General features: G+C 43.8%; 1 pseudogene; it reads left to right on the top strand.

The window, feature by feature from the left end:
* Nucleotides 1–26,215: 26,215 nt before the first annotated feature.
* LOC122555517 (NXPE family member 3-like) lies at nucleotides 26,216–61,461 on the top strand (annotated as a pseudogene).
* Nucleotides 61,462–72,089: the final 10,628 nt, after the last annotated feature.

The raw sequence follows: 72,089 nt of genomic DNA, 5'->3' as shown, positions 1-72,089 counted from the left end.
CAGATGGAGTTAATTCAGATAAATGTGAGTTGCTGCATTTTGGGAAAGCAAATCTTAGCAGGACTTATACACTTAATGGTAAGGTCCTAGGGAGTGTTGCTGAACAAAGAGACCTTGGAGTGCAGATTCATAGCTCCTTGAAAGTGGAGTCGCAGATAGATAGGATAGTGAAGGCATTTGGTATGTTTTCCATTATTGGTCAGAGTATTGAGTACAGGAGATGGGATGTCATGTTACGGCTATACAGGACATTGGTGAGGCCACTGTTGAAATATTGCATGCAATTCTGGTCTCCTTCCTATCAGAAAGGTGTTGTGAAACTTGAAAGGGTTAAAAAAAGATCTACAAGGATGTTGCCAGGCTTGGAGGATTTGAGCTATAGAGAGATGCTGAACAGGCTGGGGCTGTTTTCCCTGGAGCGTCGGAGGCTGAGGGGTGACCTTATAGAGGTTTACAAAATTATGAGGGGTATGGATAGGATAAATAGGCAAAATCTTTTCCCTGGGGTGGGGGAGTCCAGAACTAGAGAGCATAGGTTTAGGGTGAGAGGGGAAAGATATAAAAGAGACCTAAGGGGCAACTTTTTCACACAGAGGGTGGTACGGGTGTAGAATGAGCTGCCAGAGGAAGTGGTGGAGGCTGGTGCAATTGCAAGATTTAAGAGGCATTTGGATGGGTATGTGAATAGGAAGGGTTTGGAGGGATATGGGCTGTGTGCTGGCAGGTGGGACTAGATTGAGTTGGGATATCTGGTCGGCATGGACGTGTTGAACCGAAGGGTCTGTTTCCATGCTGTACATCTCTATGACTCTATGACTCATTGCATCACATGAAAGAAGGGCGTGAGAGAGGTGCAACCTGTTTGTGCGAAGTGGAGATGGGTTTGAATAACCAGCAATCTATGCAGGCTGTGTGGGTATGTCTTCAGAAAATGCACAATGTTTTAAGCAAATTAAATGGATGAATCTCACAGATTCCAGTTGAGTTTAGAGTAGAACCAGATTTGCAACCTCTAACATGTCAGTGATATCCAGAGGTTACTGAAGAGCATGTGAGTTATTAATGTGGGGATGAGAAAATGAACACAGGAATGCATTCATCAAGGTCCGATAAAAACAGAAAATGCTGGAAAGCTTACTTGGCAAACTGCAATAAAAGTGTCCCCCGATTCTAGATCTGTGTGCCCAACTTACATTATGATCCTGAATGCAATGAGAAAAGTATGCTATGATTTGGTTAAGAACCAGAAAGCTTTCCTTTTAAAGTAGAAAGACTGAAGTTTGGATCCAAAGGGAATAAGGCACAAGATTGCATGATTTGAACGAACAATACATTGCTAGAAAACTTGGAATTGGTCTTCAATCTGCAATCCATGTACAAATTAATTGTCAGATGTAAAGGTGACATCTGGTAAACATTGTGACTAATGACCACACAGTCCACATCAAACAGCAACTGTGACCAAGACAGACTCCATTGATTACTCAGTAAGGCAGAGGATGAGACATTCTTCCTTCAGGCATTGGGTGGTTAGGGTTTGGTGATGGAAGTGGCCCAGGACCTGCAGGTCGTTGGTGGAGTGGAAGCGGGTGTTAAAGTATTCAGCCACGGGGTGGTGGGGTTGGTGTGGGTGTCCCAGAGATGTTCCCTGAAATCATCTGTAAATTGGCATCCTGTCTCCCTGATGTACAGAAAACTACATCGGGTGAAATGGATACTGTAGATGTAATTTGTGGAAATACAGGCAAATTTCTGTCAGATGTGGAAGGATTCTTTCGGGCCTTGGATGGAGGTGAGGGGGGATGTGTGGCCACAGGTGTTACACTTCTTGCAGTGGCAGGGGAAGGTGCAGGAGTGGGTTGTGGGCAGGTGGGGGATGTGGTTCTAATAAGGGAGTTGCAGAGAGAATGATCTCTCTGATCATAGAGCATCCCAGATGGCCTCCTTCGTCAAAGACGGCAATTTTCTCTCCCACGTGGTCAATGATGCCCTCCAGCACATCTCCTCCATTTCCTGCGCCTCCGCCCTTGAACCCCACCCCTTCCAACACGTCCTCTCATGCCGTCCCAACCAGTACCCTTTCACTGACACCGTCATCCGCCTGGCTGCACTGGTCCTCACCCTCAACACCTTTTCCTTCTAATCCTCCCACTTCCTCCGAACCAAAGAGGTAGCCATGAGCATCTGCATGGGCCCCAGCTATGCCTGCCTCTTCGTCAGGTACGTGGAACAGTCCATTTTCCACAGCTATACCGACACCATCCCCCACCTTTTCCCCTGTTACATCAATGACTTTATCAGTGCTACCTCATGCTCCCACAAGGAAGTTAAACAGTTCATCTACTTCACTAATGTCTTTCACCCCAATCTCAAATTCATCTGGACCATCTCAGACATTTCCCTCCCCTTCCTGGACCTCCCCATCTCCATCTCTGGTGACCGATTAACCACGACCATCTTCTACAAACCTACCCACTCCCACAGCTACCTGAATTACACTGTAGACAAAGCGGTGAGTAGTTATGCAGTTCTTGAATTTCCAGAAGGTATTTGATACAGTACCACATGAAAAGGTATTCTACAAAATAGAAGTTCTGCGTACATAGCATGGAAAGAAGACTGGCTGGCTGGCAGAAAACAGAGAGAATGCATAAATGAATCATTGTCCAATGAGCAGGATGTGATGAGTGATGCCCTGCATTTGTCGATAGTAGAGCTCAACTTTTTATAATTTACATCGATGACTCAGAGGAGAGGAGCAAAATCATGGCACCTAAATTCTCAGACAACACCATGATAGGTAGGAAGGTATGTTGTGAAGAAGGCATAGGGAAGTTACAAATGGAAGTGAGTTGAATGAACAGGCTAACATCTGGCAGGTAAAATATTACTTGGGAAAATGGGAAGTTGTTTTCCTTTATGGTAAGAATTAAAAAAAGAGTATTTTACTAAATGGAGAACTGGAGATTTTCGAGTTGCAGAATAATTTACGTATTCTGGTACATGAGTCAGGAGGGAGAAAGTGACGATTGAGGAGATGCTGGAGATCAGAGTCGAGAGTGTGGTGCTGGAAAAGCACAGCAGGTCAGGCAGCATTCAAGAAGCAGGAGAATCGATGTTTTGGGCATAAGCCCTTCATCAGAAATGAGTCACTAAAGTTTATGATGGAGGTACAGCACAAAATCACTAAATGCTATCCTTTATTACAAGAGGAATTGAACATTTTGATTTGATGTGATTTATTGCTGCCACGTGTATGCAAGTACAGTGAAAAGTTTTGTTTTGCTAGCTGTGCAGCCAGATCATAGCATTTGGGTCTGTTCTGGAGATCTTAGTCTAACTTCTCCTGAGTCCTGCAGTCTTACCTCCTCCTTTAATTCGGGTTTTCTATTTTTTCCCTATAACTGAGTCAAGTCTGCACTCCAACATCATTTAATTTAAAGCCCTGTCTACAGCCCTAGTTACACAATTCGTTAGGACTCTGGTCCCAGCACAGTTCAGATGAACACCTTCCAATCAGAACAGATGCCTTCTGCCCCAGTGTCCCATGAATCCAAACTCATTCCTCCCACACCAATCTTTGAGCCATGCACTTACCTGCTTACTCTTATTGATCCTGTGCATTGGAAGTGGTTCAAAGGAGGTTGTTACCTGGATTGTTTTATGAGAATAGCTTTAAATAGTTTCTATTTGAGTTCAGAGGAGTGAGGGTTGACTTAGTTGAAGCATACAAGATCCTGAATTTAATATAAGATTTGACAGGGTGAGCATGGATATTTCTTTCCCCTCAGGGTGAATCCAGATCTCATGGTCTGTTATAGCCAATTATATGCTTTCTCTACATTAGGCTTAAAATAAAAAGATCCATCAATCAGGTTTCTTTTAACACATAGAAGATTATTGATTTATTATATGGTGAAACAGGTACAATGAAAATGTCTAACTGTTCATTCTAAATATTTACCTCTGTAAAGTGCCCAAACCAGACATCAAGCTGTTGTCGCCCCAACAACTTATCCATTAAACAAAGGAGGGCCCAGACAGAAAGGCACTATGTCCTGCTCACACCAAGAAACTAACAGTAGCCAACCATCCAAACCATCAAATTATCAGGTGAGTCTCCCTCATTGGCCAAAACTAAAGTACCAGAAAACCATCTGTAAAAGTATAAAAACAGGGTTCACCTTCAGACTGAACTCGTACACCTTCTGGAGACCTTCCAAGGCATGGCAAAGGGCAGAGACCAACTAATGGTCCCGAGAGAGACACTTCAATAGCAGAGCTGAAAACTTGGTGGAATGGACAAGGAAATGCGAAATGTGAGAAGGCAGTTGTAATTCTGACAGCTCTCATTAGAAATATGGCCAATGAGAGCCAGGAACCTTGAGGGTGCAGCTCTCAGGTGTGAGAGTTTAAAGTTGAAAGGCTGGAAGGCAGTCATAGTCAGGGAGGCACTCAATATTCTGTTTTACTTAGAGGGCAGTGAGAGCAATGACATTGACTGGACTGGATTAAAGGACAAGGTGTATATGTGTCAACAAAGGGACTGGAATGGGTGGAGTGACCTACCACCCTATGTACCAGAAAGACCCGCAACTATAGCTCCTGTTTGGGTTCTAATTAAAACAATTGAAGTGATAGACAGGGAATTCATAGGATAGGAAGCATGTTATCCTTGAACTTTTTACCTGAGCAGAGAGGCAAGTGTTATTGAATGAATTGACCAAATGGTTAAAGCTAATTGGCACCCCACAAAGCCATTTGGGCTGCAATGACAGTGGTAAAAAGAAGGTAAGGCCTGAAAATGAAATTAAATCAGCACTTTGAGCTCATGTGAAATTAGAAGAGAAATTCATTGATCAGTGGATATTTATCACAGTTGAGATTTATGGAGGTAAACTATTGGGACTGTGTGTTAAATAATTGTTTCACTTTCTAGAACCAGCAATGTTTTATTCTCTTCACAAGCAAAGAATAAACAAAATGTTAAAAACTGAGTGGAAGAAAGTAAGGAAGTGTTCATAAGTGAGTGTGTGAGAAAGACTGTTTTTTGTGGAGTGGTTTCTGAACCAAGTATTAACTCTTTTTGTGGTCTGGTTTGTGTGTACCTTTGTTTGTTAAATGTTGTCTTGTATATCTGGTTTTTGTTCCCTGGAACTCAAGATCTGGGAAAACATTGAGTTTAGCTTGCATTTTGGAAATGTATGGTGATTTGAACGTGTGCCTTTATCAGTGTGGAACATGAATGGTTAATGTCATGTACCACTGAGGAATGAGCAGTGCTCATGTCAAAGACAAACCTGCAATGAAATGTTGATTTATATTTTGTTTCTTAAAGCATGGTAAAAATTTCTCTTGAAATTGGTTACAGTTGATAGATTAATTGAAGAAGAAAATAATTAAGTGAAAAGACATAACTTATCCCCTCCTACTTAAAAATAATATACTATCTGTAAAACTTATAAAATGCTGAGAGGACTAGACAGAGTAGATGCAGAGAGGTTGTTCCTGATGGTGGGTATGTCCAGAACCATTGGTCACATTCTGAGGGATCAGGGTGGACCATTTAGTTCAGAGATGAGAAGACATTTCTTCATCCAAAGAGTAGTGAGCCTATGGAATTCATTGTCACAGGAAGTAGTTGATGCCAAAACATTGAATGTATTGAAGAGGTAGCACTTCAGGTGAATGGCATCAATGGTTAAGGGGAGAAAGCAGGATTAGGCTATTGAGTTGGATGATCAGTCATTATTCTGATGAAAGGTGGAGCAGGCTCAAAGGGCTGAATGGCCTCTTCCTGATCTGATCTTCGTTGTTTCTATGTGTTGTGTTTAGGTTGAGGAAAGTCCTGGATAAATGTTTAATCTCAGAACCTCTATGTTTAAGTTATCACATTATGAATTTCATTTTCTGCACAGAATAAACTTTGAAATATTACTTTAACACATGGGTGAATCTTTAATTCCTTTCAAGCCAGTCGGAGATGTCCCGCACCCTGGCACCGGGCAGGCAACACCATGCAAGACTCCCGATCCGGCTTGCAAAGGATACTATCTGTCCCCGTAATTATAGAATCCCCTTTAACAAATACTTGTCTTTTTGCTTACCTTAACAAACTAGAGTCTCGGGTTTAGCCACCTTCCTGATTTATATACTCACTGCTTGCCTTCCTGGCTTCCCTCTGCTGCTCCTGCTCCTTCTTCTTTGAAAAAGAAAAAAAAAACACCGCTGCCCGCTACCGGTAAGTAATTTTAAAACAAACTGTCTTACCTTAGCTGCAGTCTTCCGGGTTCGTTTAACCTCAGCTGCTGCTCTCACTCAAGATGCTGCTATGCTTTTCCAGGTCCGCACTCTCAACTCTGATCTGACAACATCTATAGTCCTCATTTTCTCCTTGTTCATGTGAAATGATCTCCTTCACCTAGTCAAGGAGGAACAATCAATCTGTTCTTTATTGTCTCCTCTCAAGCCTTTCTTAGAATGTTTTCATCAATGTTGTCCCTTGTTTACATAGGTGCCTACAAGGATCCTCCTGATACTAGTCTGTAAGCTGCTTGAACATGAATCTATACAAAGTTGAAACTTCCTTCTACTTAGAGTAAGCAAGTATCATTTAACCTTTCGAGCATTAAAATCTAAATTTCCCTAATAGTAACCACTTTTGGCCCCTTGGCCTAAGGTAGCCAATACTGTGGTTTCATCCTTGTCCTTTATGCTCCATAACACACCAATAATTGTCAGGTTTCCAGCTCAGGTTTGTAAAGGTAAAGGGTTAAATCATCTGTACCATTTGGTCCTTCAATCAAGGTCTCTGACCTAATTGTTCCTGGTTTCTGAATCATCATCACTATCTCCCTGTACCAAAAATCAGGAATGTTCGATGTAAAATCTGTAACAATTGGATGCCAACCAAGGCAGGGGAGACCATTGTAATCCTCGGATGAATTTATGCATTTGTTCCACGATTCCATAAAAGGGTAGGTCTGATCTAAAAGTTCTAGAGTAGGGAAGTAACAATGCTTGCCTTCATTGGTCAGAGCAGTGAGTATAGAAGTTGTGAACATCATGCTGCAGTTGTTGAGGACATTGGTGAGACCACTTTTGGAATACTGCAAATAACTTCTGGTCACCCTGATGAAGGAATGATGTTAAACTGTAAAGGGTGCAGAATAAATTATTGGCATGTTACAGTGACTAGAGGGATTGAGTTATAAGAAGAGGTTGGATAGGTTGGGACATTTCTTCCAGAGCCTCCGAGGCTGAGGGGTGACTGTATAAAGGTTGATAAAATCATGAGGGGCATAGATAAGGTGAATATGCAAGGTATTTTGCTCAGGGTTTGGGAATTCAAAACTAGAGGGCGCACATTGAAGGTGAAAGGGGAAAAGTTTTGAAAAGGATCTGAGGGGCAACTTTTTCACAGCGAAGGTGGTGTGGGAATGGAATGAGCTGGCAGAAAAAGTGGAAGAGGTCGGTACAATTACAACATTCAAAAAACATTTGGACAGGTCTGCGAACAGTGTTATGGACAAGACCAGAACCCCTCAAAATATTTTAAGTTTTGGCTCTCGGCTACCTTCTTTTCATATTTTAAAGGCAAATATAAAGTATTGTGTTTTAGAAGCAATGTGCCTGGTCAAACTCTCAAAATTAAGCAAAACACCATTTATTTAAACACTCGAGTTAAAATGCAATCAAAAAAAGAGGAATTTAGAATAACTTAAAAACTCTTAAGTTTTCCCATAGAAACAGTTACAGTACCTATTTCTAATTAACTATTCCAATATACTAATATCCCATAAACACATCCTTTGGCTAAAAGACAAACAGATTGTGTCTCACATGCAATCAAGCAGCCTAGGAAGAGCGCCCTCAGCTTTTGACTGTAATTGAGAGAGGGAAAAACAACCTATCCAACCTCTTCTTCAAGATCCACAACAGTAACTGCTTAAAGCTAAAAAACTAAAACTAATAAATCCTGGTCTGAGAGAGCTGGTCACACCCAGCCAAGCTGCTTTTGTTGTTGCAACATTGAAAAACACCTCAAGGCCTCACAACTGCTTACTCTTGTGGTTATAATAGGCTGCTCGTCTCCTCTGCCTTACAGCCTCTCTTCAAAATAACCAGTACAAAATAACCTCTTAAAGCCACAGCATCATCACACCTTGCCCATTTTTAAAAAATGATCAATATACAAAGATGGAATCATTTTTAAAAACGCTTAATCTTACGCTATTAATACACTATGATATATAGACATTACATTGACTGTAAGCATACAAATATTCACTCCTACTATCTATTTCAGTCTGTTTATTCCTGTCACCAAACACCTCTACCTTTCTTCATCAGAGTCCCTACAATGGATTGGAATTACATTTTTTATCCTGCCACATGTATAATTTCTAAATGGAATTGCTGCAATAAAAAAGCTTCGTTGAAACAGTCTGGAATTTTAAATTTCTCCAAAAACTTTAAAGGGTTTGGATTAGGATATATATTTGTCTCAGACACATTACTGGCAATGTGTCCTCACCCACCACCCCACCAGTCTCCGTATCCAACACATCATCCTCAAACATTTCTGCCAACTTCAAATAGGCCCCACCACCAAGAACGCCTCCCTCCCCCTCTCCCCCCAGCCCTCTCAGCCTTCCGCAAGGATCGTTCCCTACAAAAGTCCTTAGTTCATACCACCCCCACCCCTGAAGCCCCAGTGCCTTTCCCTGCAAGCAGAAAAAGATGCAAGGCCTGCCGGTACGTCATCCCCTCCCCTCCATTCAGGGCACCAAACAGCCCTTCCAAGTCAATAAGAGGTTTATCTGCCTCGCTTCCAATCTAGTTTACTGCACCAGGTGTTCCCGATGTGTATCTGGGAGACCAAATGTAAACTTAGGGAATGGCTCACTGAATATCGCAGTCGCGACCACAGGGGTCAACCAGACCTCCCAGTCACTGCCCATTTCAATTCCCCCAAACACTCCCTTTCCGACATGACCATCCTTGGCCTCCTCCATTGCCAAAACAAACCATAGCACCTATAGGAGGAACAACATGTTATTTTCTGCCTGGCCACTCTACAGCACAGAGGACTCAACATTGAGTTCTCCAGTTTCAAATAATCTCCCTCCCCATCCCCGACTCCCTTCCGAGCCCCTCCCCCTCATTGCCACTGCTCCCTGCCATCAACCAGATTTATTCGTCCCATTGACCAACTGGGTAGTACTCTCTACTTGTCTTCACCTGTCCCCAATTCACCACCCTGCCCCCCGCCACCTCCTGTATCTGCAGCTCACCCACATTTACCCCCAGTCCTGAAGAAGGGTTACACCCAAACTCTTGACTTCCACACCTCCTGATGCTGCCTGGCTTGCTGTGTTCATCCAACCTCCTGCCTGTGTATTCTTCATAGTAATGGTACCATTACTATGGGTGAGCTCCAGTCACTGTAACTCAATTCTATTATGCTGTCCTTGAGCATGTGTTAAATCTCTATTTGAACCTGTGTCAACCTCAGAGGATTAAGTCAGTAAGGATCTTGCTTAATTGGAACAGCATTTCCTATATCTACATCATCCGTAATTGGATAAGAACTTCCCAGCTTATTCCCATAAATCTCCCCACATAACTATAATAACCATATTAGATCATTTTGATTTTCCTCTGAATGGTAACTCAATAATTTATCCTAATTTTGACAACTTCCTCATTGTCTAATTTAATTTGAAGAAAGACTAATTCTGAGTCTTCTGAAGAGTCTTCACTCTGTGTTATAACCAGAAACACATTCACCTTTTTCTTTCCTTCCCTATCAAAGTACCTTTTGAGCATATTCACAAGGCACACTCTGTGAGGTTTAGTTCTATTTGACATTCTTATCAAATAATTCACCTCATTCAATCTCCTTTTGATTTGATAAGACCCACTAAAACTTGTTTTTAAATGTTCACCTACCACTGAAAGTAACACTAACACTTTATATCTGCCAGCAAAATTGCAGATTTTTGATTTCATGAGTGCTTCCTGTTTTATCACATGCTGTGTTATTTTTAAATGCTGTATAGCCAACTCCCCCACTCTATTTAATCCTTTCTTAAAATTTGACACACAGTCCAAATATGTGGTCCCTGACCTCTGTCTCACCAATTTCTCATTAATTAAATTCAGTGGTCCTCTCGCATCATGCCCAAAATCTAATTCAAATTCACTGGATTTGGTACATTTATTGGTACATCTGTAATTGTGAAAAGTACAAATGGAATTCCTTTATCCCAATCCTCTGGAACATCTCAGCTATAAGCCCTCAGCATAGCCTTTTAAAGTTTGATGCCACCATTCTAATGCTCCTTGCAATTCTAGCTGGTACGCAATGGATTTGAATTGTTTTATTTCCACCTATTATCATGGAAATTAAATCGACTCGACTCAAATGCTAGCAAGAGCAAAGAAAAATTTTGTTACAGGCCTTTGCAAAGGGACTCTCTGCACTTGACAAAAAGCTTTATGCAAAGGGCACTTGAGCATAATTCAGGCACTTGTCTCATACTGTTTCTTATCACGCTCTCAAGGGCAAAGATTGGGAAAACTCGAGTTGTTATTCTCTCATCCCCTGGTCTTGGACGTAACAGTTCTTCAGCTTTTGCTGAATTTGACTGTCTCAAGGTCAAGTTGAATGTTTACAAAGTTCAAACAAAGACAAGCTGGCTGCCAACCTCATCAAAGTGTTGCTTCCAAAGCTCAGCACAGCATTGAATTTTAGAAAAGCATTCTCTTTCAAATTTCAAAGTAAATGTAAAATTTGTTAATTTTCCATTACATTTTCCCCTTTTTATCATTTTATGACAATAAGGACAACAACCAAACAAAAGAGCCAGATTTTTAAAGAAATAGAGCCAGATAACTAAAAATCGGCGATCTTAATAGCTGTCTGTGTTGTAAGGAGCACTTGAAATGGCCCCAGCCACCTCTTCGCCTTCCAGCTTTTCCTCTTAAAGTCTTTCACCACTATCCAGTCTCCAGGTTCTAGATCGTGCAGCTTCCCTCCTGCTGGTTGGGGGTAGTGCTGCTTTCACTTGATTCTGTATTTGAGATAAAAGTATAGAGAGTTTTATACAGTAGCACAACATCTCATCCTCACAACGGCCTGTTATCTGTCTTACCTTAGGTCTTGGGCCAATTCCTGTGTTGGGCGGCCTACCAAACAAAATCTAAAATTGGCCTTTCCTCTCCTTCTAGATCTCATATACATCAGCAGAATTGGAAGTGCCTTTGTCCATGCCACCCCCTAGTTCCTCACAACATTTTGTCAATTTAAACTTCTTTTTTTGGGTTGCTTTTTTACCTTTCCACTGCCATACCGCTCGCTGAGTGGGAGGCTCAGTGTTGTCTCATGTTTATCTCCAAATAATCACTGATCTGCTGTAGGGTATTATTGACAAATGGTGTCCCATTGTCGCAACTGAGCCTTTCAGGGATGCTCCATCTCGGGATTATTTCAGTTAGCAGAGCCTTGGCTACTGCACTGGCATCCTGTTTAGATGTGGGGAACACTTCCACCCCTTTGGAAAACATATCAACTATTACCAGACAATACCTTTTCCCATCGCTAGGTGTTAGTTCAATAAAATCCATCTGTAAATGTTCAAAAGGTCTTTGGGGTTGGGGGTGTGCTGCCTGACTCATCTGTATTCCCCTCCCCACATCTCACAATATCTCTGCGAGTAATGAGTAAATCCCTTAGTGTAACAGTGTGCCAAAATACTGTCATACATCCCCCCTTTTGACACATGGTCCTTACCATGTGTCAGTTTGCCGTAGAATGGAAATAATGATGGTGGTAGATAGGGTTTACTATTGGGGCCACACCACACCCCTTCCCTCCCACTGCATCCTGCTTTCATCCACTCACACTTTCCTTCCGGCGTGGCCTGTGACTCTAACTCCCGTATGCCTGCTGTTGGGGTAGAAATTTTTGTCATACACATGTTAAACCGATCACTTGGCAGCTGCTGGGCTGCCGTTCCTGCTGCCAAATCCACCCTCGCATTAGAATCATTATTTTTTGTGTGGGCTTCACATTTACAGACAGCGATTGATTTAGGCAATAGGACAGTTTCCAGGAGATCGAAATCAGGCCACGGTGTGTGATGGGCTTTCCGGTAGAGGTTAAGAAGCCCCTGTGTTTCCGCAGGGTTCCAAAATCACGTACAACCCTGAATGCGTATCTGCTATTGGTGTAAATATTCACTGTCTTTCCCTCAGCCAATTTACAGGCCTCAGTCAAGGCAATCAGTTTCCTGCTTGTGCTGACAGATGACAAGTGGGTGACTCCGCTTTGACTACCTCATGGGTAGTCACGACAGCATATCCAACACAGTTCTGGCCTGTCTCCTTGCTCCTGAATGCTGACACATCCACAAAAAACTCCATATCTGGATTCTGAAGTGGTGAATCCTGCAAATCTGGTCTGGGGCTGCAAATTTCATTAGTTACAGTGACACAATCATGTGGGTCTCCGTCTCCTGTGGGGAGAAGGCTAGCAGGGTTAAGGACGTCACATCGCTTTATTGTAATGTTAAGCATCTCCAATAACACGGTATTGTATCTCAGCCAACGTGCTGCCGACATGTGTGCTGTCTTTTGCTCGGGAAGCAGTAAGGATACTGCAGAAGCGCTGATCCCGGGGTTAAAACAAAAGTCTCCAGACTCCTGCGTAGACCCTCATCTATATATGGTGGGGGACTCACAGTAACTTTGACAAAGTCGCGTGAAGGTATATGATTTCCCTCGGAATGAAAAACCAAACCAGAATTGACAATCTGGGTGCACCGTTACACTAAAGAAGGAATTTGCTCAATCCACAACAGAGAACCATTTACTGTCCGGTGGAGTTTGAGTTAATATAGTATAGGGGTTGGGAACATTTGGGGCGTGCAGAACACAGCATTATTGACTGCGTGCAGGTCTTGAACAAACCACCATTCCTCCGGTTCACCGGGAATGTTTGCTTTTTTGGCCGGAAAAATGGGAGTTCTCACCAGTGAGTTCTCACAGGGGATTATCACTCTAGCCTTTAGGAGGGATTCAAATACTGGAGTAATTTCTTCTATAGCCTCTGATTTTAACAGGTATTGTGCTCTGCAAGGAAGCAGTAAATCTCTCTCATAGCACGACTCCTGATGCACCCATTGAGTTCAGGAACCTTCCACTCATCTTTATTTGTGTCGACTCTCTGAACTGGCTTGAATTAAGGACTGAATATGTTGCCCCTGTATCTACCAAAAAGGTAACTGGCGTACCTTCCATATATAACATAGAGGTAGGCATCGACTTATACGCATCGTTGTTGTATTGGACATATTGTCCACACTTCACAATCTCAGTGCTCAATAAAGAGGTGGGACATGTCTCAGTGCCCGTAAGGTTAGTAGAAGAGATTAGCAGAAGCGAGTCTTCGTTGCTAAGCATAAAGGAAAGAGGCTTACCTGTACCTTGTGGGCTGCCCACTTCCACCTCCGCCTTCCCCTGCCAGTCACCCTGTCGCTCAGCTTCCAGGGTCGATTGAGGCTGTCTGTGTGGGCACTGTCTCGCTCAGTGATCCATTGCTCCACAAACAAAGCACCCGCCAGATCTACCTCTGCCAGTGCCTCTTCCTCTCTCTTTTCCCGCAGCACCTCCCTTCAACGGCTGGGCAACCATCTGCATCAGAGTAAGCTGAGCTTTTTGTGCTTGCTGTTCCATCTTTAGTTTCCGCTTATCCTTCTCTTGGGTAAGCAATTTTTCAGCATGTATCGCATGTTGTTCTATCAAATTCAGCTTTTCCGTGTCCCAGGTAATACATGGGTCCTTTACCTTCTTCACTATTTCGTCTTTCATTCCATTGATGAAGCTGTTCCTCAGCCGTGATCTCTGCCCCCGTTATGTCGTCGGGTGGTGTCAGTCCACTATGGGCGTTATGGACTTCAGTGAGGCACATAAGGTGAGACACTGTCTCACCTTCTTCTTGTTTACACATTGCTATTTTGGTCATGTCCATTCGCACCGGGAATGCCTCCCTACAGGCGGTTGCTAGCTCTGCAACAAAATCATTAAAGTCTCTGTTCTCTTCCGCTTGCGGGTCGGTTGATCTGGTATGGACGTTTGCCGCTGGCCAGTTATACTTGATTTTGGTGACATTGGCGCCCAGTTTTCGTCCCAGGAGAGGTCTCAGCTCATGTGACGTGGGACTGAACTCGGTACAGAACTTTCTCACTTCTTCGGCGAACTTATTACCTTCAACCTCGGGTGGGTCAGGCAACTGACCATAGGCACTTTCCAAATCCTACATGGTCCCATGGCCGGTGGACAAACACCAGGTACCCTTCTGGACCTGCAACTTCAACCATCGGTGCTTGCAGAACTCCCTGGTAAGATGATCATAAGCCAAACCCCTCACCGTCTGACTCAAGATCTGTTGTGGGGAAATCGTGAGCAGGCCCTGAATGCCTCTCCATCTTAGAGTGACCATCTTCCTTTTGGGCTTCTTGCTTCAGTTGGTTGCGGGTATGGTGTGCTATCGGTGATCCAGCAGACCCTGAGGTGGCAGCCGCTGACATGGAACCTTCGCCAGGCAGATCTCGTAGGGGGGCTGTAGGTCTCGGAGGGCAGTCATCAAGGTCAGGATCTGAAACAGACTTGAGACTCTATACAGCTTCATTAGGTTGTTTTCTGTGCATCTGCATGTGCGCTGTATTTGATCTATCCTTTACTTGAGATTTCCTTTCTCTGATATCAGCCTCAGCCTTCCACACGTTACAAGCACTCCAATTCACAGGTTCTACTTTTCCCTTCGTTTCTCCTTTTCTCTCCTCCAACCTCAACCTCAATGCTTCCAACTGCCTTTTACTAAAACTTCCCCCCTCTGGAAAATCACATTGCTTGATCCACAATTCTAACTGCTTTACAGACTCTGGGCCATAATTATTTAACATGTACTGTATTTTTGGTTGGCCTTTCCAATTCCTCTGTGGACCCTCTTTTTGTTTGCTCTTGCCGGAGCCCATTTTCAGTGTTACTGGAAAAGTGTTTCCCTCTCCCTCTCTCTCTCTCTCTCTCTCTCTCTCTCTCTCTCTCTCTCTCTCCCTCATGGCACGGTTATCTTTTTCCCTTTGATTTGCTTTTTACCTCTGGAGGTTCCCTCTCACATTGAGCATGTCCGCCTCAATGCCTCGGTTTTTGTAAACCAAGAAACCACGTACCCGGTACATCTTTGGCGAGTCCAACTCAGCCAGTGGTGGTCAAAAACCACCCTTACACTTACTGTCTCTCAAACACTCTAGAGACAGCAATCCTGTCCCTTGAGGTTTGCTCAAATACTGCGTGAGAGTTTACTGAACCCTTTTCCTGATTCATTTATTCTCTTAGAATGAGTCTCTATATAGGATTACTTAAGCCACAACTCTTACCCCGACCTTATTCGATTTGAACCCCGGCGCTAGGGCGATCCACGGATTCCCAGTCCTCTCACGCAAAGGGGCCAATTCAGCGCTTGAGTTGAAGTGAAAGACCTTCAAGGCGTTGGTACCTGCGCCTCCTGGGAATCTTCAGAATCTCACCCAGTCGCAGGGTGCCAGGTGAGCCCCCAAGTTTACTGTCGTGGAAATTAAACTGACTCGACTCAAATGCTAGCAAGAGCAAAGAAAAATTTTATTACAGGCCTTTGCAAAGGGACCCTCTGCACTTGGCAAAATGCCTTAGACAAGGGGTACTTGAGCATAATTCAGATACTCGTCTTATATTGTTTCTTATCATGCTGCCAAGGGCAAAGATTGGGAAAACTCTCTCATCCCTGGTCTTGGACATTACAGTTCTTCAGCTTTCGCTGAATTCGACTGTCACAAAGTCACGTTGAATGTTTACAAAGTTCAAACAGAGACAAGCTGGCTGCCAACCTCATCAAAGTATTGTTTACAAAGCTCAGTACAGCATTAAATTTTAGAAAAGCATTCACAATAAATGTAAAATTTGTTAATTTTTCCATTACACTATCCATAACTTTCTTGCCTAATTTTGATGTAAAATTTGACTCTTAATCTGATTTATCTCCATAGGTAGTCTGCATCAATTGAGTAACACCTCTACAATCCTTTGAGCTGTAATGCTGCCTAACGGAATGGCTTCTGGAAATCGAGTGGACACATTAATCATTGTCAACAAATACTGATTCCCACTTTTTGTTTTAGGTAGGTATTCTATGCAATCAATTAACATCCTTGTTAAACATTCCACAAATGTGGGGATTGGTACTATCAGTGCATGAGGTTTTCCAGTTACCTAGCATGTATGACATATCCTGCAAAATTCAATCACATCCTTATGCAATCCAGGACAGTAAAAACATTTATTATATTTTGCCTTGAGTTGTCCTTCCTTACAAATGACCTCTTACAGGTAATTAATGTGCTACCCACAACACCTCTTTTCTTTGTAATTACCTCCTGACTTGGTAATGAAGCCTGCCAATAAGGGTGGTGCTGGTATTGTCTGGCAGACCAACCTCTACATTGCAGAGGCTAAGTGCCAGCTCTCTGATACCTCCTCCTATCTCTCCCTGGACCATGACCCTACCATGGAACATCGGACCATTGTGTCAACTTTGGTAACCAAGTTCATTTCATCTGATGATCTCCTCCTCACCTCCTCCAAGCTGATTGGCTCCCAAGTCTGCACAGCTCACTTCTACCTCCTTCCCAAAACACACAAACAGGACCACTCCAGGCAGATCCATTGTTTCAGCCTGTTCCTGCCCCACAGAATACATCTCTTCCTACTTCAACTCAGTCTTTTTCTCCCCGGTCCAGTCCCTGCCCACTTACATCCGCGATTCTTCTGATGCTTTGCACCAGCATCAGAATTTCCAGTTAGCAGGCTCCAGCCATCTCCTCTTTACCATGGTTATGCAATTCCTTTACATGGCCATTCCTTATCAGGACAGTCTTTGGGCATTGTGGGACTGTCTACAACATGTGGACTGGAGCTGTTTGAGAAGGCAGCTCACCACCATTTTCTCAAGGATAACTAGGGATAGTTAATATATACTGGCCAGCCAGTGATGTCCACATCCCATGAATGAATAAAATTTGATACCTGACTGAACCATTTCGGGTCAGCTTCTTGCCTTAACTATGTCTGGTAAATGAAATGTACTCATCCATTTAGTATAGCTGCTTCAGTAGTTTGAGACCCCATATGATTTTTAACGAATCAACTGCTGAAGACTGAGTGGAGGTTTATGCATTTGTTTTATTCTTTGCTGTTTTGGAGAATGCAGAGGATGTATCTGCTCTTTAACTGGGAAGGTGGGCATGGCAATGAAATGGGATCACAGGTGCTTTGAAAAATAGTTACAGAATTCCATCTGAAAATAGAAGTTCATCATTGTTCTTAGGAAAATTGACTTTTGGACTCCATAAGAACCTTTTTACCTTCCCATGTATTTCTCAGATGTTTTCCAAAACAGGGATCCTCATTTTGCAAGTGATTCCAAAATTAACAAGGGCTTAATTCTGCATGAAATTTGTCTGTCCCTTTTTTTCACTCTCTCTCTGAAGTTCCTTTTTCAACCTTAAAATCATCGCTCACCATGGTCTTGGAGCTCTGAATATTCCATGAAAAACAGGGTTTTTGCTCTGTCAATGCTCTTTTTTTATGTCAATCACATGAAATCATACAATGGGATTTTTGGAAATCTTCTGTTATCCTGACCTTTTTTTGGTCTCCAAGGATTAATTGCAGAAGTTTTACTTTTATTTCAGCAGTTTCTTTGAGATAGACTGCTCCAAATCTTGTTTAACTTTAATCTGTTTGTGCTATTATTCTGGTTTAACCTTCAGCTGAACTAAGGCACTCTGTACCTCGAAAAGCTCCACAGTTCAGTCATCTGCTTGTTGCCTGAAAAAGTCCTTGAGTGTTTGCATAGTTTGCTGATGAGATTCCATGGTAGCCTCCAGTCATCATTTATGCAGATTTCAAATTTCTGAAAACTAATATTGGCATGATCCAACTTAGAACATAGAAAATAGAAGAATACAGCGCAGTACAGGCCCTTTGGCCCTCAATGTTGCGCCGATCCAAGCCCACCTAACCTATACTAACCCACTATCCTCCATATACCTATCCAATGCCCGCTTAAATGCCCATAAAGAGGGAGAGTCCACCACTGCTACTGGCAGGGCATTCCATGAACTTATGACTCGCTGAGTGAAGAACCTACCCCTAACTTCAGTCCTATATCTACCCCCCCTTAATTTAAAGCTATGCCCCCTTGTAATACCCGACTCCATACGCGGGAAAAGGTTCACACCGTCTACCCTATCTAACCCCCTAATCATCTTGTACACCTCAATCAAGTCACCCCTAAACCTTCTTTTCTCTAATGAAAACAGCCCCAAGTGTCTCAGTCTTTCCTCATACGATCTTCCTTCCATACCAGGCAACATCCTGGTAAACCTCCTCTGCACCCGTTCCAGTGCCTCCACATCCTTCCTATAGTATGGCGACCAAAACTGCACACAATATTCCAGATGCGGCCGCACCAGAGTCTTATACAACTGCATCATGACCTCAGGCCTCCGGAACTCAATTCCTCTACCAATAAAAGCCAGTACGCCATATGCCTTCCTCACCGCACTATTTACCTGGGTGGCAACTTTCAGAGATCTGTGTACATGGACACCAAGATCCCTCTGCTCATCCGCACTACCAAGTATCCGACCGTTAGCCCAGTACCCCATCTTTTTGTTATTCTTCCCAAAGTGAATCACCTCACACTTAGCTACATTGAATTCCATTTGCCACCTTTCTGCCCAGCTCTGCAGCTTCTCTATATCCTGCTGTAACCTGCCACATCCTTCCTCACTGTCAACAACTCCTCCGACTTTCGTATCATCCGCAAACTTGCTCACCCAACCTTCTAACCCCTCTTCCAGGTCATTTATAAAAATGACAAACAGCAATGGTCCCAAAACAGATCCTTGCGGAACACCGCTAGTGACGGCACTCCATGAAGAAACTTTGCCATCAACTACTACCCTCTGTCTTCTTCCATCCAGCCAATTCCTAATCCAAACCTCCAACTCACCCTCAATGCCATATCTCCGGATTTTCTGCAGTAGCCTACCATGGGGAACCTTATCAAATGCCTTACTAAAATCCATATATACCACATCTACCGCTTTCCCCTCATCAACCTCCTTCGTCACCTTTTCAAAGAATTCAATAAGGTTTGTGAGGCACGACCTGCCCTTCACAAAACCATGCTGACTATCCTTGATCACATTATTCCTATCCAGATGTGCATAAATCCTATCCCTTACAATTCTCTCTAAGACTTTGCCCACAACAGAAGTGAGACTCACCGGCCTATAGTTACTAGGGTTATCCCTACTCCCCTTTTTGAACAAGGGAACCACATTTGCTATCCTCCAGTCTTCTGGCACTACTCCTGTAGACAAAGAGGACATAAAAATCAAGGCCAATGGCTCTGCAATCTCCTCCCTTGCTTCCCAGAGAATCCTAGGATAAATGCCATCAGGCCCAGGGGACTTATCTATTTTCACCTTTTCCAGGATTTCCAACACCTCTTCTCTACATACCTCAAAGCCATCCATTCTACTTATTTGTGACTCAGTATTCACATCGACGACAATGCCCTGTTCTTGAGTAAATACTGAAGAAAAGTATTCATTCAGTGTCTCCCCAATCTCTTCCGCCTCCACACGCAACTTCCCACTACTATCCTTGACTGGACCTATTCCTACCCTAGTCATTCTTTTATTCCTAACATACCTATAGAAAGCCTTAGGGTTTTCCCTAATCCTACCGACTAAGGACCTTTCATGTCCCCTCCTTGCTGCTCTTAGCTCTCTCTTCAGGTCCTTCCTGGCTACCCTATAACTCTCAATCGCCCCAATTGAACCTTCACGTCTCATCTTGAGATAGGCCGCCCTCTTCCATTTAACAAGGGATTCCAATTCCTTATTAAACCACGGCTCCCTCGCACGACCCTTTCCTCCCTGCCTGACAGGTACATAATTATCAAGGACACTCAATAGTTGCTCCTTGAACAAGCTCCACATATCATTTACACTCTTGCCTTGGAGTCTACTTTTCCAAGCCACACATCCTAAGTCATGCCTCACCGCATCATAATTTCCCTGCCCCCAGCTATAACTCTTGCCCTGTAGTACACACTTATCCCTCTCCATCACGAGAGTAAAAATCACCGAATTATGGTCACTATCCCCAAAGTGCTCACCTACCTCTAATTCTAACACCTGGCCTGGTTCGTTACCCAGAACCAAATCCAGTATGGCCTCATCTCTTGTTGGCCTGTCTACATATTGTGTCAGGAAACTCTCCTGCACACATTGAACAAACACTGACCCATCTAACGAACTTGAGCTATAGCTTTCCCAATCAATATCAGGAAAGTTAAAGTCCCCCATAACAACCACCCTATTACTGTCACTCATCTCCTGAATCACCTTCCCAATCCTTTCTTCAATGATTCTAGGACTATTAGGAGGCCTGTAAAAGACTCCTAACAGGGTGACCTCACCTTTCCTATTCCTAACCTCAGCCCAAACTACCTCAGATGGCAAGTCCTCATCCATCGTCCTTTCCACCACTGTAATACTATCTTTGACAAGCAATGCCACACCTCCCCCTCTTTTACCCCCACCTCTGACCCTACTAAAACATTTAAATCCTGGAACCTGCAACAGCCAATCCTGTCCCTGTTCTAGCCATGTCTCCGTAATAGCCACAACATCGAAGTCCCAGGTACCAACCCACGCTGCAAGTTCACCTACCTTATTTCGTATACTTCTTGCATTGAAGTATACACACTTCAAGCCACTTTCCTGTTTACAGGCACCCTCCTTTGAAATTGATGCCATGTTCCTAACCTCCCTACACTCCAGGCCCTGCACCCTGAAGCTACAATCTGGGTTCCCATGCCCCTGCAGAGTTAGTTTAAACCCCCCCCAAGAGCACTAGCAAACCTCCCCCCAAGGATACTGGTGCCCCTCAGGTTCAGGTGCAGACCATCCTGTTTATAGAGGTCCCACCGTCCCCAGAAAGAACCCCAGTTATCCAAAAACCGGAATCCCTCCCTCCTGCACCATCCCTGTAGCCACGCATTTAAGTGTTCTCGTTCCCTATTCCTCGAATCTCTATCACGTGGCACGGGTAACAAACCAGAGACAACAACTCTGTTCGTTCTAACTCTGAGCTTCCAACCTAGCTCCCTGAAAGCCTGTCTAACATCCTCGGCACTCCTCCTACCTATGTCGTTGGTGCCAATATGGACCACGACTTCGGGCTGCTCCCCCTCCCCCTCCAGGACCCGGAAAACACGATCAGAGACATCACGTACCCTTGCACCTGGGAGGCAACATACCAAACGTGAGTCTCTTTCGTTCCCACAAAACCGCCTATCTGTGCCCCGAACTATCGAGTCCCCAATTACTACTGCGCGCTTTTAAAGGGGGAAAAAACCTACCCAGGTAGGTTTACACTAACTGCTTCCGGGTCTCGGCTGCCCCTCTGGTCGTCGTCACTTCCCCCTGGTGCTCCCGCTCTTTCTGTGAAGAGAGAGTGAAAGAGAAAAAAAAACACCGCTGCCCGCTACCGGTAAGTACTTTTAAAACCAAACGGTCTTACCTTCGCTGCTGCTCGCACTGGAAATGACTTGAACTTCAAATTATCCTTTTCCTTGCAAAGTGTTTTTTACTGGCTGCTTGCTGTTATTGAAACAACACTTAATGGGCTATGTTAGGGAAATTTAGATTTTTAAACTCAAAGGGTTAAATAATATTTCCATACCAGAAGTAGAAGACAGGTTTCAACTTTGCTTGGAATGATCCTTATGCAGCATAGAGACTAGTGTCAGTAGGATCCCTGTATGTATCTGTGTAAACAGGCAACAGTGTTAATGGAAACATTCTAAGAAGGCTTGGATTGGAGACAGCATTGGACAGCCACTGATGAAGGAAAAGACAGGAATACCAAGGATGAAATTGATTGTCTACTCTCTGATTTAATGAAAATATATGAAAATGCAAACATACTAAATAGTAGCAGAAGAAGGCCATTTGGCTGCTTGTGCCTGCTTCACCATTCAATAAGATCATGGCTGATCTGTTTGTGTTGTTATAGACCAGAATAAACCCTCGTCAAATATATCCCCAAGAAGATCGTCAGGATCTTAACTTTTATCTTCTCTCAAGGCAAGTGTAATTCAATTGGTTACATACACAGAGAGATTTAAGGAGTACATACCTTATTCTTACTTGATAGTTAAAATACAAACAAAAGAATGAGCTCTATTGGAAAACATCACAGAATAATTTAATTACAAAGCAGCAATGGTTCCCACAAAGTAATTCCCATAATCGCATCATTGACAAAGGCAAAGTCAGTAAATTAGATTGTCTCACATGCGATTCTGGCAGGAGAGAGAGAACCCATCCTTTTTGCTGTAAAAAGAAGAGGGAGAGAGACAGCTTCTATGGCCATCCTCCAATCCCCAACACCTCACTGAAAGCTAAACTAAAACCCTGGTTCTGTGGAAGCTGACTCCACCCATTCTACGTAGCCAACAAAGAGACAGGCATAGCTGGGGCCCATACGTGTGCCCATGGCTACCCCTTTGGTCTGGAGGAAGTGGGAGGATTCAAAGGAGAAATTGTTAAGCATCCCCCTACAACCCACTCTCCCATCCAGGCACTTTCCCCTGCCACTGTAAAACCTGCACCCACACCTCCTCCCTCACCTCTATCCAAGGCTCTAAAGGAGCCTTCCACATCCATCAAAATTTTACTTGAACATCCACTAATATCATTTATTGTACCCGTTGCTCCCGATGCGGTCTCCTCTACATTGGGGAGACTGGGCGCCTCCTAGCAGAGCGCTTTAGGGAACATCTCCGGGACACCCGCACCAATCAACCACACCGCCCCGTGGCCCAACATTTCAACTCCCTCTCCCACTCTGCCGAGGATATGGAGGTCCTGGGCCTCCTTCACCGCCGCTCCCTCACCACCAGAAGCTTGGAGGAAGAATGCCTCATCTTCCGCCTCAGAACACTTTAACCCCAAGGCATCAATGTGGACTTCAACAGTTTCCTCATTTCCCCTTCCCCCACCTCACCCTAGTTCTAAACTTCCAGCTCATCACTGTCCCCATGACTTGTCCGGACTTGTCCTACCTGCCTATCTATTTTTCCACCTATCCACTCCACCCTCTCCTCCCTGACCCATCACCTTCATCCCCTCCCCCACTCACCCATTGTACTCTATGCTACTTTCTCCCCACCCCCACCTTCCTCTAGCTTATCTCTCCACGCTCCAGGCTCACTGCCTTTATTCCTGATGAAGGGCTTTTGCCCGAAACGTCGATTTCGAAGCTCCTTGGATGCTGCCTGAACTGCTGTGCTCTTCCAGCACCACTGATCCAGAATCTGGTTTCCAGCATCTGCAGTCATTGTTTTTACCTCATTGATTTTTTCCACCCATTCATGCTGCTCTTATTGTTCCAACTTTAAATTCCAAAACCCAATACTCTGAGAGAAAAACTTTCTCATCTCTGTCCTAAAAAGGGACGTAATTTTAATACAGTGCTCCCTCGATTGACCCACAAGAAAATATATCCTTTCCCCATTCACCTTTTAAGCTCAGGATGTTATAAAGCTCCATCAAAGCATCCCTCATTCACCCAAACCCCAGAGGAAACAAGACCAGTTTGTAACAAACTAACCAACAAAAAGAGAAATTGCTGGAAAAGCTCAGCAGGTCTGACAATATCTGTGTAGAGAAATCAGAGTTAACATTTTGGATCTAGTGACCCTTCCTCTCAACCACCTCTGAACATCAGAATGCATTTACATCTTTTCTTATATAAGAAACAATAACTGCACAAGAGGCATTGAGATGATCAGGAAACAGAAAGATTCCTAGACAGGAAGTCAATGGTACTGAGAGGAAAAGGAAGGGAAAGGACCTGAAACAGGCAGTCAGACATTGAATGGTGAGTAAATTTACTTCCTTTTCTCTTATCACCAGTTTAAATAGACTAAACATGGGCAGGACAGGCAGGACAGCTCAGGTGTGCAGAGCACACATCCCGTACAATGTGAGCAGTAGTCGACACTTCATGGGGCTTTCATGGTCACATGTGCAGGGCCTAATTGGAGCTGCAAAGACTTGAGGTCCAGATTGTGGAATATTAATGGCTACAGAGAAAAAACTAAAAACTCATAGCTTTAGGGGAGATGAAAGATTGGCTGGTGAGCTAGCAGCTAACAGAGACTGTGCAGAAAGGATCTTTGCCTGATTGGTAGGATATGATGAATAGAGTCCCACAGGGCTCTGTGCTGGAGCTTCAAATTTTTATATATTACATCAAGACTTCAACGAATGGAGCAAAGGCGTGAAAGCTGAATTTTTTAAATGGCACCCAAATTGGCAGGTGGAGAATAATGTGGGAAAATGTGAAATAGTTCAGTTGACAGGAAACTTGAATGGCAGAGTAGTATTGAAATTGAGACTGACTGCAGAATTCTGAGTTGTAGAGGGATAGAGATGCCTTTGGGTCACAATTCATTAGTACACAGCTATAGCACCGAATCAAGAAGGCTAATGGGATCTTCTCCTTTATTGTGAGAGGATTAAACTTAAAAATAAAGGTGTGTTTCGGGTGTACAAGGCATTTGTGAGACAACATTTTGGTTCCTGCATGAAGTTTTGGACTCCAAATTTAAGGAATGATGTGTTTGAAGTCAATTCCCGTCTCAGGCAACTGTCTGTGTGGAGTTTGCACATTCTTCCTGTCTCTGTGTGGGTTTCCTCCAGTGCTCTGGTTTCCTCCCACAGTCCAAAAATATGCAGGTCAGGTGAATTGGCCATGCTGAGTTGCCCGTAGTGTTAGGTGAAGGGGTAAATGTAGGGGAATGGGTCTGGGTGGGTTGCGCTTCGGCGAGTTGGTGTGGACTTGTTGAGCTGAAGGGCCTGTTTCCACACTGTAAGTAATCTAATCTAAAAAAAAGTGGTTCAGAAGGCATTTACTCGTTTGGTACCTGGAAGGAGTGGAGTATCTCATGAGGATATACCTCGTGGACATACCAGGCTAGTTTCTGATGGACCTTAAATAAGTGATGGCTGACTTTAGTAAATAATATCCAGAATGGTCTTGAGAAAGCGATATGGAAAATATATTTGTAGATCACTCCAGAGGTATGGAGTAAAGTTTTACAACGAGGGGTTGCTCTTTTAGGTCAAGGATGAGGAGTGTTTTTTTCTCTCTCTCTGAAGAACAAGAAAGCCCTGAATTGTCTTCAGAAAACAGCAAAAGAGGTAGCACCTGAATAAAAAGGTGACGTAATCTTGACCTTTACCTTGAGAAACTGATTCTGTTCAGCAGAAGTCAATCATCTCAGTCCAAGAACATCATTTCAGACGTAATCAGGGGAGTGGGTTAGGACTGACCGATATCAATGACTTTCTCTCCACCCAAGGTCACAAGTAGGGATGGTAGTCATGATTGCACCATTCAAGAATCCTCAGCCATTGAAGCCGTCCATGTTAACATTCAATGAGAACTGGGCAACGTCCAGGCTTGGACTGAAATTTAGCCAGTAACATTCATGACACACATTTGCCAGGCAATGACCATATCCAATGGAAATTTCTTATGATCTTCAGTTGGTCAGATCCTGAGCTACCCACAAAACCCAATAGTCAGCCAGAATGAGCCCTCCTCACTCTCTCACTGGTAAAACCCACAGTTCTCCAATGTCTCTGTCACCCTCCCCACCTCATTACCTCCGCATTCTTCCTTTTGATCTTTGCATCTGTCACATTGTCTTTTCTCTCCATTTACTTCTTGTAATCAGTGTTTACTGGGAGTTTGTGTTTCTCTGTGATTATGGTTTCATTTTTAGTGAGAGCTGAAATAATAGTGGCTCATCTGTAATTATCTCCCTTGTCCCTGTCTCCATTTTGATGCCTCATTTCACAGTCTCCAGTTCTCCAGCATGGCTTTCCTTTCTGGGGCATATTGTGAAATTAAACTCCCTCAGGATCCTTCAATGAAGAATATCAAATTTCATTATTAATTCATATGAAATTTAATTTTAGTTGCAGACTTACAACAAGCGAATGCATTGTGATCTTTCAATATGGATGAACAAAGTCCAAGAAAATCTCTTCTTCCCTTCTCCATACGTCTCTCCCACTTCACAGTGCTGGTATTGATGGCTCTACTGCTCCTGGTGCTGAATTTGTATGGCGTAATGGTATGTAGATTGGTATCATCAACATATTTAGAGAAAACTAGTCATAAGTTGAAAAGCTCATAAGTTCATTACATGTAGGAGCAGAATTAGACCATCTGGCCCATTGAGTCTGCTCCACTATTCGATCATGGCTGATATGCTCCTCACCCCCATTTCCTTGCCTTCTCTCCATATCCCTTCAACCCATTACCAATTAAAAATCTGTCTAACTCCTCCTTATGTTTATTCACTGTCTCAGTATCCACCACACTTTCGGGTGTTGAATTCCATACTTTGACATCACTTTGGGAGAAGTGCTTTCTCCTCAACTCTGTTTTAAGTTTGCTACCGTTATCCAAGACTATTACCTCTCATTCTCGAACGCCCCACAAAAGGAAGCATCCACTCCACATCTATTTTATCTACACCTTTTATCATCTTGAGTACCTCAATTTGATCTCGCCTTAATCTTCTAAATTCCAGAGAGTATCGGCCTAAACTGTTTAATCTCTTTTCATACGACAAACCCCTCATGTCTGGGATCATCTACTGAACGTCCTCTGAACTGCCTCCAATGTCACAACATGTTCACTAAGGTTCAAGGTAATATTATTTAAAAATGGAATAGTTTGTCTCTCAGGCCCAGGCATTTCAATTGCTAAATACTATCTTAATTATTTCACATGCTGTCTCTTGAATTAAGGACTGAGGTTCTCCCAGCTTGAGTCCTATGGAGATAGAGTAAGAAAGTCATAGAGATGTACAGCATGGAAACAGACCCTTCGGTCCAACCCGTCCATGCCGACCAGATATCCCAACCCAATCTAGTCCCACCTGCCAGCACCTGGCCCATATCCCTCCAAACCCATCTTATTCATATACCCATCCAAATGCCTCTTAAATGTTGCAATTATACCAGCCTCCATCACTTCCTCTGGCAGCTCATTCCATACACATACCACCCTCTGCGTGAAAACATTGCCCTTTACGTCTCCTTTATATCTTTCCCCTCTCATCCTAAACCTATGCCCTCTAGTTCTGGACTCCCCGACCTCAGGGAAAAGTCTTTGTCTATTTGTCCTATCTATGCCCCTCATAATTTTATAAACCTCTATAAGGTCACCCCTCAGCCTTTAACGCTCCAGGGAAAACAGCCCCAGCCTATTCAACCTCTCCCTATAGCTCAAATCCTCCAACCCTGGCAACATCCTTGTGAATCTTTTCTGAACCCTTTCAAGTTTTACAACATCTTTCCGATAGGAAGGATACCAGAATTGCACGCAATATTCCAACAGTGGCCTAACTAATGTCCTGTATAGCCGCAACATGACCTCCCAACTCCTGTACCCAATATGCGGACCAATAAAGGAAAGCATACCAAACGCCTTCTTCACTATCCTATCTACCTGTGACTCCATTTTCAAGGAGCTATGAACCTGCACTCCAAGGTCTCTTTGTTCAGCAACACTCCCGAGGACCTTACCATTAAGTGTATAAGTCCTGCTAAGATTTTCTATATTTTCTCACTGCATAATGAGAATGTTCCAGACCTTTCTCTCATTTACCACCTGTGGGCAGTACCTGACATTGATCTGACGAGGACACTTTATCTTTCACTCTTCACGCCTCCCATTGCTTCCCTAATCCCCATACCTTACTTCAGGTCATTGTCATTGGCTGTTTCGAGACTTAAGGATATCCTGCACTCAGGGTCGCAAGCTTCTGTTTTGGATCCTGATTCTTGACCACAGATCTATGGTCACATGAAGCAGGATATCTAATGAGGTATTGGGATCCGGAGTGCAGGATTTCCAACTCGTCCATCCCAACCAAGTATCTGAAATAAGTCTAGTCCCACTTGCCAGCAATTGGCACATATACCTCTAAACCCTTCCAATTCGTAAACCTATCCAGATGCCTTTTAAATTTTCTTATTGTCCGAGTCTCCACCACTTTGTCTGGCAGCTCATTCTATACACACACCACCCTCTGCATGAAAAAGTCCCTTTTAAATCTTTCCCCTCTCATTTTAAACTTGTGCCATTGAGTTTTGGACCACTCCACCCCAGGGAAAAGACCTTGTGTATTTACCCTATCTATGCCCCTCATGATTTTATAAACCTTTACAAGGTCACCCCTCAGCTTCCGGCACTTCAGGGAAAATAGGCCCAGTCTATTCAGCCTCTCCCTATAACTCAAACTCTCCCACCCTGGCAGCATCCTTGTAAGTATTTTCTGAACCCTTTCAATTTTCACAACATCCTTCCTGTTGCGGGGAGGCCAGAATTGTGTGCAGTATTCCGAAAGTGCCCTAACCAATGTCCTGTACAACCGCAACATGACCTTCCAGCTCTTATTCTCAATGCACTGACCAAAAAAGGCAAGTGTACCAAACCCTTTGTCACTATTCTATCTACCTGCAACTCGACTTTCAAGGAACTGAGAACCAGCACGTCAAGGTCCCTATGTTCAGCAACACTCCCCAGGACCTTACCATTAAGTGTATAAGTCCTGCCTTGATTGAATTTGCCTTCAATATGTAAGGGAAGTGAAACTAACCAGGCATAGGTTGATATGAATTCACTATTCTTAAGGAGAGATAATGTTCGATGCAGAATTGAAAATATCGAGAGCTGCTTGCATATCTGGTGTAAAGTGGATAAGTACAAGACAAGATCAAGTTCCTGAATGAGCCCCATGTTCCAAGTGAAGCATTAACTTTGTTTCTCTCTGCACAGAGTCTCTGAGACCTGCTGTGTATTTCCAGCAGGTTCTGGTTTACACCAAACTTTTGTAGTTTCAGTTTCTCCCCATAATTTGACACCATGGAATTCAGTGTGGTAGTTAGTAAAGCTTTCAAGCTTTCTCTGACCCTCTGACATTCTTTTATCCATTCATATTTCTCGCCTTTCTTTAACAAACTTGCTTCAGTAACTGCTTTTAACAATTTTGCTTAAATTTAATATGAACTTCCAAGAGAATCCATTCATGCTGATACGCAGAAACATTTCATATTTTGTCTTCAACACAATAAACTCTAAAATATCTCTGATTTTTGCTTCGCTGGGTGCTATTTGGCATTTCCATAAGTTGTCTGTGCTTTGGCAACTTCCCTTTTGGACCATTCGGGCCAAATTGGCTCTTTATAACCAATTTGTTCAATTATTGCAAAGATATCTCCTCATTTTGGCCACATTGTTTCTTATTATGATGCCAGCTGATGATAATAATGGACAAATCAGATCCCAGAATGAAACCTGGCATGTGAATTAGTTTTAGTTAATTAGTGTGGTGGTTCATCACTGAAACAATATTTCACAAAGCAGCACATATTCTTTAATAAAAGATCATAAACAGGAAAAGTTAAAACAAGGCAAGCAATATAGAACATAGAACATTACAGTGCAGTACAGGTCCTTTAGCCCTGGAAGTTGCATCGATCAGTGAATAGAGAGAACAATTTAGAAGGATCTTAACACAAACATCAAAACAATGTTTCAACATTTTTCCCAGCAAGATCTGTTTCAGAAACTCAAGTCCATCAAAATTTTATTCTTGTTTTAACTCTTTCAGTTTCGAATTGAACAGCTGTTCTATTTTCTTTTGTGAAATTGTAGCCAAAAATGTACAATTCCTTTCTGAATCTGATTGCATGAAACTTCCACAAGTGTGATAGGCTAAGCCTTTTTGTTTTGAACAACATGAAGATTTTTATTCCAAGTTGAATTTGATTTATTTATTTATTGTCATGTGTACCTAAGTACAGTGAAAATCTTTGTTTACGAGCAGTGCAGGCAGATCGTAGTAAGCAAGGGCAGACAGATCATAGAGTGAAAAAAATCTGGGCAGTTACACCATACAGGGCATGTGCTAGGCTAGATCAACCTTAACACCATCAGCATTATTTGAAGTTAGATAGTCCATTCATAAGTCTAACAATGGCAGGGAATAAGCCGTCAACTCTCCTGACTTAGAGATGACATGGGCTAGAAAATCATTACTGCTGCAGTGACCTATTCCCTGAACTGAACTAAACAAGATTGTGCTGTTGGGAGATAAATTGTTCTCTATTCAACCGAACTCTGGGCTATCAGCTCTGAAGTTAAAACTAAACTAACAGATTAGTGATTTTACACTGCCTGTTATAAACTTCGAAATAAAACCTAAAAGGTGGCACAGTGGTTAGCACTGCTGCCTCCCAGCGCCAGGGACCCCAGTTCGATTCCAGCCTCGGGTGACTGTCTGTATGGAGTTTGCACATCCTCCCCATGTCTGTGTGGGTTTCCCCCGGGTGCTCCGGTTTCCTCCCACAATCCAAAGATGTGCAGGTTAGGTGAATTGGCCATGCTAAATTGCCCATACTGTCCAGGGGTGTGTCTGTTAAGTGCATTAGTTAGGGGTAAATGTAGAGTAATAGGGTAGGGGAATTGGTCTGGGTAAGTTACGCTTTGAAGGGTCGATGTGGACTTGTTGGGCCTAATGGCCTATTTCCATGCTGTAGGAATTCTATGATTCTATATAAACATCTTCTCCATTAACAACACAGGGGCCTGCCAGGCATTTGGCTGCACTCATGTGTCTTCTTGGAATTGTATCACAGGATGGTTACAGCACAGAAGGAGGCCATTTGTCCCATTGTGTCTTCATTGGCTCTTCAAATGAGCATCATTACCTCGTGCCAATCTCCAACATTTCCCCATACACCCAAACACTATTCCTATCCAAATAATCATTCAGTGCCCACTTGATTGCCTTTTATTACCTTTATTCCATTTATACAATGTAAACAATGCAGCAGGTGGGCATTGTATCAAATAAGTAATTTTATACCAACTGGAGTTCAGAAATCAACAGTCTACCTTTCTCTGTCTTTTGTCTAACCAGTCTGTCTTTTGTTTCTGACATGAACAAGCTGGTAGTATTCACTGGTGGAAAAATTCTTGGCGTTTATTGAACATGACAGATAGGAACTCTGACACATTGTTCAGGGTGCTCATCAACTGAGAACTGGATTTATGACATTTCTTGAGATTATGACTGAAGTTATGAGAACAAATCCTACTGAGATACAGTTCAACAGACTGATCTCATACCTTCATTACATATCACCTGATCTGAGGCAGAATCTCAAACTGAAGCCCAGGTCTGTTCCTCATGCTATGCCTCATCTTATGCTCTTCCAGCAGGCATCATTGCACAGTGTGTGAGTTGGGAACACAAACTGAATGTGTACTTTCCCCTCACTATCTCAGCAGTGCTGAAATCAACTCTGCACAGATTGGGAATTAAATTGGGAACTTTCCTGGCCTGGTCACTTTCAGGAGAAGATTACTGTGCTGTCAGGGAATCAAGGGTTAGACTGTCTGATGACCTGCTTCCTCTACTGATCTGAGCTGCAGTACATAACTGAATTGATGCTCACTGTCACATTGAAATATATAATGATTTAATTAAGATGCTGCAATTCTGAAGAATTCCCGATTATTCACGAAAATGATACGCTTTTTTCACAGTATGATAAAACTGCAATAATTGGATCTAAGTCGAAATGGAGGAGATATCCAGTTCCAAAGTTTAATCAGACCATGAGACAAAAAGCGGAGACAAGGAATCTCCATTGGACAGACAAGTTGGTGCAAAATGGCTACCAGAATCACAGCTTCACCCCTGAAGAAAGGTCAGAGGGAATGTTCCTTATGAAAATGATCTATTGGCCTAACTCACCCAACTCTGCTGTGCCCTTTCAGAAAAGCAGTGACCCATTACACAGTCGCTTTGTAATTTTAAATTCTGCAAAGACTTTCTATGTGGGGGATCAGCTACAAGTGATGCTGCAGATGAGTGATTTTGAAGGTTACCCAAAGCGATATGGGGGTGACTATCTCCAAGCTCAGATCCACACCCCAGCTTTAAAAGCTGGCTCAGTGGGAACTGTTTTTGACAACCAAGATGGATTTTAATGTATAAATTTTACTTTATTTTGGCCGGGGAAAGTTGAAGTTTCTGTTTTACTGGCTCATCCCAGTGAAGGGATCCAGACACTTAAAAGACTACTTGAGGAACGACTAACGAGAGCATATTTTCAAAGTAACTTCAAGAATAGGAACATTTTAGACACTACTCAATGTAATCTTTATTTGCCTCAGACTGGGCCACTCTGTAACTTTACTGATCCCAGGACTGGGGAGCCCTGGTTCTGTTACAAACCAAAGAAGCTTCCCTGCTCTGCTCGTATTAGCTCGACTGTAGCAGGATTCTAACAGATCTCTTCATTGGAGAAGAGAAGCTTTATTTCCAAAGGTACGTCGCTTGAAGTATTTTTATTGCTATTTTGTTTTCTCATTCTTCTTTCTGACTCAGATTCTAATAGAGAAGCACAGAACCAGACTTCTCAACATTGGAAAGTCAATTGTAACCTTCGCTTTGGGATACAGTCTTTATATCCTTTTAGGTGCAATGATTTGGAGCTCTTATGAGATTAAGAAATTTCACATGAATGCTCACTGTCAGCAATTGAAAATTGAATGACAAGTTATCAGAGACCATCCTCCATCAACCTAAGATTTTCTAAAGTATAGTGTTGGCAGAGGACATAGGACTGATCCATGTTTCAGTCTAGGCATCTTTTTTAAATATGTTTATGGGTTTTGCTGGCAAGTCTAATATTTATTGACCAACTGTAGGATCACGGTGGGCGGCATGGTGGCAAGTGGGGGGCACGGTGGCACAGTGGTTAGCACTGCTGCCTCACAGCGCCAGAGACCCGGGTTCAATTCCCGCCTCAGGCAACTGACTGTGTGGAGTTTGCACGTTCTCCCCGTGTCTGCGTGGGTTTCCTCCGGGTGCTCCGGTTTCCTCCCACAGTCCAAAGATGTGCAGGTCAGGTGAATTAGCCATGTTAAATTGCCCGTAGGGGGTAAATGTAGGGGTATGGGTGGGTTGCGCTTCGGCGGGTCGGTGTGGACTTGTTGGGCCGAAGGGCCTGTTTCCACACTGTAAGTAATCTAATCTAATCTAATCATTTCCCCTGATAGGGAATGAAAACTCAGGAGGCAGGCAGAACTTAGGCAAGTGAACGTTTATTAATGCAGAAACCTGTTAAAGCAGAGAGAGGGCCAAAGGATATTTCCTGAATCTAGCATCGAAGTGAACTTAGTTATTTGCTTAATCTTTGACTCAGATCAGAAGGTAGATTAATGACACACACTAACTTGTACAGTAAAAAGCAGTATTTTTATAAATTTTTGTATTATAATAATCACTAACAACATGGTTACAGCTCTTCTCTCATAATCCATACACACAATCTGGGAAAACACCTAATTAATGATGGGCATTTTTAAGTCCAGCCTCTGCTTCCTATCATCCCATCTTGTTTAACAAGCACTATTATCTCTCGGCCTGAGGATCTTTCTGTCCATCCTGTTCACTTGCATAGCAAAGATAATTGCTATACTCCTTCAGTCCTCTTTGTCTGGCTATATCTGTAGAGACTGTTTGAATTCTATTATTTATGTATCTCTTGTGCTGTCTTTATCAAATTCAGTTATTCCTCTTATATTTCCCACTGTCCTAATTATGTGTGCAAAAATACAAAAGACAGTTAGTTTTATCTAGTTACTCTAAAGTTTGTAATATTGATTTTTGCTCAGAACTTAGTTATAGAGTGTAATATTAAACACAGCTTTTCTTACTCTTAGTACTTTGTGATTAAGAGGCTGTAAGCAATCTATTTTGTTCAGAGCACATGATGTTATTTCCTGAAGCTAATTAACTTTCACATCTTGGTCTCAATGCTTTTTCTTTAAACTTTCATTAAGCATTGGATTTATATATATTTTATATATATATATATATATATACACTAAAAACTACCTTTATGATTCCCTAGGGAATTTCTAACGAGAACCTATTGAAGAGTAATCATTTCAAAGATACAAAATAACTTTAACTGTTGTTCCAGTAACGACATCAGGATGTGACTACGCATATCTTGTGCTTGGTGTTCATTCATTCACTGGGGCAATTACTTTTATTGATGAGGGCTAAGATTAGTTGCTTCTCTATTTTAGAGACAAGCCCTTATCAGTAACTTCTGGAATGGGGTACTCATGGCCTTGGCGTAATTTTGTTCAGAGATGTTGTCATTTCTTTAATTAAAAGCTTATTTATCTCCTGTCAGCCATCTTGTTTTTAATTCTAAGGCAGGCTGCCTCTTTCTGTTTGTCAGCCATTTTGGGTGAGCAGACATGGGCCATTTTGTTATGAACATGTACAGTCCACCCCTACACCATCCCTGTGTACCATTGTGAGAGTTCGTGGTAATCCTCTTGAACCTGTGCTATTGATATGGTGTTGCTACAACACAGTGATCTGATTTTCTGAGGAATGGCCTTCAGTTTGCCCCTCAGCTCCGAATGTTCTTTTGCATTAAGGAAAAGCTTTGCATTTCTGACAGGATGTTTTGATCAGGGTTCCTTCAGAAAGGTGGAACATACTCTTAAATCTTTCAGGTCCCTCATAATGCAGGAATATCAAGGGAAGGCCCTCAAAACGCTGCCCCCTTTCTCATTCATTCAATTGCCATTTTCTGTCATTTTAAACATCCAGACAGCCTCACTGGCAGCTCCTGTAACTATGTAAGGTATGTGTGAGGGCCAGATGCAAGGAGAACAGGGTGTCAAAGTGACGGGTGAGTAGGATGCCAGATGGATAGGATGCCATGTTAGAAAGTAGGTGGGTGTCAGGTAAGTCATGATGTCTGTAAGGCAGTTTGGCTTACGGTTATTGGGTCCAGAGGGGCGAGACATAAATTATCAGTCTTGTGGGTGCGGGGTATGAATGGTTATTGGGTCCCGGAAAGGAGGGGACTCCATAATAGGAAGACTCTCTAGGGGTGTGTTTGCAGGGTTTTCCCAGGTCCTGGGTGGACAGAGAGCTACTAGATAAACAGACCATGATATCAGGTACTGAATGTTGTGGTAGAGTGTGTCAGATCTCAGGAGGAGAGCTGCCAGTCTGGGGTGGGGGCTTTTGGGGAAAGGCGAGTGTCAGGTCCAACAATATCTGGGGTAGGGAAGTGTTGTCAGTGGCTGTGACTAGAGGGATGTTGGCTACTTCAGGAGAGAGTGGGGGTGTCAGATCTGCTGGTGTGGTTGGATTTCACAATCCAAGGGGAGTGTCAGGTCCCAGATAGAGAGCTAGGAGTTGGAGGACTGTATTGCGCCAGAGGAGAGGAGTGTCGATGTCAGGTCAGGATCTGGGGAGTGTTAGAGACCGGGACAGTATAGTTGGAAGTGTGTGAGATAAATTGGGGGACAATTTAATAATTACTGAGGAGTTAGACTGTGTTTTTAATTGTCTGCCAATTCTTTGGTACCTATTTGCATAACTGTTCTGAACCTTTCCAATTCTCCAAATTAAATGGATCCCCGGGGAACAACCCAGTCGAAGCTTCAATTTCCCGGGGAGTTCCTGTGCAGAGTCTGCAACTGTAACTCCATCTATGCTGGTGAAAGAACTATCTAGCCACTAAAAAAATTCCAGGCCAATTTTGGAAAGAAATTCCAGGTTTTTGAACCAGTGGCAATGAAGGAAACAGTGATATATTTCCAAGTCAGGATGCTTTGTAATTTGGGGAGAATTCTGACTGCTCTAGATGTTAGAGTTCACAGTTATGAAAGGCACTCTCACTTATTTACCTTTTTTTGTATTAAACATAGAATACAAATGGTTAGGCCAGAGCTGGTATTTTGTATAGACCTTTGCTCCCTGTCTTACAGGGAAGGACATATTTGACCTGGAAATGGGACAGAGGAAATTTACAAGAATGCTGCCTGGGTTACAAAATTGTCACCATGAAGATTGGATAGTCTGGGAGTGTTTTCCTCAACAGAGGATGTTAAAGGGTGCCTTAACTGAGTTGAACATTATAATGAAGGGCTTGAAGGGACATGAGGAAATAATGTTTCTCGCCCAGAGGATTGCATGTGTCTGAAATCACAACTGTTAGATGGATGAGGTAGAAACCCCCAACTCATTTAAAGAAACTGAATCTGCACCTGGAGACCTGTAACCAGCAAGTGATAGTCCAGGTGTTGGAAAGTGGGATTAGAATGGGTGTGGTTTTTGAGTGGCACAGATACAATAGTCAGTGTGTTCTCTCTGTCTTTGCTTTAATTCTTCTACAGCTCCATGGTGTCAATCAAGCAGGCAATTTTGTCCTGAAAACACCAAACTTTTTACGTATTATTGGAGCTACACTGATCCCAGCAAGTGGGGTATATCTCAACAAACTGTTAACTTAAACCATGTAAGTGGCTGAAAGTCATTGGGGAGCCTGGAACTAAGTTACTTAATACAGCATGTGAAACCTCTACCTTTTTAAGTACAATAATTTTGAGAGGACAACATAAACACCACTTGCAAATCTTGACCTCAAAGAGGTGTTGATGCTCCTTCATTGATGATTTCCCAGCCAAAAGGAAATTGAATGAGCAGTTAATGGAAAGTTTGGGGGTGGCACGGTGGCTCAGTTCATAGCACTGCTGCCTCACAGTGCCAGGGACCCAAGTTCAATTCCAGCCTTTCGATGGGGAACAGTCTGTATGGAGTTTGCACATTCTCCCTGTCTGTGTGGGTTTCCTCTGGGTGTTCCGGTTTCCTCCTACATTCGAAAGATGTGCAGGTCAGTTGAATTGGCCATTCCAAATTGCCCATGGTGTTAGGTGCATTAGTTAGAGGGGAATGGGTCTGGGTGGATTACTCTTCGGAGGGTCAGTGTGGGCTTGTTGGGCTGAAGACTCTGTTTCCACACTGTAGGGAATCTAGTTTAATCAAAAAATAAATTTGCAGAGTTACAGGAATGGAGTGTTAAATGGAGCTGACTGGATTGCTGCATTGAGAGCTGGCACTGATCTGACAGAAAGAGGCTGAATGGCCTCTTTCTATACCATAATAATTCAATCATTAATTAACAATGTTGCTTGGTATGCAAAAGGAGAGATGGTGGTGACACAAACACATTTGGTCACAGAGAAGGACCTACCCCATGCAGGTCATTCATTTACTAGAGTCTGAGATGTTTGGCCATTCTGATATTTTTGGATTTAGATAGTTAAACAGAAACCAGGTGTCCCATTGAGGAGAATCGGTTCCTTCTTAAAAAAAAAGTGAAGTTGTCCATGTATTTCACAGAACTGACCAAGGAGATGCAGCAACAGTAACTGCAGCGACAGTTAGAAGAACAAATTCTTTCTGGGACAAAGGACCAGCTCATTACTGGGAAAAAAACCCCAAAAGTGTCTGCTTCTTACGTCTCTAATAAAAAGCAAGTCAAGCTTCAAAACCTTCTACAGCCAGTACTGCGATCACAGAATCTCTGACCTCAGGTTTATGGAGTTATGAAGACATCTTTAATGATACAGGGAAGAGGCTGTTAGCTTCCACACACATTCATGACCACTGAGGCTTCAGGCAATGTGGACGCTGCCACATTTCCAGAATACAGTTGTAAGCAATACATCCTTATGATCATTTCCTGGAAAAATCATACTTAAAATTTCAATTGTCAGAAATGGCCCATGAACTGTTAGTACAACAACTGCAAGGAGCCAATTAAAAGCCATCCAGAGAAATAGAGACAGATTGATTTATGTCAATGTCCAATATGGAGAAATAGTCTGCATGAAAGCTGATGGAGATTGCAAGGGAAACTCATCAGCGCATTCTGGAAACACTAATGGACTTTTTTTCAGCCAATATCTACTTCTACAGGATTAAGATAATGAGATTCTGGAGATGCAGAACACAATGTCAAAGCTGAAAGTTGAGCATCAGAATGAACTTGAACACCCCTCAAAAGAATTGGCACATAATCCCCACCTCAGTGAAACAACTGAACTAAAAGACCAGCTGGTAGCAGTGAAAGCAGTAACATCACCACCAAACCTTGCAAGCTGAAAATGAGAATCCGACTGATGTATAAATAAGAGTTTAGATCAGAGCGGTGCTGGAAAAGCACAGCAGATCAGGCAGCATCCGAGGAGCAGGAAAATCAACATTTCGGGCAAAATCGATGTTTTGGGCAAGAGCTCTTCATCAGGAATATAGGCAGGAAGCCTCCAGAGTGGAGAGATTAATTAGGGGGGGGGGGGCTGGGTTGGGGAGAAATTAGCAAAGAGAACAATAGGTGAATGGGGGTGGGGTAAAGATTATAGGCCAGAGAGGAGGGTGGAGCAGTTAGGTGGGAAGGGAGATTGTCAGGTAGGACAGGTCATGAGGACGGTGCTGAGCTGGAAGTTTGGAACTGGGGTAAGGTGGGGGGAGGGGAAATGAGGAAACTGGTGAAATCCACATTGATGCCCTGGGGTTGAAGGGTCCTGCCTCTATTCCTGATGAAGGGCTTTTGCCCAAAACATCAACTTTCCTGCTCCTCAGATGCTGCCTGACCTGCTGTGCTTTTCCAGCACCACTCTAATCTAAACTCTGGTTTCCCGCATCTGCAGTCCTCACTTTTGCCCTGATGTATAAATAACCCCACTCAGACTATTAATGATCCCAGCCACATGACACAACAGAGAGATATATTGCTTGAGGAAAATGTGTCTGAGATACAGAAATATTCAGAATGCTAACAACACAATGAATGATTAGCTGAAGAAATCCGTCAGCTATGTTAATGAATGATGACTTATTTCAAAAGAAAACCTGGAGACAGAACAAAATCCTCATTCTCTAGTAAATGACAGACATCTATGTTTTATAAGGTAATGTTTCTGAAGGAGGTAATAGAGCGGTAAAGTCATACAGCTTAGAAACAGTACTCTTCAGTCCAACTCGTCCACGCCGACCACATTGCCAAACCAAACTAGTCCCATTTGCCCATATTTGGCCCATATCCCTCCAAACATTTCCAATTCATGTACTTAGCCAAATGTCTTTTAAATGTTGTAACTGTACCTGTATCCAACACTTCTTCCAGCAAACCATTCCACACATGAACGACCTCTTTATAAAAATGTTGCCTCTTGTGTCTTTTTAAAATCTTTCTCCTCTCACTTTCAGAATATGCCCCCTAGTCTTGAAATCCTCCACTCTAGGGAAAAGACCCTTGCAATTTGCCTTATCTATGCCCCATGATTATATAAACCTCCATAAGGTCACCCCTCAACCTCCTACACTCCAATTACAAAGTCACAGAGTATTAAGCCTATCTTAATAACTCAAAACCTTCCATTCCTGGCAACATCCTGGTAAATCTTTTCTGAACCATCTCCAATTTCACACTATCCTTTCTATTACAGGATGACCAGAACTGCACACAGTACTCCTGAAGAGGCCTCACCAATGTCCTGTACAACCTCAACATGATGTCCCACCCCTATACTCAAAGCTCTGAGCAATGAAGGCTAAATGCTTACTTAACCACCCTGTTATGAAAATTTCAAGAATTACATACCTGAACCCGTTAGGTCTCTGTTCTACAGCACTACCCAGGGCCCAACCGTTAATTGTATAAGTCCTGCCCTTGTTTGTTTTAACAAAATACCTTGCATTAATTCAAATTAAACTCCATCTGCCACTCCTCAGCCCATTGACCCAATAGATCAAGATTTCTTTGTAGTCTTAGAAAATCCTCTTCACTGTCAACAATACCACCAATTTTGGTGTCATCATCAAACATACTAACCATGTCTTCTAGATTGTCTTCCAAATCATTGATATAAATGGCAAACAAAAGTGGACCCAGTCCTGATCCCCGTGGAACACCATTGGTCACAGACCTCAGGTTCAAATAATGAACTCTCCACCACCACTTCTCTCGATGTTGATTTTGCATTAAGTCCACCCAATCTGATGACATCACACAGTCTTTGGATGGAGGCCACTGAAATCTGCATGAGTTCCCAAGAGAAATAAATGTGTTCTTAACAGTTCCAGGTAATCCTGAGTAATTACTCATAAGAACTTAATGCAAATTATCCTATTGCTATCATGCAATAAAGTATATTGTTATGGAATTCAAACCCCCCTTCTGTTAAGATCCATCAGTGGTCTATCTTCCACCAGTAATATATAGACAGGCCTTAGACACAGCTTTGAGAAAGGAGGATTGGTGGCAGTGAACAACCCAAACCAGAATACAACATGGTGAACAGCTGCTTGGTTTTGAATCGAAGAAGACATTATTTTGAAGAAAAGGGATTTACCAATGTCAGAGCATTACTGGTTTAAGAAAGCACAGGGAGCCAGTGAGGAGACAAAATGCAAAAATTGTTAGTCAGCAACAGTCAGGGGATCAACCACAGTGATAAAATTATTCTAAAGCCTTCATCATGAAGCTGGTAGCAACATTGAAGGAATAGTATTGGTTACAGAAAAAAAAAAGAAATAAAAATTGAGCATGGTTAGATTAGATTACTTAGTGTGGAAACAGGCCCTTCGGCTCAACAAGTCCACACTGACCCTCCGAAGAGCAACCCACCCATATCCATTCCCCTACATTTACCCTTTCACCTAACACTACGGGCAATTTAGCATGGCCAATTCATCCAACCTGCACATTTTTGGATTGGGAGGAAACTGGAGCACCCGGAGGAAACCCACGCAGACATGGGGAGAATGTGCAAACTCCACACAGACAGTTGCCTGAGGTGGGAATTGAACCTGGGTCACTGGCGCTGTGAGGCAGCAGTGCTAACCACTGTGCCACCGTGCTGCCCGTGGTACTGGAGAAAATGTACATTTGTGGATGTAGTACCAATCAAGCAGTTGTTTTGTCTTGGATGGTGTCAAGCTTCTTGAGTGTTGTTGGAGCTGCACTCATGCAGACAAGTGAGAGGTATTCCAGCACACTCCAGATGCATGCCTTGTAGATGGTGGACAGGCTTGAGGGAGTCAGGAGGTAAGTTACTTGCTGCAGGATTCCTAACTTTTGATCTGAGCCAGAGTACTGGTCAGTATAGTTCCTGGTAAATGGTAACCCCAAGATACTGATACTAGACCATTCAGCAATGGCAATACGATTGAATTGTCAGATTCTCTCTGTTAGAGATGATCATTGCCTGGCACTTGAATGGTGTGAATACTACCTGCCACTTGTCAGCCCAGGCCTAGATATTATCCAGATCTTACTGCATATGGATACAGGCAGCTTCTGTATCTGAAGAGTTGTGAATGAACATTGTGAACATCTCCACTTTTGACCTCATGATGGAGGGAGGGACATTGTTGAAAGAGCTGAAAATGGCTGTGCTGAGGAAACTGCCCAGAGGAACTGCTGAAGATTTGTACTGGAGCTGAGATGATTAACTTTTAACATTATCTTTTATTCTCGGTATGACTCCAACCTGCAGAGAGGTTTTTCTCCTGAGTGTCAGTCAGTAGGTTAGAATGAAGCAAGTACTGGTTGAAAGAACTGTTGATAACACCTTCCTTCACATTACTGATGATCAAGGACAGACTGATCCAGCAATAACTTTCCAGCTTGAATTTGTCCTGCTTTGTATGTACAGAAATACCTGGACAATTTTCCACATTATCAGCTCAATGCCAGCATTGTCGCTTCACTGGAACAGCTTTACTAGGCTGTGACACGCACTGGAGCACAAGGCTTTAGTACTATTGCCAGAGTGCTGTACAGTCCCATTGTCTTTGTAGTATCCAGTGCCTTCAGCTGGTTCTTAATATCATAGAGAGTGCATCAAATTGGCTGAAAACTGGTATCTGTGATGCTGGGCACTTCCAGAGGAGGCCAAGGTGGATACACTCAGCATTTTTGGGTTAAGATCTTTGTCAATTTTTCAATTTTATCTGCGACACTGATGGACTGGATTCCTCCATCATTGAGGATGGCGATTATTTTGGAGCTTGTTCATCGAGTGAGTTTATTTGTCCACCACCATTCAGAACAGGCTTTCAGCAGATTGCTGAGTTAAGATCAGATCTGTTGATTGTGGAAACACTGATCTTTGTCTATCACTTTCGGTTTATGCTGGTTGACGTGCAAGTACTCCTGTATTCTTGCTTCATTACACCTCATTTTTTGAGATGCTGTTGCTGCTCCTGGTATGCCCTCTTTAGTCTTCAATGAACTAGGATTGATCCTCCAGCCTGATGGTAATGGTGGAGTGGAGGAATATAACAGACATATGGGTGCAGACTGTGATTGAGTCCAATTCTGCTGCTACCTCGCACTCACAGCTGCTCATGAATAGCCAATCTTGAGTTGCTAGGTCTGATCAACATCTATCCATTTAGCATGTGGTAGTGCCATACAACACCATGGAGAGTATCTTAAATGTGAAGATGGGATTTCATCTCCACAAGGACTGTGTCCTGGTCTCTCCTTCAAATACTCACATGGACAGAGGCATCGGCAGCGGGCAGATGGTGACAGTGAGGTCAAGTATATCCTTCCATGTCCTTTACCATTTGCCCAGAAGCAGCCGAGCAGTTATGCCCTTCAGGACATGACTAGTGAGGTCATCAGTGCTACTGCCAAGTCACTCTTGGTGATGGATATTGAGGTCTCACTATAAACTGAATCATATCACAAGCTTGGGTTGATAGTGGCAAGTAACATTCGTAACAATCATGCGTCAAGCAATGACCATCTCCATAAAGAGACAATTACATTACCTCCCCTTCACATTCAAAGGCACAAATATTGCCTTCACTTTGAACATTTTGGACATTACCATTGACCAGCAATTGTACTGCACTAACCAAATAAATACTGTTCCTACAATGCTTCAGTGAGCAATTCACTTCCTGACTGCCCAAAACCTGTTCACCATCTACAAGGCATGAATCATGAGTCATGAACGCTCCACACTCTCCATCTAACTCCAGAAAAACTCACGAACCTCCACCTATCACAAAGCACCATGCTTGCTTGCCACCTAATGCAGCCCCTTCAACATTCCAACTCTCCACCACTGGCCATGATGCACTAAGTAAATTACTAACACTTTTTGACACCCCTTCCAAACCCACAATGTCTAACCTGTGGTAGAAAAAAGGGAGCAAACACATGGTAAAACCATCAGCTGCACATTCCTCCCCAACATTCACACATATACAATCATGACTTGGAGCGTCCAAAAATCAGGAACGAATAAACAAGATCCTGACCAGAACTGTCTCAATATTCACGCTAACACCCTTGTGTACAAATCCTTCCCTATCTCACCTCTGTAACTTTCTCCAATCCTGTTATCCTCCAAAAGCACACTTTTTAAATCTCCCTCATGTGCCTTGTGCCTGTGTCTTCAGCTGTCAGACCAGAAGCTCTCGAATTCTTTCCAATCTACCTTGCTGTCTTACCCTCCTTGTTTATGATGCTGCCTAATGCCTACCCATTTAACTTAACGTATGTTCACTTCTCCTAAAGTCTTTAGGTGTCTTGGTGCCAAATATCATCTGGTGATAGTTTGATGAAGGATCTTGGGACATTTTGCTATGTAAGGCTTGAAACGAGTTGTTGACTAGTTATTGATTCTGATAAATTGAGAGATGTGGAATAGTATCAGTCAATTATTTATTTATTCATGCTGATTCAGATCGAACTGAGTTTGTTCAGTGTTTACTCTCATCTTACTGGAGAGGTGACACCAGAAACTGAGATTGAAGATATCTCACACCCTCTCTTGGGTAAATCCTCAGTACATTCTCAGATGGCTGATAAGTCTGATGTATGATCTGCAAACTCTATGGTCTGTGGTGTTTGAAGGGTTGAATAGTTGAGTTACTCGGAGGGCGCTATGGACTCCGTTCACTGCCTTGTCTTGGGCATCAACATTCTCCGATCGAAATCTGTTCAATCACTCATTGCTTCCCTGAAAGTCTATTCTCCATTCTGAGTGGTAGTGAGCTAGGATCAGTGAGAATCTCTTCACATCATGCTTCGATAATATCTCTCAAGCATCCCCTCTGCTCTCCTGGGAATTTCTTGCCGTGAGGTTCAGAGAAAAGCAGTTACTCAGGAACTTGGTGTCAGGTTTATGAATGAAATGACACACCCAGTGAAGCTGGTTCTGGGTGATGACTGCTGTTTACACTGGGAATGTTGGTTAGGGACAAAAGGCTGGCAACTCATTTACAGAATTTAGTGGAGTCAGTGGTAACTGTAAAATTCAAACTGTTGTTATTGGTTTGAGAAATAACAGAGCAAAACATATTCTTGGGCTACCTCCTGTCTACGTTCACTTGATACATTAATACAATGACTTCATTTATCATATATTTACATCTACTGTCGCATCAACCTCAAGCAGCCCATATTACCCAGTGGCGCAGGACACATAATGGTTGAGCCTTCACCTCGACCAAGTAAGTTAATTATAAATGTGGAATTGTAGATTTGGTATATCAGAGGAAGTATGAATTGTCATATAAAACAATTGAACTGAAAGAGTTAACTCTGGATCTTTGGGATAGCTCCTCCCATTGATATATAAATGATTGTCTCGGGGAGCAACAAGCCAATTGCAAATCACTAGCTCAACAATCTACAATCATGTCGCATAAACATAGCTGTATCCTTTTGGAAATAACAATATCTTTTACATTGTGCAATAGAGTTTACCAGTTAGCCGAAGTGAAGCTAATATAACCTGTTATTATCTGTTTTCACCATGTCTTGTTACTCAAATTCAGGGTTTTTTGCCGAAAGCTTATTATGGTTAACCCTTCATCACTTAGTACTGGTAAACATCATAGACGAACATTGCGAGAAAGATTGGTACCAGAATTTCTATTCTCACCACTTACAAAGTAGTAGCAAGCTGCACAGAGAGTGCTGTCCCATACAACCTGATGTTTGGGGGTACAGATTCCTATCTTCAAATCTGAATAAACCATTGGGAAAAAGAATCTAAAGCTATCGAAAAAAAGAAGAAAATGGTCTTCAGACAAAAAGTGAGTTGGTGGCAGCAGAGTATAGTTTGTGGCTGGGTCCCAGGCCCAGGGGTCCTCTGCTTCCATCTGCCTTTCTTTTTTCACTCTCTTTCTTTTACTTTTGCTCTGTTCCTTATTTTTCTTTTTCTTGTTTTTCTTTTTCCCCCTTTTTTGGTGCCATCCCGTGGTGTCAGCAATGGCAGGTATGATCCTCTTCCTGGGGCCTTCGCTGCAGCAGGAAGGCTACTTCTTGGCAATGAACATCATTGTAATAAATTGTAGCGTAAAAATTTTTAATTCTTTAAAAACCTGTTAGATTGACAACATAATTTGAGTTTAGAATGTGAACATTAAAGAGAGCAGAAAATTGTATTAAAACTGGTTGTCTTGAAGCTAATTATTTCTTGTGCAGTTAAAAAAGAGTCAATTAGTTGAGGAAAATTTGAAATGCTGCAAAATAGTCATCTTAAATTTTAGTATGATAAAGATTAGGTTTAATTACCAAATATTTTAAAAGATTCACAGGATCTCAAATCTTACCAGGCAGTAACAAATTGATGGTGATTAACATCTGTTCACATCATTGTTGACATCCCAACATTCCTTATTAATGTTCTGGTTGTGATCTGATCAAGCGTCCTCAACAAATTAGCTGTTGGGAAACCCAATATGGAAACCACAGTGGGTTCCTTCTGCGTTCAGCTCACTGCCTCCTCTGAACAGAAGGAATCTTGTGCATGGTCAAACTGCAGTGCAGGGCATGGTTTACGTGCATCAGTCACACGTACCCTTCCATTGGTACCTGACATTCAGGGAGCCATTACCACCATCCTGGCATCTTATTGATGCAGGAGAAAGTGAGGACTGCAGATGCTGGAGAGCAGAGTCGAGGGTGTTTTGCTGGGAAAGCACAGCAGGTCAGGCAGCATCTGAGGAGCAGGAAAATCGATGTTTCGGGCATACGCCCTTCATCAGGAATGAGGCTTGTGGGCCAGGGCTGAGAGACAAATAGGAGGGGGTTGGGTTTGGAGGGAAGGTAGCTGAGAAAGCAATAGGTGGATGAAGTTGAGGGAGTAGGTTACAGGGTCCCAAGGTGGAATATGAGGCGTTCTTCCTCCAGGCATCGGATGGTAACAGTTTGGCAGTGGAGGAGGCCCAGGACCCCAGGACCTGCATGTCCTTGACGGAGTGGGAGGGGGAGTTGAAGTGTTCAGCCACAGGGCGGTGGGGTTGATGGGTGCACTTATTGATGCACCTGTCTAGGTGGGTACTCAAGCAACTAAGAATATACAGCTGCACCCAGATATTGGTCAGGGAGAGGCACCCAGTCCACAACATGGATCAGGCTGCCCATCCCGGCTGCTCTCTTACTCTGTCAGCATGCATTCACCTGCCTATCAGCATGCCCATGGCATGCATGCTTTACCTTGCTCCGCCAATGCCTTGTAGTGGCAATTGGTGCAGACACATCATCAGGCTGGTTGGCCATACTGTGTAACAGTCCTCACTCAGGGGCATGTGCATCTTGTTGTATATTAGTGCCACGTCTTTCTACCACCTACACCACATGGCAACAGTGATCATGCCAAACACACTGCATCTGCAGCAAGCAGGAGGGCATGTCTGAAACTTAGGGCAATCTCAGTCAGGAGGGGGGAGTCCTACCATGGTTTTCAATGGATTCTCATTTTGCATGGTTCTATGAAATGTTTTTCACTGTTCATTTACAGTCAGACACTTCAGTTTGTTTATCTTGAGAACAGTATCAGGCAGTAGGAGTATACTCTCAGGAAATCAGGAGGGCAAAAAGGGGACATGAGGTAGCTTTGACAAGTAAGGTGAAGGAGAAGACAAAGAAATTTGACAAATACTTAAGGATGAAAGAGTAACTAGGGAGAGGATAGGGCTCCTTATAGATCAGCAAAGCCATCTATGCGTGGAACCGCAAGAGATGAGTGAGATACTAAACAACTCTTTCACATCAGTGTTTACAGTGGTGAAGGATATGGAAGCTGGAGAACTTGGGGAAATAAATAGTGATATCTTGAAAAGTGTCTATATTACAGAGGAGGAATTACTGGACATTTTAAAATGCATAAAGGTGGATTAATCCCTGGGACATGATCAGGTGTACCCCTGATTCTTATGGGAAACTGGGGAAGTGATTGCTGGGCATCTTGCTGAGAAATTTGTAACATCAACAGCCACAGGTGAGGTGCCAGAGGACTGGAGGTTGGCTAATGCCATTATTTAAGAAAGGTGGTAAAGAAAAGCTCGGGAACTGTAGACTGGTGAGCCTGATGCCAGTGGTGTGTAAGCTGTTGGAGGGGATTCTGACTGACAGGATTTACATGGATTTAGAAAGGCAAGGACTGATTTGGGATAGTCAATATGGCTTTGTCTGTGGGAAATTGGTCTCACTAACTTGATTCAGTTTTTTTTTGAAGAAGTGACAAAGCAGAATGATGAAGTGGTGGACCTTGTCTGTTTGGACTTCAGTAAGGTATTTGACAAGGTTCTGTACGGTAATCTGGTTAGCAAAGTTAGGTCACGTGGAATACAGGGGGAGCTTTTCGATACAAAATTGGCTCAAAGGTAGAAGTGTTATGGACCAGAGTGGTGCTGGAAAAGCACAGCATGTCAGGCAGCATCCGAGGAGCAGGCAAATCGATGTTTCGGGCAAAACCAGCATCTGCAGTTTCTTGCATTATGGACCAGACCAGGTCTCCCTCAAAACATGTTATGAAGATAGCCTGGGCCATAACTTTTTTCTTATTTTCAAAGGCAAATGTAAAGTGCCTTTCCCAGAAGCAATGAGACTGGTCAAATTACTCAATGTTAAACAAAACATAATTTATTTAAACCCTGCAGTTAAAATACAACCAAAGAAAGAGGAACCTAGTATAACTTAACTCTATTGGAAAACTTAGTAGAATAATAGATGCAGTAACCATTACTAATTAACTTTTACAGAATAGTAACACCCCATAAACACACCCCTTGGCAAACAAAGAAAATTTTGACACAGATTCTCACTTGCAGTTCTCCCATCCAGGAGGAAAAAAACATCAAGAGAAAATTCAGAGAGAGTAGTAGCTAAGAGATATTCACTGAAGCTCCGAACTGTGTTGAGAGCCCAATAGCCTCTGCTTAAACCTAAACATAACAATCCACGGTGGCACAGTGGTTAGCACTGCTGCCTCACAGCGCCAGAGACCTGGGTTCAATTCCCGCCTCAGGCGACTGACTGTGTAGAGTTTGCACGTTCTCCCCGTGTCTGCGTGGGTTTCCTCCAGGTGCTCCGGTTTCCTCCCACAGTCCAAAGATGTGCAGGTCAGGTGAATTGGCCATGCTAAATTGCCCGTAGTGTTAGGTATAGGGGTAAATGTAGGCGTATGGGTGGGTTGCGCTTCGGCGGGGCGGTGTGGACTTGTTGGGCCGAAGGGCCTGTTTCCATACTGTAATGTAATGTAATGTAATGTAATCCAAAAATCCTGATCTGTGTGAGTTGGCCACACCCATTCAGCCTGTTTGAAAAAAGCCCCAAGGCCTCCCATGTTGTTTACTCCAATGGTTCTGGTAAACTGCTAGGTACCTTTGCCTCTGTCTTCCAACTTCTCCACAAAACGAAATAGGATAAAATAACTTCTTAAAGTCAGAACATCATGACAAGGAGACAGAGGGTGATAGTGGAGGGTTTCTTTTTGGACTGTGATCAGTGGTGTGCCACAAGGATTGATATCTGGATCTACTACTTTTTGTACACTTTACATAAATGATTTAGATAAGAATATAGGAGGTATAGTTAGTAAGTTTGCAGATGACACCAAAATTACTGGTGTACTGGACAGCCAGGAAGGTTATCTCAAAGTACAACAGGATCTTGATCAGATGAGTAAATGGGTTGAGGAGTGGCAGATAGAATTTAATCTCGATAAATGTGAGGTGCTGCATTTTGGTAGAGCAAATCAGGGCAGGACTTATACATTTTATAGAATGCCTACACTGTGGAAACAGGCCACTTGGTCCAATAAACTCACACAGACTCTCCAAAGAGGAACCCACCCATTCATTCCCTTACATTTACCCCTGACAAATGCAACAAACCCATACATCCCTGAACACTATGGGCAATTTAGCATGACCAGTTCAATTAACCTGCATATCTTTGGATTGTGGGAGGAAACCAGAGAATGTGGAGGGAACCCACGCAGTCACTGGGAGAACGTGCAAACTCCACACAGGCAGTCGCCTGAGGCTGGAATCGAACTTGGGTCCCTGGCACTGTGAGGCAGCAGTGCTAACTACCGAGCCACCGTGTTGGTCATAATAAACATCTGGAGATAGTTGCTAAAAGAAGAGACCTTTGAGTGTAGATTGATGAACTTGTGTAAGTGGAGTTACAGGTCGACAGGTTAGTGAAGAAGACTGTGGAAACAGGCCACTTGGTCCAATAGATTAACTCAGGGTATGCTTGCCTTTGTTGGCCAGTGCATTGAGTATTGGAGTTCGGAGGTCATGTTGCAGCCATTATTTAAGCCATTTTTGGAATGCTGCATTCAATTCTGATCTCCCTGCTATTGGATGTTGTGAAACATCAAAAGGGTTCAGAAAGAATTACAAGAACGTTATGAGGGTTGGACGGTTTGAGCCAAAGGGAGAGGCTGTATAGGCTGGGGCTATTTTCCCTGGAGTATCAGACACCAAGGGGTAACCTGACAGAGGTTTCTAAAATCATGAGGGGCATTGATTGGGTGAATAGCCAAGGTCTTTTCCCCGGGGTAGGGGAGTCCAAAATCAAAGGTTTTATGATCGGAAGGGAAAAAATTAAAAGGGAGCTAAGGGGCAAGTTTTTCATGCAGAGCGTGGTGCATGAGCTGCCAGAGGAGGTGGTGGAGGCTGGTGCAATTACAACCTTTAAAAAGCATCTGGATGTGGACATGAATAGGAATGGCTTAAAGGGATATGGACTAAATGCTGGCCAGTTGGAATAGATTAACTCAGGGTATCTGGTCAGCATGGATGGGTTGGTCAAAGGTTCTGTTTCCATGCTGTACATCTCTATGACAATATAGCAGTCCCCAAAGCCAAGCAGAAGTCGTCAAAACAGGTCTATGAATTAATACCCATAGCCCTCCCATCTTCCCATCTTGATTCTTTATTTTAAATGTAGTTGATTGATCTCTCTTCTTCCTCCATAGCTCACCTTTTCTCATCAACTGTTTCAGCTTAAGGTAGGTATACAAGAGTAATACACGAATATATTTGCATGGATACAGGATTTGTTAACTAACAGAAAGCAAAAAGTGGGGATAAAAGGGTATTTTTCTGGGTGGAAGTCAGTTGCTAGTGGTGTGCTTCAGGGACCAGTGTTAAAATTGCAGTTGTTTACAATTACATTGATGATATGGAACAGGGGCCAAGTGGACCAAAGTTCACTTAAGGTGAGTGGTAGAGCAAAGTGAACAGAGGACGCTGAAAGTATACAAAAGGATACAGACGGGTTAAGTGAGTGGACAGGGTTGTCAGAATGAAGTACTAGGTTGGTATATGTAAGGTCATCCATTTTGGTTGGAAGAACAACAAAATGGACTGTTATTTAAATGGTGAAAAATTGCAGCAGGCTGCTGTGCAGAGGGACCCAGGTGTCCTTGTGCATGAATCATGAAAAGTAGGTTTGCAGGTGCAGCAGGGAAGAGCCAAATGGAATATTGTCCTTCATTGCTCGAGGGATGGAGTTTAAAAATAAGGAGGTTATGCTGCAGCTGTAAAGGGTGCTGGTGAGACCACACCTGGAGTACTGTGTACAGTTTTGGTCTCCTTACTTGAGAAGGATGCATTGGCACTGGAGAGGGTACACAGGAGGTTCACTGGGTTGATTCTGGAGTTGAGAGAGTTGGCTTATGAGGAGAGATTGAGTCAACTGAGACTATACTCATTGGAATTTAGAATGAGGGGCATCTGAAAGAAACATAAAATTATGAAGAAAATAGATAAGGTGGAAGCAGGAAGGTTGTTTCCACTGTGGGCTAAACAAGAACTAGGGGGCATAGCTTCAAAATAAGGGAGAGCAGATTTGGGACTGAGTTGAGGAGGAACCTCTTCACCCAAAGGGTTGTGAATCCATGGAATTCCCTGCCCAGTAAAGCAGTCGAGGCTACCTCATTGATTGTTTTTCAGGCAAAGACAGATTTTTGATCAGTAAAGGGGTTAGGGGTTACGGTGAGTGGATGGGTAAGTGAAGCTGAGTCCATGGGAAAAAAAATTGACCATGATCTTGTTGAATGGCAGAGCAGGCTCGTTGGGCTAGCTGGCCTCCTCCTATTTCTGATGTGCTTATGTTCTTATGATACCTGTACTTAAGTTATGAGAAAAAGTACAGCAATTAGGCATTTTTGCTCTAGAATTTAGAAGATTAAGTGGTGGTCTGATTGAAGTCTTCACGATATTAAGATAAACAACAGGATAGATCAAGCCAACCTATGTACACTGGCTGGGGATTCTAGAACTAAGGGACATAGTGTGAGAATTAGGGCAGACCATTCAGGAGAGATGTATGGAAGTAGCTGTTTGGAACTCTCTTCCATAAACATCAATCAATGCAGGATCAGAAGTTAATTTTAAATCTGAGATAAAGTTTTGTTATGCAAAAGTATTAAGGGATATGTGCAAATTAGATGTCATATTAGGCTACGGATCAGCCATGATCTCATTGAAGAGTAGAAAGGGCTCAAGGGGTTGAATGGCCTACTTGTGTTCCCATGTTCCTTTGTAACACTGTCATGTTCAGAGGGGCCAGAGCAATTAACACCATCTCTGGCTTGGGAAGGGGTGCTGACCACTGTCTAGTGAGGGAGAGGGTGATAAGCATTGCTGCAGCTGTTGGCATGACACACCAATAGATTTATAAAAGTTATACACTTCAGTAAGTTTTACACCAGCTGTGAAAAGCTTTTAAAATGTCTGTGTAGGGTAAGTATAGGGCAAACTTCCCAGGTCTGTGTCTCTGGCCAATCACGCAGTAATCTCAGCAGAATATAACCTACAATCAGAAGTTTAAACCTGCTGTAAGACTGTAAGGTGTAGGAGCAGAAGTAGGCCATTCTGCCCATTGAGTCTGCTCTTTTATTCAATGAGATCATGACTGATCCGATAATCCTAACCTCCACTTTCCTGCCTTGTCCTAATAACCCTTGATTCCCTGACTGATTAAAATTCTGTTTGTCACAGCCTTTACGATAATTAATGACTCCTTCTGTGGGAAATAATTTGACAGGTTCACTCTGTTATCACGGGGAGAAAGTGAGGACTGCAGATGCTGGAGATCAGAGCTGAAAAATGTGTTGCTGGAAAAGCGCAGCAGGTCAGGCAGATTTCCTGAAGAAGGGCTTATGCCCAAAATGTCAATTCTCCTGCTCCTTGGATGCTGCCTGACCTGCTGCGCTTTTCCAGCAACACATTTTTCAGCTCACTCTGTTATCACCTCTGTCTTCAATGTGCAGCCCCTAACTCTGAGAATATCTCCTCCAATTCTGACTACTTCCACAGGGTAACAACCTCTCTGCGTCTGCTGTGGTGAAACCTCCAAAGAATCTAAATCTCCAAAGTATGTTTCAATAGCGTCATTTCTTACTCTTCTCAACTCCAATGAAAAAAGGCCCAACCATCTCAATTTCTTCCCCAGACCCTGGACTAACCTAATGAGCCTCTTCTAGACTGCCTCCAATGCCACTATACCTTTCCTTAAAAAAGGAAATTAAAACTGTTTACACTATTCCAGGTGTGGTCTAATGAAAGCTTTGAATAGTTGATGCAAGACCTTTTTATACTTTGACTTTTCTATGTCATTGCCCCTTGGTATAATAGCCAACTTTCCATCTGCCTTTTCTATCACCCGCTGAAATTATAAGCTAGCTTTTTAGGGTTGGTGACGATTCGCCACGGCACATTCGCCGTCACCGATTAGCCACTGCCGGTTTGCCACCAGCGTTTCTCCACTGGGGTCGTTTGACCTCTGGAGACTATTCGCCACCGGAAAAATATATATGTACTGATTGTTTTCCCTCCCGCCTGTGCTTTCATACTTCTCAGTCCCCTTTACTTATATAACAACATTGTACATATTGATTAAAAAAAAGTAAAATAAATATGATTTTATTGGTTTATACATAAAAATGAGTGGCGAATCGTCCTCAGCGGCCAATGGGCTGTGGCGAAGCGTCCTCGGCGGTGAAAGGCAGTGGCTAATTGGTGGCGGCGAATGGTCCCATCCCGAGCTTTTATGATTTGTGCACGAAGACCCCCAAATCCCTGCAGTTAAATAATATTCAGCCTCTCTGTTTCCTGCCAAAATGTAAAGCCACATGTTATTTTTCACATTATATTTGTGTCTACTCACTTAACTTATCTATATCTCTCTGCAAACACTTTGGTGTTATTTTCACCAGTTGCCTTCCTATGTTTGTCATTTGCAAAACTAACTGTGTGTTCACTTCCCTTATCAAAATCCTTAAGGTAGACTGGAAATATTTGTGGCCCCAGCACTGATCCCCAGTACTTACAGATTCCCATCCTGAAAAATTCCTTTTTATCCCAAGATCAAGAAAGTTGAGGACAGCATCAAATTGAATGAAAAAAAAAACAAGGTGGAAAAGAGAGGTGATAAACCAGGCAAGCTTAAAAAAAAGAAAGATTTTTTGCAAGACTAACACTTTTTTGGCCACTTAGATTGATGATGCAGTGCTAATGTCTTCCCACCTGGAGAAATGGTGCCTTATTGCCTGAATTCCTTTTCAACCAAGGTTTACCCATGGGCTTGCATGTGATGCAGCAGTTTCACAAATACGATATTGCTCCATGGTAGAGGATGAAGGAACAGAATAGCTGGCTTCATTGTCTGCCAGTTACAGAAGTGAGAAGACAGACACTCAATCGAATGGATTTTCCACTGGACAGAGGGTCAGTATTCCAGTGTAGTAGATTGGAATTGCACATTGTAGTGATTAGCCAGGTGGATCTCATTGACTATGCGATTCTTGATTGGCCCTAGTTAAGAACCCGGTTGAAACTTTATTGCTGGAACAGCACAGCAGGTCAGGCAGCATCCAGGGAACAGGAGATTCGACGTTTCGGGCACAGGCCCTTCTTCAGATTCCTGAAGAAGGGCCTGTGCCCGAAACGTCGAATCTCCTGTTCCCTGGATGCTGCCTGACCTGCTGTGCTGTTCCAGCAATAAAGTTTCAACTTTGATCTCCAGCATCTGCAGACCTCACTTTCTCCTCCTAGTTAAGAACCCCAATTAGGAAGCCCTGGCTGACAGAGATAAACAGAAAGTTCAGGGAGTCTCCTCATTCTAGGGAATGGCTATGAGCTGGCTAGTCACAGCATAGATACCGTGAACATGTAAATAAAGGATGGCTTGATGACATATTCCTGGCCTCCATGCAGGTATTTCAGTGGTGACAAGGGAACACAGTATGTGCCTGAAGGAAATTTGCTCGCAACAGTCGTCATGGTTTGGGGTAATCATTTCTGGCATCATGCCTTTATTTGCGAAGCTTGACTCATTCGATCCCACTGTCGAAGACTAGGCCCAGTATGTGGAAAGAATGCAATATTTTTTCTGGACAAATGATATTGGGGCAGATGAAAAGCAACGAGTAACCCTTCTGACTGCTTGTGGACCCACAGCGATTTTGGTTTATTAGGAGCTTAACTTTCCCTGAGGCACCAGACACTAAAACCTTTCAAGAATTGACCAAGTTACTTAAGGAATATTATGACCCAAACCACCAGTAATTCTGGGATGCTATAGATTTTATTTGGCAGTTTGAGAACTGGGGGAATCCATATTGGGATTTTTGACGAGGTGAATTTGATTAGCAGACGTGTGTGATTTCAGGCTAACACTGAATGAGATGCAAGGTTTGTGAAGGTTTGTAGCTCAGGTTGAGGTTTAGGGTGTAGGTTTGCTCGCTGAGCTGTAGGTTTGATATCCAGATGTTTCATTACCTGGCTAGGTAACATCATCAGTGGCGACCTCCAAGTGAAGCGAAGCTGTTGTCTCCTGCTTTCTATTTATAGGTTTGTCCTGGATGGGGTTCCTGGGTTTGTGGTGCCACAACGCCATAAACAAATACATAGATCTAGATACCATCCATCAACTCCTCAGAAAATGAACAGGAAATGACATCACCACAAACCCCAGGAACCACATCCAAGACAAACATATAAATAGAAAGCAGGAGACAACAGCTTCGCTTCACTTGGAGGTCGCCACTGATGATGTTACCTAGCCAGCTAATGAAGTGTCTGGATATCAAACCTACAGTTCAGCGAGCAAACCTACATCCTACACTGAATGAGATGTTGAGAGACCATTCGGAATGTGGGATTAATGATGTAACCATGCAAGAATGCCAATCAGCTGAAGCCCAACTGGACGTCAAACATGCACTCTAATGGACTTTGTCATTAGAAAATGCAGCAAGAGGATCATGGGAGCTATAGGGCATGTCAATGGTAGTGGGCACCCTCACTTGTCCGACTGAGCTTGGGGAACACCACGTGAGTGTAGGCAATCACAGAGCATCACGCAAGGCATATCCTGAGCAGAGGGGCCGAGAGTCAGCCTACAGCAAAACCCCACAACAACAATGAACTGAGATTGGACATTAACACATGAAACTTTGCTAGGCCTCATGGAGAGTAGCCCTTCATGAGACCTGATGAAATTGACATTTAACTGGAAAAGCTAAGTTTCAGGTCATGAATCATGTGGATGCTTTTAATGTTTTAGTCTAGCCAGAAAGAACTTACAAAAGACTTCACTTGAATGTGGAAAGATTACCATACACCTCAAAATACATTTCTCCTAAGAGGCCAATGATGCCCTACCATCCGTTTCGGTCAGTGCTGATCATGAAAATCCCCTGAAGTAATCTATACTTGGAGAACACGAATATGGGACATCAGCAGGTCACCATCAAAGTTACTGCCAACTATCCATCTGTCGCTCAGGAACAGGCCAAAACTGCAAAATAAATAGCTTGTAATTGCAGTAAAATACTTCACTGAATCTTTGGAATCCACTGGTGTTCTCTTCCTATGAAAATGTTCTTTCATGCATCAAGAACACAGAAAACACTTATGGCTGTAAAGACATTTGGGTTACTCAAAACCGGTGCAGAAGTGTGTGTATTCCAGGGTTATGGACTGAACACACAAACAACACAGATATCCCAGAAAGAGGACATATTTTGTATATTCTATGGCAAGGATAACAGGGACAATGTCCAGGGTGTACTCACTACTGCCAGTGAAAAGAATTTGAACTAGAATCCCTATGGTGTAGAAACAGGCCCTTCGGTCCAACAAGTCCACACCGACCCTCAGAGTATCCCACCCAAACCCCTTCCCCTACTCTATTACTCTACATTTACCCCTGACTAATGCACCTAACCTACACATCCCTGAATGCTATGGACAATTTAGCACGGCCAATTCACTTAATCTGCACATCTTTGGATCGTGGGAAGAAACCCATGCAGACACAGGGAGAACGTGCAAACTCCACGCAGATAGTCACCCAAGGGTGGAATCAAAACTGGGTTCCTGGTGCTGTGGGGCAGCAGTGCAAACCACTGAGCCACCAGGAATGATGTATTACTTTCTCATTTTATTTGCTCTTTTCTTTTATGGAGAACGTTAAACAGTCTAATATAGTACCATACATACATACAGGAGGCTGTATTGAATGGAACAGGATTACATTCTCTAAATGTATCGTGTAGTGGCGCCACCATGACCCAGCTGAGCCAAGTATCTCAGAGAACAAGGATTAACAGTGGAGCATCTTTCTCATAGCAGTTCAGTGACAACAAGTAGTGTATTTACCCACTGACACAGCCTTGTTCAGAATATTACTCAGAGTAGTATTCTCTCTGCTTTTGTACTTCCAGTAGCAACAGCTGATGGTCCTCCTGGGATCACCGTTATCATGGAATCTGTGACTAACTGGATGAAAATATATTGATATTTGAAGGTGTAGTGCATCATGATTTTCTTGTCTTTTTCCCTTCATTTTCAGCTCCGGGTCTTGGAAAACGTGTCCGGGGACAGCCCATTGTTCCACCATCTGGTTTTTATTATAAGGACCAGTGGATGTCATCGACCTGCGATATTTACCACTTTGACACTCCTGCAAAAATGACAGACTGTCTTCGTGGAAAAAAAGTTTATCTGTTTGGAGATTCCACTATGTGTCAGTGGTTTGAATATTTAACTCAATCCATTCCAGGTTAGGTGATTCAATATTATTGCAGCTCTCAATTATACACACACATTGTTTTTTGAACCATGTAAATGTCTGGACTAACAGTAAGCTATTAGATTGCAACTGAGCAGCTTGCTTCAGTAGCCTTCAATGTTTCCAATAACACTTGGGGTCAGATGGGGTATAAAATCTTTATACCTTCAAGTCACTTCTATAATGCACTGATGATATCATTAACCAGTCTTGTAAAGGTGTACTGATATATGCAACATTAAATATAAAATAGACAGGCATGAGGTTGGAAGAACACAGCACACAGGGTGCCTGGCTTGTGTGTTCTTCCAGCTTCCTGCCTGTCTACTTTGGATTCCAGCATCTCCAGTTTTTTTTGTCTCTAAATACAGGTTTTAGTGCCATCTCCAATAACGAGAGGCCAGGGTCTTTGAACCTGAGGTGCAGCTACAGACCTGATGGGTGACTTGAGTAGGGTTCAGATTCATGGTCCATTAAGGATCTCATTAGGACTAAACATGAGCAGACTGCATGATGCTGTCCCGTTCAATCTCACTGTGGGAAATAGGAAGTTGGTTAGCTCAGTCAGGTGGACTAGTGGGTTACAATGCAGAGTGGTGTCAAAGTTTAGGTTTAATCCCTGCAAGAGCTGAGTTTACCATGAAGGACTCTGCCTCAAAGTTTCCCCTTGCCTAAGGCATGGTGACCCTCAGGTGATACCACGACCAGTCATCCCTCTGTAATGAGGGAGTAGCCCTGTGGTGTTGTAAGACTATGGTAACCATAACTTCTCATTGAATATGGGAGGCAGGTTGGAGCTGGAGTGGAAGATGGTGGGAAGGCCACCAACTTAATTTTACAAGCCCCTTTGCTTTTATATCCAGTGGCTGGGTGAGTCCTGACATGAGATCATGGAAAACTTCCAAGTTCAATGCATCAGTACTCCACCAGGTGGTGCTGAATCTCAGGGAAACATCACAGTTGCAAATAATTCTAATGTTTGAGACACAAAAAATAATGAATCCCTGATTGTTGCCAAATTAATTAAAATTCCAATTACCTATTCAGATAAAAGTTATTGTTTGTTTCTTTCTTGATGGTAATGCAGTAAACAGCTTTACAGTTCAGTAACTCTGAGGCAACCTCCTCATGGCTTCTTCTATGACTTTATCCCAAGTTTCCAGCCCCTGATCCAACCTCCCTCCCAGTAACATTCCCCAAGTTATGGCTGTTTTCACTGTGTTTTGTAGCATTTCCCATCTCAGAACAAAGCAGTTCTGATGATTGCTGTGGAGTAATCCTGACAGTAATATAACCTTAACCTTGATTCTTGCTCTTTCTCACTTTGTGAAATGCTTCCCCTCCTCGCTCAAGTTACTAATTTCTATAATTTGCGTGTGTTGCTGTAGCTCTCAGGCCATTATCTCCATTCCTCGTCCATTACTGTCCTCTCACTGACTGGATCATGTGTCAATATCTGAACCAATCTTTGTTAATCATTTTGCTGCAAACACAGACTGTTCGAGAAAGCCAGCAAGTATGTCAGAACCTGTGCAGAGAAATAGAGTTAACATTTTGAGTCTGGTCTGACTCTTAAGAAAAAGATTATGTTGTGATGGAACTGCAGAGTGATACTTGCAGAAATTTTGGGTTTTTTTTGTCCAACATGATAGCCCAGAATAGGCAGAAATTCCTGCTGGGCAATCAGTAATGTATTAATTTACTGAGTTGACTCTGTATAAGTTCTATCGGGTGGCAATCAATCAACAGTGATGTCCTCCAGGATATTCTAAACTCTGTGACCCCACAAAGTTAATTTGAAATTTCTATTCACTCCCTCAGAATTACTTTATAGGGAAGATGAAAAAAAACTGACACTGTGTTAACTTGTTACTGTAAAGTCAGCAGAACACTGGGAACAGGTCAGCAGTCTGTCTCTTCAATGGAGAATGGCTCATGAGTTTAAAGGGGAGAAAATGTAAATTGTCATACAATAGCTGAAAGCAAACTAAGATACATAGAAAATGGAACACATAAAACATTGTAGTGCAGTATAGACCCTTTGACCCTCAGTTGCACCGATCTGTGAAACCAATTTGAAGCCCATCTAACCTGCACTATTCCATTATCATTCATATATTTATCCAATGACCATGTTAAATGCCCTTAAAGTTGGCAAGTTTACTACTGTTGCAGGCAGGGTATTCCACACCCTTACAACTCTGAGTAAAGAACCTACCTCTGACATCTGTCCTATATCTATCACCCCTCAATTTAAATGATGTCTCCTCATGCAAGCATTCACGATCTGAGGAAAAAAGCTTTTCATGTCCATCCTATCTCATGCTCTGATCATCTTATCTGTCTCAATTAAGTCACCTCTCAACCTTCTTCCAACGAAAACAGCCTCAAGTCCCTCAGCCTTTCCTCATAAGACCCTCCCTCCATACCAGCAACATCCTGGTAAATTGCCTCTGCTTCCAATGCTTCCACATCTTTCCTATAATGTGGTGACCAGAACAGTACACATACTCCAAGTGTGGTTTCACCAGAGTTTTGTACAGCTGCAACATGACTTCATGGTCTTGAAACTCAATCTCTCCACCAAGATAAGCTAACGCATCACATGCCTCCTTAACAACCCTATCAACCTGGGTGGCAACTTTCAGGGATTTATGTACATGGACAGTGAGATCTCTTTGCTCATCCACACTACCAAGAATCTTACCATTAACCTAGTACTCTTTATTCCTGTTACTCCTTCCAAAGTTAATCACCTCCCGCTTTTCCACATTAAACTCCACTTGTCACCTCTCAGCTCAGCTCTGCAGCTTATCTATGTCCCAGTGTAACCTCCAACATCCTTCCACACTGTACATAACACCACAGACATTATTTTCATCCACAAATTTACTAACCCATCCTTCTACACCCTCATCCAGGTCACTTATAAAAATGACAAACAGTAGTGGCCCCAAAACAGATCCTTGCAGAACACCACTAGTAACTGAACTCCAGGATGAACATTTCGCAACCACCACCACCCTGTCTTCTTTCAGCTAGCCAGTTTCTGATCCAAACTGCTAAATCACCGTCAATCCCATGCCTTCATTTTCTGCAACAGCTTACTGTGGAGAACCTTATCAAATGCGTTTTTAAATCCATAAACACCACATCAATGGCTTTGGCCTCATCCACCTGTTTGATCCCCTTCTAAAAGAACTACAGGAGGTATAGACTCATTTCTCAGCTCCCCTGTGTTTGCTGCATGATAAGTGCACACTTCATGTCAGCAACTCATTCATTAGAATAGCAGTCTGGAAAATGTGCAGACAAATTTTGAGATCTGCTGTCTGCAACTGACAGTCCTCCACTTCCAAAAACCATGAGCATCAGCAACATTGTGGCTTAGAATATCAAGTAATTCTGCTTTGTGTTTTAGGTCTGAAAACATTGGATCTTGGTAATCCTATCAAGATTGGTCCTCATCTTGCAGTGAACGTGGAGAACAACATTGTGGTAGAATTTCTCCCTCATGGTCTTCCCATCCAATTCCGCACCTTTCCAAGACACCTGCGTTATGTTTCAAATGTACTGGATGAAATTAGAGGAGGAGGAAACACAGTTATAGCCTTTTCCTGTCGAAGTCTCCATTCGGAGAATACAGAATATCAGGAAATCAATTCTACAATTACTTGACAGGAGTCCAGATACACTGGTTGTCATAAAGACAGCCAATGTCCGGGAACAGCCCCCACAGATCATTAGCTCTGCCAGTGACTGGTACGCTTATCAGTTTGATTCAGTGATGAGGAAGATGTTCACAGGCATCAATGTGGTATTTGTTGATGCCTGGGAGATGACAATAGCACATTACCTTCCTCACCATATACATCCCAGGAGAATTATTATAAAGAATGAAGTAGATGTGCTTCTTTCATATGTGTGCCCTTCTGTAAAATAATGAAATTTGTATGGGATCAATTATAACCAGGATTTTTTTTGTCATCCAATTCAAAATCTCAAGTATAGCTTCATATTTTTAGGGGGCTATATCACCATTTCTACAGGATATTACTATCTGACACTTGTCGAACAAACCTAGTCTGAACATGCCCACTGAATATCTCCAACCGCCACCAGGTCAGAACCCCACTGGTCCTCACCTACCACCCCACCAACCTCCATATACAGCGTATCATCCATTGTCATTTCCGCCACCTCCAACGGACCCCACCACCAGGGATATATTTCCCTCCCCTCCCCTATCAGCGTTCTGAAAAGACCACTCCCTCCGTGACTCCCTCGTCAGGTCCACACCCCCCACCAACCGGACCTCCACTCCCAGCACCTTCCCCTGCAACCACAAGAAATGCAAAACTTGCGCCCACACCTCCCCCTTACTTCCCTCCAAGGCCCCAAGGGATACTTCCATATCCACCACAAATTCACCTGCACCTCCAACACATCATTTATTGCATCTGCTGCACCCGATGTGGCCTCCTCTATATTGGGGAAACAGGCTGCCTACTTGTGGAACGTTTCAGAGAACACCTCTGGGACACCTGGACCAACCAACCCAACCACCCCGTGGCTCAACACTTCAACTCCCCCTCCCACTCCACCAAGGACATGCAGGTCCTTGGACTCCATTGCCAGACCATAGCAACACGACGGTTGGCGGAAGAGCACCTCATCTTCCGCCTAGGAACCCTCCAATCACAAGGGATGAACTCAGATTTCTCCAGTTTCCTCATTTCCCCTCCCCCCACCTTGTCTCAGTCAAATCCCTCGAACTCAGCACCGCCTTCCTAACCTGCAATCTTCTTCCTGACCTCTCCGCCCCCACCCCACTCCGGCCTATCACTCTCACCTTGACCTCCTTCCACCTATCGCATTTCCAACGCCCCTCCCCCATGTCCCTCCTCCCTACCTTTTATCTTAGCCTGCTGGACACACTTTCCTCATTCTGAAGAAGGGCTTATGCCTGAAACATCGATTCTCTTGTTCCTTGGATGCTGCCTGACCTGCTGCGCTTTTCCAGCAACACATTTTCGGCACTGAATATCTATGCATGTCATACAAACTGATCAATCATTCAGCACCTCCCCACACTCCTGCTCACACAATCTCTCATCCACATAACATCTCACCTACACAGACTCTATCTCACACATGCACGCACAATTCCTCAAGCAAATACACAGACTTCTTCTTGCATGTTCATACACACACTCTCTCACTCACACATCACCTTCCATGTATGTGCACATACACACACTGTTTCTCTCACGCACATTATTTTCTAAATATACACACACAATTTGATTTGCACACACTCACACCAACTTACATATTTGTCAAGAAACAAACACACATACGCGCTCAATCCCACATGCCCAGACATGTACACTTTGTCTCTTACACACATGTTACTGCACAATTAATGTGCTGTTGGGGTGTGATTATGTACAGTAGGTTGGTGAATGCCCACTGCAGCAGCCATGAGGACTTCATTCTGAGGCAGCCTCACTGCTCCATCCATCTTCCTGCTTCCACAGGGAAACAGAGTGTGGTTCTTCAGCACAATGTTCACCCCTTTCTACAGGTGGGTTAATGTCACCTGAGATGTTGTATTGAGAAGGCTGCGAGGAAACTCTCCAGTACAGCTGGGACCGTGAGTTCTGTCATGGATGCTGCCTGACCTGCTGTGCTTTTCCACCACTACTCCAATCTTGACTCTAATCTCCAGCATCTGCTGTATCCTCTTTCACTCTGTAACATTTGCTGGTCTTACTTGCTGTTAAGCTCCATGTTGTGTGTGTGTGCAGCCAGTCAGACGCTGGGCTGTGTCCAGAAATCATTCGAATGTAGAGGCAGCCCATTGCTTCCCCTGTACTGGAAAAACACACACCTATAAATCTTTGTCCTATTGATTTTTGTAACTATCCAGAATAAATGAATTTAAACGCAGATACCAATTGTCTTTTTAATATCTGCACCGTTCAATTCAGGGAGGTTAATATAGGTAGTTCTTGGAGAACGCATGATTTACTTAAAACTTCGCTGAGGAATTAAGGAATGGGAGTTTTGAGAATATTTACCTCTGTCTGCAATAGTATGATTCCAGTGGTGATCATTTCGCTCGGTCCGTTCTGTACACACACCGGTGTCAGTGCCGACCTTCATGTTTTGCACATGCACTGATGTCAGCTGCGGACACAGCAGCTTTCTGTGAGAGATGCATTGAGCAGCTTCCTGTGAATGGTACATGTTAGAAACGAAAATCGCTTCTCAATAATCGCTCTAGACAAATTCAGGAAAACAAAGTTTTATTAACAAGTCAAGTCTGCAGAGTCGGGCACCCTTAAAGAAAAGGCGCGCTGAGGCTTACAAAGTCTCCATTATATATAACACAAGTCCCTCCTCTCCTTGGCTCCAACAAGCCATGAGGTTCACATTCTTAAAAACATCATTATTTTTATCACAAAGTCTGCAACAAAAGGCTCCGGAGTCTCCAAAGTTTGTTGTTTTTCTCACCCTGCAGTCTTATCAGTCAAAGGCTTTAATTTGAAACAGATGTCTCAAGTCGTTCCCCCTTCCTGGAGTCTTATCAGTCAAGGACTCATCCTTCACAGCTGTGTGAATGGCTTCATTAATCACGAGCCTGCTTGTTTTTACTATCGCTCACAAATTGTCAGTATTCTGCACAATTTAAACTACTCTACTTTTGAGTATATAAAATGGTTGTTAGAAAAGAAACAAAAGTTTTTGTCTTTTATTATAGATCAGTCTGTGGTCCAGGCACATCTTAAAGTTTAAACCGAAATTACCTCTCACAATTCCACCCTTTTCTTCTTTAAGATGTGCCTGACCCTGATAAGCCCCCCCCTTCCCTCAAGGGCCCGGGAAATCCTTGGTCTTTCGCAGCAACATCACTTTAAGTTCCCGTGTCCCATGTTGTGGAACCACCACTGCCTGGAGTCGGGAAATATTTTTCTGAATTAAAAACTGAATACAGGGAGTTAGGCAGGGTGTTACGAGAAGAAGAATCATGCCTCCCCCAACCACCAGCAACTGCTAACATTTAAAACAGTGGCTATTCTAGAGGTGAGATCAATAAACAGGTTTTGTGTAACATCAGGGAGTTCAATCTTTCCTTCTACCTCTGCGTATACAGATGGCACTTTAGGGAGGTACGACCGTTCCCTGACGGTCTTGCTCTTTCCCCAACCCCCGATCAGGGATCTGTATCTTGGTCTCCTTGACTCTGTCAACCTGCTCCCTGAGCAACACGGAGGATAGGTCCCACCTCCCAGTTTTGCTAATACACACCCAGCGGTCATTTATAGGGCATCCATGGATTTTGCCACCGTATCCTTTATTATATACCTGATAATAGGGTCTCCCATCCTCCCAACATTCATGGCGTGCACTCACATCGTAACACCTATCGTCCACATAGGAATGGGACACAAATGATCCCGAATAGATTCGAATCCCAAGTCTTACTGTAGTTCGACATTTGTCACATCTCCCCTCACCCTCCCCCACATACAGGAGTAAACTGATCAATATCCCCACCAATACAGTCCAAGTAGAGTTCATTATTGCTGTCTTTTCAGTTTTACCGACAACGGCTTGTCCCCTTGCTCGCATGTCCAGGTGCTTTCTTCTTCAGGCGGAACAGGCCCCTTTATCCTTGATGCGTGGACCCACCCTTTTTCTTTCGTCCGAACAGCTGCTTCAGTTGTTAACAGAACCAGGAACGGTCCTTCCCACCGCGGCTGGAGCTTTTCGGCCTTCCAGGTCTTAACAAGTATCCAATCTCCAGGCTCCACCTTATGCAGGAGGAAGTCGAGCGGCGGAGTCTGAGCCAGGAGACCTTTCCTCCGGAGTTCTGCAAAAGAACGGGATAAGGCCAGTAAATAGGTTCGGATAAATACATCCCCCCCTTGTAGAGTGGGACATCCATCAACCCTACTCCAATACGGTAATCCGAAGAGCATTTCATAGGGGGAAACCCCAACATCTCGGCGAGGTGCTATACGTATCCTCATTAGGGCAATGGGCAGGCACTTTGGCCAGGGTAACTTAGTTTCTAACATCAGCTTAGTCAATTGGGTCTTGAGCGTGCCATTCATTCTCTCAACTCGACCCGAACTCTGAGGATGCCAGGGCGTGTGGAATTTCCATTGGATACCCAGGGCATTACAGATCAAATGGTGTAGCTTAGAAATAAAATGCGTCCCGCAATCGGAGTCAATAGATTCCATTATGCCATATCTCGGGATTATGTTCTCTAACAACAGTCGGGCCACGGTTGGTGCATCGTCTTTGGCAGTTGGGAAAGCCTCTACCCAGTGAGTGAAATGGTCTACTATTACTAGCAGATATTTCCATCTCTGTACTGGGGGTAATTCTGTAAAGTCGACTTGGATCCTCTGAAATGGCCTAATCGCTAGGGGCTGACCACCAGCTGGCATAGAACGCATGGCTTTCTGATTAATACGCCGGCAAGTGGGGCATCCGACTACCTCTTGTTGGGCTAATGTGTATATCCCCCTGCATACATAGTCTCTCAGGATTGTGTCACACATGGCTTGCACCCCCCAGTGGGTCTGATGGTGTAATCGGTGCAGAATACCCCGGGTGATCTGTTTGTTCAGTACTTGTCTCCCATCAGGAACCGTCCACTTCCCATTAGTATCTAGCCGGGCACCCAATTGATCCATTTTATCAATCTCCCCCTGGGTGAAGACGGGTTGTTTAGCGAGCCCTTCCCTCAACGGTATTAACGTTAACAATTGGACGGATTTTTCGACCGCTGCCCGCTTGGCTTCCTCGTCTGCCAGCCGGTTTCCCACCGCTTCCGGTGTCGACCCCTTCTGGTGACCGGGTACATGGACTACTGCAAGTTCCGTAGGTAACGCCAGGGCTTCCAACGTTAGGCTGATCATTTGTTCGTGAGCTAATTCTTTTCCCCGGGAAGTTATCAATCCTCACTCTTTCCAGATTTTCCCGAAAGTATGAACGATTCCGTATGCATACTTTGAGTCAGTATATATGGTCCCCACTTTCCCTTCCAACAACTTCAGGGCCCTCTGGAGGGCGTACAACTCACAGGATTGGGCTGACCACTTCCCGGGCAGTCGTCCAGACTCAATCGTCCGTTTCGTTGCACCATCTATAACAGCATAGCCACTGTATCGTACTCCACTGATGCACCGGGAGGACCCGTCGATATACAGTTCCTGTCCCTCACCCAGCGGGGCTGCTTGCAGGTCCTCTCGGCTTTTGGTCTGCAAGTCCACAAATTCCACACAATCATGCTCCTGTTCCCCGTCTGCAGGACGTCCGTACAGAAACTGGGCTGGGTTGCAACTGAGATCTTTTGCAAAATTGAGATCGTTCCCGGTCATCAAAATCGTCTCATACTTTAGGATGCGAGAGTCTGTTAACCAGCGGTGAGCCTTTTGAGCCAGTATGGCACTAACCGAATGTGGGGAGTATACTGTGATCCTTCCTCCAAAGGTAAGTTTTCGGGCCTCTTCTACTAACATTGCCGTAGCTGCCACTGCCTGTATACAGGTCGGCCATCCACATGACACAGGGTCTAACATTTTTAACAAAAATGCAACCGGCTGACGTTTCCCTGCCTGCAGCTGAGTAAGCACACCCTGGGCAATTCCGCCGGCGCTATTAACATATAACTGGAACGGTTCCTTCAGGGTGGGTAAAGCCAATACCGGAGCTCGAATCAGTTTATTTTTAATAATATTAAATCGCTGCTCCTCCTCATCTGACCAGTCCACCTTTTGTCCTTCTTGTCCCAGTTTGTCGTACAAAAATTTTACTAAAGTGGTGTAACTTTCAATCCATATCCGGCAATACCCTACTAGTCCCAGGAATTGTCTGACTTCCTTCTTCATCCTGGGTATTGGCATACCCGTAATTCCTGATATTCGTTCTGGCGTGATACGGCGGTGCCCCTTACTGACTTGATGGCCCAGATATCTTACTTCTCGCTCCACAAACTGGAGTTTTGTCCTGGAGACGCGTAGACCCTGTTTCCCCAGGAAGTTCAACAGGGCAACGGTGTCTGCTCGTACCTCCTCTTCTCTTGGTCCTGAGAGTAAGAGATCATCGACATATTGGAGCAATTGATTCTCCGCGTTACACTGAAATCCTCCTAAGATCTGCTCCAGTATTTGTCCAAACAAATTGGGTGACTCCGTGAATCCCTGCGGCAAGACCGTCCATCTTAACTGTCGCTTTCGTCCTGAGAAGGGATTCTCCCATTCAAAGGCAAAAAGGTTCCGACTTTCTTCGTCAAGGGGGCAACTCCAGAAAGCATCCTTCAGATCTATTACGCTGAACCATTCATGTTCGGGGGGAATTTTACTCATTAACGTGTAGGGATTAGGTACCACCGGGTATCTAGCCTGGACTACTTTATTCAACCCCCGCAGGTCTTGCACCAGCCTATATGTCCCGTCCGGCTTCCTCACAGGGAGTATTGGAGTATTGAAAGGGGACATGCATTCCTCCAGTAGTCCATCTGTGATTAATCTTTCTATCACAGGTTGTAACCCCTCCCGTCCTTCCATAGCAATCGGGTATTGTTTCCTTCTTACCGGGCCTCTTCCTGGTAACATGGTGATTTGGAGAGGTTTGATGTTTAGACCCCCTCTGTTCCCCTCTCGGTACCAAACTTCCGGGTCTATTTGTTGATCATCTTCTTCGGTGAGGGCGAACAACCTTACCACCATTTCCCCGTTATTTGGTACCGTTCCGATCCCTAGTTTGACCTGCAAGTCTCTTCCTAACAAATTAAACCCCGCCGATGGCAGTAGAAGGAGGTCTCGTTTAGTAGTTCTGTTTTCATATCCAATTTCCACGTCCTCCACCACTGGGACTTGTAATTTATGTCCTCCAATTCCAGATACCCCCATAACTTTTCCTCCTGCTCGGGTGCCGGGGGGTATTTGGATTATACTTGATCTTTCGGCTCCCGAGTCCACCATAAATGTGATCTCCGATCCTTGGGGCCCTACTTTCAAGTTTACCAGGGGTTCCTGTCGATAGTCCTTTTGCCCCAAGGGTAGGAACCCCCGACCTCCCTAATCTTCCTCCATCAGGGCGTACGACCTCACCTCCCGCTTGTAGCGGGAGCACTCCCGTTTAAAATGTCCCTCTTCATTACAATAGTAACATCTGAGTGTCCTCTTCGTTTCCCTGTCGCGGTCTCGCGTTCCTCCACTCTTCCTTTGTTCCGGCCATGGTTCTCTTTTCCTCTGCTCTTGCCACGACTCTCCCCTTTCCTGTTTCTGCCACGGCTCTCCCTTTTCCTTTCTTCCAGCTGTCATTTGTTGCACCGTTTGCATCATTATCTTTGTCGCCTTCCTTTGCTTCTCATCATCCCTTCTCACAAACACCTTTTGCGCCTCTCGTAGTAATTCACTTAAAGATTTACTATCCCAATCATCCATTTTCTCTAACTTCTTTCGTATGTCCGGCCAGGCTTTTGATACAAACTCTACCCGTATGAGTTGTTGCCCCACGTCCGTCTCAGGGTCCACCCCAGCAAACTGCTGCAAATTCTTCCTAATCCTGTCTAGGAAGTCCGTAGGGGTTTCCTCCGGGTTTTGATGATTACCAAAGGCCTTGGTAAAATTGTGCCCCTTCGGGGCTGCGTGTCTTATTCCTTTTATCCAATATTCCCGCATGTCTCTCATGTTGCGCCGTCCTCCCTCCGTGTTCTTATCCCACTCGGGGTCGGTGAGGGGAAACTTCTGCTCCCCTCCTTCTCCCCCCTCTCTCTCCCAGACCAAGAGCGCAGCTTGTCGTATCATCTGACGCTCCTGGCTAGAGAACAATGTTTTCATGATGGAACACATCTCTTCCCACGTGTAAGTATTCGGACCCAGGAACTGATCCAATTGTTCAGCAAGTCCCATGGGGTCCTCTAGTAGACCCTTCATCTCCCTCCTGAAATTCCGTACTTCAGTACTCGTCAAGGGAACGTTCACATATCCCGTCCTTCCTTCCTCGCCCCCCATGGGCACTTCCCGGAGTGGATTCATTCTTGCAATCGAGACAGGGTTTTGTCTGTGACTCTTTTCAGCTTGAGATCTAGTCTGTACCCCTGAGGTAGTTTGTGATTCCTCCCCATTTTCTTCCCCTTCCCCTGAATCGTCGTCACCCGAAGGAACATTTTGTGGGGCAGACGGGGTCACGTAGGACGGCGGTAAGTGATCTAAAGGGTCCCATTCTTTCTGCCCTTTCGAGTCTTTATTAGTTACCTGCATTTGGCAAGATATCGTAACCGGCAGCCAACAAAGGGCATAATCACTTTCTTCCAGATTAACATCAGGTTTTGAATTGACATATAAAATGAGGGCTTGCCGGACCCAGTCTTCGTCAGTACCGAATCTAGGCCACCACACTGAGTCGCCCTGAATAGGTTTCTGGGACCACTTTTGACAGTATTTTACCATCTTCCTTTTAGATTTTCCCTTTCTTCCACCCTGATCCCAATTATTTAGCATTTTCCCTAACGGACTATCGTCAGGTACCCCGGGGTATGTGTCATTGTCCCTGTTTAAGCCTACCTTTCCCTTAATCACCTTAGATCCCTTATTTCCCATTTCCGAGGACTTCGTATTTTTCCCGTGATAATCTATCACAATGTAGCCAATTCCCGGACCTTCAGTCCCGTGATCGCCCAGGTTCCTTTGCAGGCACCCCCGGTCTTTGGATTCCTGTGTCCTACGTCTCTGTGACACAAATCACAGGCACCCCGTAGGTACACGTTCCTCCTCAAACACGGTCTCTGCAAAATCCCTCACAGGCAAGCCCCGGTCTCTAGATTCCTGAGTCCCACGTCTCTGTAGAAAAAATCCACAGGCACCCCGTAGGTACCCAGTCCTCCGGAAACACGGTCCCCGCAAGTTTTTTCTTACCTGGGTTCGGTGCACCGAAATTACTCGATCGTTAACTGTCCCCACTGCCTCGGGTACACCCCTCCTTTGTTTTCCTGAGCCTCCCGGATATCACTCGCTCAAGCCGTGCGGGGCGACAAGCAAGGAATCAGGGACTGCTGAACTCAGCAGGGTGCACCTTCTCCGATATCCTTCCTCAACTCCCCTTGCGGCCGGAGTGTTGATCCCGGACGAGTCCCCAAGTTGTTAGAAACGAAAATCGCTTCTCAATAATCGCTCTAGACAAATTCAGGAAAACAAAGTTTTATTAACAAGTCAAGTCTGCAGAGTCGGGCACCCTTAAAGAAAAGGCGCGCTGAGGCTTACAAAGTCTCCATTATATATAACACAAGTCCCTCCTCTCCTTGGCTCCAACAAGCCATGAGGTTCACATTCTTAAAAACATCATTATTTTTATCACAAAGTCTGCAACAAAAGGCTCCGGAGTCTCCAAAGTTTGTTGTTTTTCTCACCCTGCAGTCTTATCAGTCAAAGGCTTTAATTTGAAACAGATGTCTCAAGTCGTTCCCCCTTCCTGGAGTCTTATCAGTCAAGGACTCATCCTTCACAGCTGTGTGAATGGCTTCATTAATCACGAGCCTGCTTGTTTTTACTATCGCTCACAAATTGTCAGCATTCTGCACAATTTAAACTACTCTACTTTTGAGTATATAAAATGGTTGTTAGAAAAGAAACAAAAGTTTTTGTCTTTTATTATAGATCAGTCTGTGGTCCAGGCACATCTTAAAGTTTAAACCGAAATTACCTCTCACAGTACACTACTCCGAGATTATCTTTTTTTTGCAAAATGATGGGGCATCGTGACAAAGATGTTCCTGGTGATAACATTGTGGGTGGTGAACACAAAGGCTGTAACACTGGAAAAGAAGCTAGATATTATAAAGAGTTTTGAGCAAAAGGAGAGAATGTGATACAGCTCACTTAACAATGATGAGAGAATCTACCTTGCGTATCAGCGAACTGGAGGCTAGAATGGAGCAGGGACGGCCAATGGGATCGGGGCTCGAGCGGAGCGGAGCGGGGACGGCCAATGGGATCGGGGCTCGAGCGGAGCGGAGTGGGGACGGCCAATGGGATCGGGGCTCGAGTGGAACAGGGACGGCCAATGGGATCGGGGCTCGAGCGGAGCGGGGACGGCCAATGGGATCGGGGCTCGAGGGCAGCGGGGACGGCCAATGGGATCGGGGCTCGAATGGAGCGGGGACGGCCAATGGGATCGGGGCTCGAGCGGAGCGGGGACGGCCAATGGGATCGGGGCTCGAGGGCAGCGGGGACAACCAATGGGATCGGGGCTCGAGCGGAGCGGGGACGGCCAATGGGATCGGGGCTCGAGCGGAGCGGGGACGGCCATTGGGATCGGGGCTCGAGCGGAGCGGGGACGGCCAATGGGATCGGGGCTCGAGCGGAGCGGGGACGGCCAATGGGATCGGGGTTCGAGTGGAGCGGGGACAGCCAATGGGATCGGGGCTCGAGCGGAGCGGGGACAGCCAATGGGATCGGGGCTCGAGCGGAGCGGGACGGCCAATGGGATCGGGGCTTGAGCAGAGCGGGGACGGCCAATGGAATCGGGGCTTGAGCAGAGCGGGGA

Source organism: Chiloscyllium plagiosum, unplaced genomic scaffold (genome assembly GCF_037043375.1).
Source record: "Chiloscyllium plagiosum isolate Xiang-an unplaced genomic scaffold, Cpla_swu_hap1 HiC_scaffold_12, whole genome shotgun sequence".
In the NCBI taxonomy this organism is placed as follows: domain Eukaryota; kingdom Metazoa; phylum Chordata; class Chondrichthyes; order Orectolobiformes; family Hemiscylliidae; genus Chiloscyllium; species Chiloscyllium plagiosum.
The sequence above is the reverse complement of the archived record's forward strand: the minus strand, read 5'-3'. Positions and strand labels throughout refer to the sequence as shown.